We start from the raw sequence: 71,832 nt of genomic DNA, 5'->3' as shown, positions 1-71,832 counted from the left end.
CCGCCAAGCACCTCACCAGCGTTCAGCTCCATTCAGCTCCAGGTCCACAGGCGAGAGCCCCTTCCACGAGACGCCTCTACACCCAGAAATGGTCAGTCTTTGTTGATTGGTGTTCCACGCGCAACATAGACCCTGTGGAGAGAGACGTATCTTTCATACTGTCTTTCCTCCAAGAGCGTTTAGATATGGGGCGCTCCTCTTCAACGCTTGAAGTGTATGTAGCAGCCATCGCAGCGTTCCACGCTCCTATTGCTGGACAGTCAGTGGGTCGAAACGGCCTGGTAGTCCGTTTTTTAAGGGGTCTAGGCGATTAAATCCACCTCGTCCCCTCACTGTTCCCACTTGGGACCTTTCGCTGGTCCTCAGGGCCCTCAAGGGCAAACCCTTTGAGCCGCTGCATCAGCATTAGCATCGGTTAAGCGAGTTGGCGATTTGCAGGCCCTCTCTGTAAGGCCTGCATGCCTCGAATTCGGGTCAAATGACTCTAAAGTCGTTCTGAAACCTAGGCATGGCTACGTTCCCAAGGTGCTCTCAACCCCATTTAGAGCACAGGTCATCTCGCTTTCTGCTCTTCCTCCCTCTATGGATGAATAAGAGCTAGAGCTACTCTGCCCTGTCAGGGCATTGAGGACCTATGTAGAGCGATCACAGCGCTTCAGGGAGTCGGATCAGCTCTTTGTTTGTTTTGGTGGCCACACCAAAGGATCTCCGGTCTCAAAACAGCGTCTCTCACGTTGGATAGTCGACGCATTAACCTGTGTTACTCCTCTCTGGGTGCTGATTGCCCCATAGGAGTTAAAGCCCATTCCACCAAGGGAATGGCTTCCTCATCGGCTTGGTCCAACGGAGTTTCCATTAAAGACATCTGTGAGGCGGCCGGCTGGTCTTCGCCGTCCACTTTTGTCAGGTTTTATCATCTTGAAATCCCGACCTTGCAAGCTCGGGTGCTTTCAGTGTGATTGGGCGGCCTCTTGCGAGTTCCGCGTCACACCGTTACAGGTTTCATTCCTTGTAGTGTAACAAGGGATACGGCGGCTTTGCTTCATACTTGTTTTCTTGGTCCCCTTCCGGTGTCCAGAACAAGTTATGTCGTTCCCTGCCGTGGCACGGCGCGGTTCAATTCGTTCCCCATACGCAGTACGAGTGAAGTATCGAAAGGGAACGTACTCGGTTACTAGAGATACGGAACGAGTACTGCGTTACTTGCCGTGCCACGAGGCTGCGGCTCAGAGTCGTCGCTTCAGTCGATTGGCACTGAAATCCTATGGCGAAACACCTGCTTATATAGCCCTTAACCGCGCCCCTTTTGGTGGGAAAGTTTGCGCGCTTTCTCGCCATAGGCCGCGCAGCTGTGCCGCGCCACCATTGGTTCAACAACTTGTCTATGAGTGAACCAATGACGGTGCAGTTACACTGCGTTATTGAAAAAGGCTTCAGTGACGGGGAAAAAGGGAGACTTTTCCCCATACGCAGTACTCGTTCCGTATCTCAGGGAACCAAGGTTACGTTAGTAACCGAGTACGTTATACTTGTATATTAGATATAATTAATAAACAGATTGTTTCTTTCAGGGGCGTCATGCAATCGTTATTTTTGAGGGGGCATGAGTTATTTATTTATTTATTCAAACTGAATTATCATGAAATATCTTAATTCTCACCTTTATAGATTATGATCTGTAGTGGGCGATGGTCAAATTAACCATGTAATATGCATAAAAAAACCTGTCTGTTTACTTAATTAACAGATATGGATGTCATGCCATAACATATTTTTAATATGACTGAGTTTATATATATATTTAACATTGCAAGTTAATGTAAATAAAAACATTGCAAGTTATATCATCAAAGAACATTTTCACTGACAGTCTAGTCTCAAAAACGGCCATTAAAATCACTGAAAGCATTTTTTCTCATTGGAATTTGTAAATTGATTATATGTCTGTTGTTGTTCTTGCGTTTTATTCTGAATGGATATATTATGTTAAAAATAATTAAATGTTTCCGATTCGTACACATATTTGCACTTTGTTCAGTCAGCGAGCGAGTGAAGAAAACACTGGCATTTTAGAGATGACTCATCTGAACACCTCTGATTGGTCATTGCATTCATAAGCTCAACAGCATCGTGTGCGCTCAGGAAACCTGGAACACAGCAAAATACCGGGAATGACACACATCCGTTTTCTTTCTCTGACTGCGTTTATGGGGAAACTCGTTGAGACGGGCACTTTGACTTATTTTTTCGAGCACATATACATCGTTAATTTTTTTTTCGTTCAAACACAAATAAGAAAGAGAAAGGGAATTCAGCGTTCACAAACTTCACGTGCTGTTTGCGACTGCATGGCTCTGTGTGCCGACAGACAGACCAGTCTACATTTGGATGTTTAACATAAATATATAGCCTACCGATACAGCAAAGACAACGGCGGCAGTATTGACGGCTATGGCAAGCCGTTTTGACTTTTATTCACATCTCAGGATATGAATTCTTGATATCAACAATTCAGTTCTTGATATCAGGAATTACATTTCCACTAGTAACAATGTTACTTCTTGATATCAACAATTTAATTCTTGATATCATCAATTCAGTTGTTGATATCAGGAATTACATTTCCACTAGTAACAATGTTCATTCTTGATATCAACTTTTGAATTTCCACTAGTAAAAACTAGAATTCTTGATATCTGTAATTGTATTTTCACTAGTGAAATGTCACCATAGGGTGCCATTCAAATTCAATTGTTGATATCAAAAATTTAGTTCTTACTAGTTGAAATTCCAATTTCTCATATCAGAAATGCAGTTCTTACTAGTAAAAATAGTAATTTTTGATATCAATAATTACATTGCTACTAGTAAAATGCAAATTGTTGATATCAAGAACTCAATTGTCACTAGTTGAAATGTCAGTTCTTGATATCAACAATTGAATTGCTACTAGTAAAAATGTTCATTTTTGATATCTGAAAATGTATTTCTGATATCAACATAATTTCAGATATGTAAAATGGCTTTCTTACTAGTAACAATCACATTCATGATATCAGAAACTAACATTGTCACTAGTGACAATCAAATTATTGATATCAAAAATGAACATTGTTACTAGTAGCAATTCAATTGTTGATATCAATAATAGATTTTGCACTAGTAACAAAGTAATTAATGATATCAAAAATTAGCATTTTTACTAGTAAGAATTTATTTCTGATATGTGAAATTGGAATTTCAACTAGTAAGAACTCAATTCTTGATATCTGTAATGGTTTTGTCGCCCTTTTAACATTTAAAAACATGAATTGTTGATATCAACAATTCAATTCTTGATATCAGAAATGCAATTTTCACTAGTGGAAATGCTGATTGTTGATATCAGGAATTACGCTTCTTGATATCAACAATGACGTCATCACTCGCAGAAATACATTTATGATATCAAAAATGAAATCACAACTAGTAAAAAACATACTTCTTGTTATCTGTAACTTAATTCTTACATGTTAAAATTTAATTTTCACTAGTAAAAATTCTTATTGCAGATATCATGAATTCCGTTTAGGATATGTGCATAATAATGAATTCCTTTTCGGATATGTGCATAGTAATGACGACTGCTTGTTAATATTCAAATAAGAGCGTGATGTTTTTACGTGCTCAGAACTGTGGTGAACTGTGGACAAACTGGCAATGGCAAAGGAGGTTTTTAGGCAAATTAAACGCTTCACAATTCAGTTTTCAGACCATACAATGCAAATGCAAAACCAAAAAATTGAAACCAGGCATTTATTTTCCTTGTTTTACGGTTAGGCCTACATCATCGGTAGCAGCCGCGCCATAGAGTTACAGCAGAACAGACCGTTTGTGATGCACTTTTAAAAGGTAAGCCGTTTAAATAAGATTTTATATCATCAGTACATCTGAATCAAATTAACTTGTGTATTAAAGCATGATAGCTGATATTGCTCACTAAATAAATAGTTTCAGGGGAAGTTATATGATAGTAGATTAGATAATAGATTAAAACAGCTTTATTCGTCGTCGTGTAATTAGAGAAAAAGTCTTCTCAACGGGATTATATAACTTTGGGGCTTGTGGTGGGTGAAAGTGGTAAAATTAGAATTCCTTATTAAATATACAACCCAGGTGAAAAAAAAATACTAAAGTAAATAGTAGTCTATTGTGTTTTTGAACCATACTATAGTAAATTGTAGAATACTGTCTATATTAGCCTATAGTATTTACAACACTTTGTTAATGAATGCTACAGCATACTGCAGTATAGTGAACTGATACTGTAATAAATACTGTAGTATACTTTTGTTTTTTTATAAACTTCCCTCTCCCCATCAATCCAAAAATCAGCCGAGCTGACACATATAGACAGTCAACAGAATCACAATGTATTACTGTCTATATGTGTCAGCTCGGCTGATTTTTGGATTGATGGGGAGAGGGAAGTTTATTAAAAAAAAAAAACAATGCTTAAAAGCAGCACTATATATATATATATATATTACACTAGGCTAAATGGGAAATCATACTAAATACCAAAACTGTATTATATACTACTACTATATTTAATTTGTCCTGTTATGTCTCCTTTTATCTTGCTTTCAATACAAGCACAAAGGGGATTCAGATCCTGAAGACTCCATGCAATCTCGCTGTACCCTCACCGTCTCTGCTCCTTGGATTTTGCAAGCTTTTCCTTGCTCCTTATTTTTAATAAACCTTCAATAAACATAAAAGTTCCCAGTGTTGTTTTTTGTGAAAAAGGGCAGATACACCTGTATATGATTAACACACAACTTGGCACACAATCTTTAGTTATTTAGATTGCTCCTGCTCACTAGAACATATTTCCTCTTTCAGTGCAAACCATGCATTCATACTCCTTTCTCTGACCAACTGGATCATCCTCGTGCAGCACTGCAAACCAAAGCAGAGACTACAAGAACATGTAGGAAAGGACAGACGAAATGCTTGACATGCAGTTTATTAGGAATGTATAAATCCATTGCATTAAACCAGTGCAAAAGACAATGTGTGTGTATGATCATGTTTTGTTTTAGAATTGAATATATTGTGTATGAATCTAAATAGTAATAAGTTAATGGGGTGCATAAGAATTGTAAAAATTAAGATTTACATTTTACTTAATTAAATTTTACATTTCACTTGTTTGCAATGTGTTTTAAGGCAATCAACTGTCACCTGCAGGTCTCATGTCCTTGTGAAACCACAGTGAACATGACATGATTGCAATTTCACATATCAGAAATACAATTCTTACTAGTAAAAACTTCATTCTTACTAGTAAGAATGAAGTTTTTACTAGTAAGAATGAAGTTGTTACTAGTAAGAATGAAGTTTTTACTAGTGGAAATGTAATTCTTGATATCAACAATTCAGTTGTTGATATCAGGAATTACATTTCCACTAGTAACAATGTTAATTCTTGATATCAACATTTGAATTTCCACTAGTAAAAACTAGAATTCTTGATATCTGTAATTGTATTTTCACTAGTGAAATGTCACCATAGGCTGCCATTCAAATTCAATTGTTGATATCAAGAATTGAATTCTTACTAGTTGAAATTCCAATTTCACATATCAGAAATACATTTCTTACTAGTAAAAACTTCATTCTTACTAGTAAAAACTACATTCTTACTAGTAAAAACTACATTCTTACTAGTAACAACTTCATTCTTACTAGTAAAAACTACATTCTTACTAGTAACAACTTCATTCTTACTAGTAAAAACTACATTCTTACTAGTAAGAATGAAGTTGTTACTAGTAAAAACTACATTCTTACTAGTAACAACTTCATTCTTACTAGTAACAACTTCATTCTTACTAGTAAGAATTAAGTTTTTACTAGTGGAAATGTAATTCCTGATATCAACAATTAAGTTCTTGATATCAACAATTGATATCCTGGGAATGAATAAAAGTCAAAACGGCTTGTCGAAGTGTAGGTAAGGCGCGTTAAAAATAGTTTTGACGCAAACTGACAGAGGTTCGAATCCGCCTTTTGCCGAACTCGCTCTACTTCCTTTTCCCATCCATCAGATTGGAAAGGCATTTATCTTCAATACAAATTAAGAAATAAAAATAAGATATTCAAAAAGTGTCGAACTTGCGAACTTAAGAAATTAAAAAGACTTCCTATTTCTGCGGTTTGTGCATTTTATAAGTCCAACTGCATCGTTGACAAAGTGGATGTAAACTGACTACAACGCACTGCACCATGCAGCACCAAAATTTGCAATAATGGAAGTATACCGCTCAATTAATTTAGTGTATTTATGTATATTGATACACCGTTTACTCTTTTGTGAAATTATCATAGTTAATGAAGCCCAAGTGCCACCTACAGGCCTATTAGTGTAGGCTGGTGAAATGGTGACATGAAAAGAAAGTATATTATGTTACCATTTTTGATAATTATGCAGCATTATGAAAAAAGTCTCTTAATAAACTCCTCCTGCATTTATTTGATCAAAAACAGCAATATAGTGAAAGATGATTACAATTTACAGTGATGGTTTTCTATTTTAATATACTTTTAAATATAATTTATTCCTATAATTTATGCTGTTCTTTTCTAACATTTTATTCATCAAAGAATCTTGGAAAAAATGTATCACAGGTTATAAAAAATATAAAGCAGCACAACTATTTCTAACATTGATAATAAATCATCATATTAGAATGATTTCTGAAGGACCATGTGACACTGAAGACTGGAGTAATGAATCTAAAAAAATTCAGTTTTGCTTCACATAAATCAATATATTTTGAAGTATATTAAAACAGAAGACCATTATTTTAACAGTAAAAATATTTCACAATATTACTGTTTTTTCTGTATTTTTGATCAAATAAATGCAGCCTAACCTCTATAGCTATCACCTATATATATATATATATCTATATATATATCTATATATATATATATATATATATATATAGAGATATATAGATATATATAGTGCCCCTTTTTTACATTTGAGCCCCTGCCCCTGAGGAACTCTCTGCATGTCCCTGTCTGTTATTATTGCATATAGTTTAATGTACAACAACACTAATGTACAAATATTATCTGACACCATTTATAAGTAGCATCTAACTACTATGTGCACTTATTGCAAAGAGAATACTTTTTTATAGGGCAAATAGAATATTTAGCTTTTTTCACTTAGTGTAAGTAGCATATAAGAAATGGTGCTGTTTTCACTTAGTGTAATTCTATTGCTATTATATTCTATCACTTAGTGCAAATAGATTCTATTGCTATTTCATTTAGTGCAAAATTAAACGTACCTTGGAATATCCAATCTGTGCGCTTAGATTTGTAAACCATATCGGTTTTTCGATCCGCCTATACCCACAAATTTGTAAACCATGCCCACGCTTCGCAGTCTGTTCCCACGGATTCTGTACTTAAACTGTACTCATCCAAGAAGAGAACAGGCTTAAAATATTAATAAAATAATGATATTTTTATATAGGGCAAATAGAATGAATCTTAGGCCAATTACTTTTTGTGTATGCCTATGTGGAATGCATCAAATTGTCTTAACTGCATGCTTAAAATAATTCTCTGAAGCACTTTTTTCTAACTCAGAAGACACAGATTTTAGGGTAAGGTCAAGAAGGGATACAGCTATGGACACTGGGAATGTGCTAAATTAATATTTGGTCATTTCATTACTGTATGAGCACGAACAGCCCATTACCAACACATGTATATCAAACTTATAAAAACTTTGTAAACATGGAGAACAATAAATGACCACACATGCTGAGTTTTATGAATTTATTATGCTGGTGGTGAGTGTAAAATCAAATTCAAAACAGCCATTTCACTTGGAAGATTAAGGCTGTGATATTAATGTTGGCCACTAGAGGGGGCCATACGATAAGGAATCTTTTAACCTTAAACTTTTCTCTATAATTTTTTTTCTTTGTTTTTTCCCTTTTACATGCCCCAATAAAATATTATTTGTCAAGTTTCCAGACATGATTGTTGTAGGCCTACATTTAAAATGAAGAGACCTTTTTATTGGTCTCTTTTAACATAACATACACAATTCCGTTCTATTCCGTATTGTTTTGCAGGCAAAAGCTCTGTAAACTACAATCACCAAAACAACACTTCATGATAACAATGTAATGGAACAGTAGAGGCACTTTACCAAAACAGAAAAAAAAAGTTTACGAATAAAGCATTCATTAGTTATTTTAGGTTTTAAGTAAACATTATTTTATAAAGTAAAACGACAATAACAACGACAACAACAATAATAATAACAGGCTGACAACCCGATGGGCAAGATTACATTATTATTAAATCATTGTCTCTTCCACTCCGAACCCACTACAATTGAGAGACATTCCAGATGCATATTTCATTCAAATATATTATGCAACTGGACTATCAGACGAGTTATCCAGTGTTATATTTAATGTGACATTAAAATGGCCAATGGGAATAGGAAAGAGGTTCAAAAAGACTTTATCATTCATCTTGTCCAATGTGGCCCTATACTTCAAGTTAATGGACAACATATTACTATAAATAAAAATAATACAAGTTATTAGCACATTACAGTGTAGCTATCATGCCATATTTACGCATCCATTGGACAGAGAGTGCAAATATTTCGGCTCATTATTAGGCTATCCCATATGAGAAGGTGTCGGTGTACATAATACATCAAAATGTACACTAAAAATTTTCAGTAGCCAATAACATTTCATTACACTGTTTTACAATGCACAGGCCTTTAATCAAAGAGAAACACCGGCACGAATTTGGGCACGATGGCGACACATTCTGTATTAGAGCCATATGTAAATGTCAGGGATGGAACAATAAAAAAATAGTCCATTGATGCATTAGAAAGTGTAATGAAAACAAAAATAAACATGAAAAACGACACGAGGTTATTTTTCTTATGTTCATGTCAATGGTAAAATAAATGATACATGAATGCCTTGTTCATTTTTTTCCCTTAATTCTCTGAAGGACCCCGTGGCCAATAAAAACAAACAGGATGAAACTACTTTTTAAAAAAAAAAAAAATAAATAAATAAAAAATAAAAAAATCAAGCCATAATATAATTTTTATGTTTTATTAACTAAACGAAAAAATAAAGGAGCCATTTCTCTGGACGGATGTTCTTCCTCCATCTTTGGCTTACAGAGGATTATGCGAAAACCACATCTCATTAATATTTATTAGCTCATTACCTTAGCTATTCTTACCTGTAAAAATTGCGTTTCTAGATATCAGTAATTGAATTTTCACTAGTTGCAAGAGCAATTTCAGATATCAACTCTCTTTGTTGATATCAATAATTACATTGTTACTAGTAAAAATGTGAATTTTTGATATCAATAATTCAGTTGTCACTAGTTGAAATGTCAGTTCAATTGAATTGCTACTAGTAAAAATGTTCATTTTTGATATCTGAAAATGCATTCCTGATATCAACATAATTTCAGATATGTAAAATGGCTTTCTTACTAGTAACAATCACATTCATGATATCAGAAACTAACATTGTCACTAGTGACAATCAAAATATTGATATCAAAAATGAACATTGTTACTAGTAGCAATTCAATTGTTGATATCAAGAACTGACATTTCAACTAGTGACAACTGAATTATTGATATTAAAAATTTGCATTTTTACTAGTAAGAATTGTATTTCTGATATGTGAAATTGAAATTTCAACTAGTAAGAACTCAATTCTTGATATCAACAATTGAATTTGAATGGCAGCCTATGGTGACATTTCACTAGTGAAAATACAATTACAGATATCAAGAATTCTAGTTTTTACTAGTGGAAATTCAAATGTTGATATCAAGAATACATATTTCTGCGAGTGATGACATCATTGTTGATATCAAGAATTAACATTGTTACTAGTGGAAATGTTAATTCTTGATATCAACAATTGTCATTGTTACTAGTAGAAATGTAATTCCAGATATCAAGAATTAACATTTTAACTAGTGAAAACTGAATTGTTGATATCAAAATTTCATATCCTGGGAATGATTAAAAGTCAAAACGGCTTGCCTATTGCCTTTCCCAGGATATAAATTGCTGATATCAAGAATTCTAGTTTTTACTAGTGGAAAATAATTCTTGATATCAAAAATTAGCATTTTAACTAGTGAAAATTTAATTGTTGATATCAAAAATTAACCTTGTTACTAGTGGAAATGTAATTCTTGATATCAAGAATTAGCATTTTAACTAGTGAAAACTGAATTGTTGATATCAAGAATTCATATCCTGAGAATGAATAAAAGTCAAAACGGCTTGCCATAAGTTTCTGATATCATGAATGTGATTGTTACTAGTAAGAAAGCCATTTTACATATCTGAAATTATGTTGATATCAGAAATACATTTTCAGATATCAAAAATGAACATTTTTACTAGTAGCAATTCAATTGTTGATATCAAGAACTGACATTTCAACTAGTGACAATTGAGTTCTTGATATCAACAATTTGCATTTTACTAGTAGCAATGTAATTATTGATATCAAAAATTACTATTTTTACTAGTAAGAACTGCATTTCTGATATGAGAAATTGGAATTTCAACTAGTAAGAACTAAATTTTTGATATCAACAATTGAATTTGAATGGCACCCTATGGTGACATTTCACTAGTGAAAATACAATTACAGATATCAAGAATTCTAGTTTTTACTAGTGGAAATTCAAAAGTTGATATCAAGAATGAACATTGTTACTAGTGGAAATGTAATTCCTGATATCAACAACTGAATTGATGATATCAAGAATTAAATTGTTGATATCAAGAAGTAACATTGTTACTAGTGGAAATGTAATTCCTGATATCAAGAACTGAATTGTTGATATCAAGAATTCATATCCTGAGATGTGAATAAAAGTCAAAACGGCTTGCCATAGTCGCGGCTGTTTTCAGCTAGATTCATCACCGAACCTGTAATGTTCCCATATCTCTCGACTGTTTTAAACACAATTCTGAGGCAAATGTGAAAGGATCAAGGCATCAAGCGACTTGCGCTGTTTATTACTTCATAGGGCGGCAGTGGTGAGCGGGTATATTAGCCTTTTGCAGTTTCTCATGCGCTCCAATTAAAAACAAAAAACAGCGCAGGAGGGGAGGTCTATCTCACTTTGGCCTGTCAGTTCAGAAGACAAGCCAATGGCCCGCTGTCCCTGCGTGATAGGCCAGTCCTTGGCAAAAAAATAAATAAATAAAATAAATAAATAAAAAATAACCTTTTATCGGCCCCAAAGTGCGTCGGCCCACCGGGAAAATGCCCGATCTGCTTGGAAAAAAGAAAACTGCTTTTAAAACATTTATACAATTACCATAACTCTGTAAACTGTGAAAAAAAGCAAGAAAATCTGGTTCATCTTGTTCCAAACATGTTCTGATTCTGCTCTTGCTTTGTTGCTAAGATTTGTAAACTTTGTGTACGTTATGTTTATACTAAATGTTAATAATCTGTATCATTACAGTACAGTCTAGTTGTGCATGATATCTTGCTCACCTTATGGCTGATTTTGTAATCCTTATGCCTCTTTTGATTTTATTAAAATTGGTCACACTTTATATTAGGTGTCTTTAACTACTATGTACTTACATCAAAAATAATGTACTTATTGTGTTCATGTTGTATTGCAAAACACATTTTCTTCTACTGAGGTTGGATACGGGTAAGGTTAGAAACCTGTGTGAGTTAAGAGATAGGGGAAGGGTCAACGGTGTAATTACATGCAGAATTTTTTAAAGAACTATAGGTATAATTTAAAAACATGTATGTACACAATAAGTGCATTGTATCAAATGATTCATTTAAATATTAGTATGTTAAAGACACCTAATATAAAGTGCTCTCAAGTAACAACATTATTTTAAACCTGATGGAGTCCGCGATCAGTGTGTTTGTGTCTGTGTGTATAATTTCAACTGTTGACATCAACAGTTGTCAACATTTTTTTTTTTTTTAGAATATTATTATTGCATTTTAAATGCAAATTTCTCTTTGTCATTTATAAATGACGATACACTCTGTCATCTAATTTTATAAATCTGAAAAACAGAGTATTACTAAGTCATCCACTTACAGTAGAATAACAGACAGTCATAAAAGTAGAGCTCAATCTGTACAGCTAAATCTGTCAGCAATCAGAATTATTTAGCATTACATAAGAGAACATGAATTGTGCTGTGACTTAAATTTTAGTGATTGTCTGAATAAGAATATGGAACATCAGTGTTTGTTAATACTCTGTCAAATAATTTTATAACAGCGTCATGAATATTTTTCTTGACCTCAACTACAGTGGTACAAATTGTTATGTTATGTGTCTTGTTAGTCTTATGCACACCCCTTCATGTAAAGTGTTACCAAGTGAAAACCAAATAAGATTTTCAACATGATCATGTGATCAGAAGGAATTTTTATCAATCTTCATGACTTTATGTTTGGTGGTGAGAGAACATCATCTGCATTTCATTTTTCCTTTGGCAAATCAATTTTCTGTCCAGGTGAGAACATCTGATAACTAAATATTGCAACATTGTTGTCTGTCATTTGTTCCCGTTAAAGTGGAACTCTGTTTTTTGTTTGTTTGTTTTAATTGCAATTTAAATATATATTTTAAAACTACTGACATTAAAGGAAAACATTTCTTTTTGTTTGCAGTACTGTATGTGGATCATGGTAACTTGTATTTTAAGTTCAGATAAATGATTACACTCCTCATTTCAATTTATTGTATTCATTTCATTTTATTGAAACTTTGTCAATATTTGTATAAAACCGTAACGTAACATGAAGATGAAACAAGACCAAAAGTCATAAACAAAATACCATCAAAGACTAACTGCATTACAGATTAATGATTAAAATCTGCTTTTGCCTCCTTTGAAGGGTAAATGCTCAGACTGGTGTTCTAGTTGGAAGCGATAGTCTTGTCGATCCAGGAGCGCAGTTGGGAGATGCGGGCGTATACTACTGGGTAAGCAGTGCTACAAGTGCTGGTGCCCCAGGACACAGACCCCACCAGACTCCAGACCCCTGATCTCTCACACACCAGAGGACCACCAGAATCTCCCTGTGGGAAACACACAGACACAAACACACATTTGAGATTGAAGCAGCAACAACATTGATATGGGAATGTGTTTGTCTTGATCCATCTTCATATACCTGGCAAGATGAGGATCCAGAGGCTCCAGCACAGATCATGGCATCAGTGATTCTGCTCTGACCCCAGATCTGCCTGCACACAGCAGGACTCATGATGGGCAGACCTGTCTGCTGCAGGATCATAGGACTCGCTGAAAAAAGAGAAGAAAACATCAGAAAGGCTGTTCAAATTCATTTGAAGGGGAAAAAAATAAATTATTATTATTATTAAATATAAATTATATATATACAAAAGTCATTTTTAAAATTTGTCCTCGTCTAACAGGTGACTTACTTGTGGTGGCAGTTCTGCCCCATCCAGTGGTGAAGCAGCGGGTTCCAGGCAGGATGTTGATGGTTGATGGAGCCAGACATACAGGAGAGATACGAGGAGTGAAGACAACTGGAGAAGCAAGTTTCAGCAACGCAATGTCATTGTTCAATGTTGTGCTGCTGTAGAGCGGATGGGTGATGACCTGTGCATTCAGAAAGGACCGAAAATGATGGACCGTTACTGGTGGAAGCTGAAGGTAATCTAATATATCAGCATGTTTTATTTCTTCTTTTCATCTTAACCCTTTTATTCATTTTTTCCTTCTTCCCTTCAGCATGAATGGTCATTTGGGAATATGGTACAGATATTTTCTTTCCTATGCTCAATTTTAAATGCATAAATCTATTTGGGCAAGTTTTAGGAGTAATCTATCATGTAGATGACTTCAAAGCTGACAGACATGGACCAAAATCTGAATTACAGATAGTTTGACTAATACCTATTTCCCCATTTAATTCAATTTAACAGCTTAAGAAACTTCTTGTTTGGATAAACTTTAAAACAACAAGTTATTTAAAATGATAATAATGGATTCATAATGAGCATTCATAATGCATATTATTTGTATTGTTTTTATTGTTCTCTTCCAGTGATCTCTTGTTTTATTATTGTCAAGTTAAGTGGAGTCACTATTATTTATATAGCACTTCATATAATACTGATCAGTCATAAACAGATAAATAACTGAATCAATGATGCAAACTTCATCTAATATAAGACAAATTCAAATTCTGCTGTAAATCAGCTCTAAAAAGACAATAGTGTCTTTATTCAGCTCAAGTCAGTTCAGTGTTAATTCAGTTCAATTCAGTTGTGTAAAAAAGCAGAAATGAAGCAACAATTATAAAGCGTTCAGTTATTGAACACTTAAATATATGAGCTGATCTCTAATTTGTATTTTCATTTCTGAAATCATTCAACATTTTTACCTTGGAAACAAGTTTGACCTGGATGGGTTCAACATTGGAGCCGCGATCATGTTCTCCAAGAATGACACGATGATAGCCGACCCTAAAAAGAGAGAGATAAAGACAAAACTAACTGTAAAAAGACAAGAGCAACAGCATCTATGAAGAACTATTGTATGTGACGTTTGTCAGATTGAAGACTCTTACCTGACAGCGCAGTGAGCAGCAGTGAGAACCCAGTTCTGGTTGATCAGGGATCCACCGCAGAAGTGGAATCCGTTGGGTAGCTGTTTCAGAGGTAAAAGCATTGAAAACATGACATATACTCTTTGAACAAATCATGCAAATGCATGATAAAACCCGACCAATACACAGTTACCTGGAGAGAGACCTGCCAGGGCCAAGAACCAGAGATGGCATTCTGTCCGTTCACAATCCTGCTGCCAATCGTCTGTGGCTTAATCGCCGGCACTCCACAACCTGTTGATAAAGAACAGAAGTTCATGACACAAGAATGAAGCTCTTTATTTAGGTTTTGCATTTTGTAAATATATATATTCACCCATCACTTTTGTTGCAAACTTCTAAAGAAGACACTTACCCAGAGCAGAGGCCACCAGGGCAAGGCAGGTGATGGTGAAGATCATGATGAGCTTGTGATGTCTCACTGTTGTATCTGTAGGTGTTCTCTCTTGCTTTTATATCATTTACAGCAGCTGATAAATCTGGGCAGTGATCGAGGTCCATCCCAGCAGCTCATATGACCTGAGAGCTGAGGAATGTTGAGATCTGCTATCGCTGGAGACAATCTGCATCTGCACCTGAAGGTGTTTATGATGACTGTTTTTTTGGAAAGCCTCATACTTCCTCTGTCATTTTTGTGGTTCTTTGTTGTGAGCTTTTCTTTATTGTATGTAAATTGTCTCCGCAAGTGAAGTCTATTTCTGAAATACTTACAGTAAATTAGTGGCTTTACCATGAAGTTTTTGACTGGTTGCAAATTCCTTAATCAACCTGGCAAGACATTTAAGGCAGTGATGCTGAAAAGAAAGAGAGTAAAATTGTGTGATTACATCACAGAGAAAGTAAAACTAAAAATTCTTCATGTTTATCAACCGGTTGAATAAGTTGCTTCAAGTCATCACAGTTACCGGAGAGAGTGTTATGCAACTGTGTGTTTCTCTGCAACTACATTTACTTTTTGGTAAACATTATATTAAACTCACTACTGATACAAAATAAAAATAATACAGTAATGGCAATTTAATACAGTAATGGCAATTTGTATTTATTCATAAGTTGTTGTCGTTTATTTCTTTGTTTATTGGTATGTTTGTTTGTTTATTTATTTGTTTTGTTTTAAGAACAGAATAATTGTGGGCAAGTTGCATTTATAGGTCATTTTGTACTGATCATTGATATGTATCACATCTATCGCCTCTCTGTCCGCTGGTTATACTTATATCATACTTATTTTGGTTATACTTCGCTATACAGTATTTATGAGTGGAAGATAAAGCCAGTTTGCTTTATTTAGTCAGTAAGACTCACAGTAGATGGACTGCTGATGGTAATGGAATTTATCACTAATAACTAAATGCAATTGAAGTGCTTTATAAGAGTTCAGATTTGTGAAACTCATTATGATTTAAGCTAAATTAAAATCCAAATAAAACCTAAACATATAGAACATGAGATATTTTACATAACCACAGAGAAACATGTGAAAAGCCTCATACATTGTTTTGAGGCTAAAATTCGGCCCTGGACAAACCCAGCCCATGCGGCCCACGAGTTCCCCTGTGAATGTTTTTGCTGGGGTTAGGGCCTTAAATTGGAGTAAATAAATGAATAAATAAAACAAGGACAGTGACAAATAATGATGGATATTACAAATGCAGTTAACAAATTTAATATTGCACTTTTGTCACAGTAAAGCACTGATTTCCATGCCGTTAAGTAAATTTAATGCTATCAAATCCTGTCATCATTTACTCACTCTCATGTTGTTCCAAACCTGTATGACTTTCTCTCTTCTGTAAAACACAAAAGAAGATATTCTGAAGAATGTTGTCAACCAAACCATTTTGGTTAAGCTACCCTTGACTCCAATTATTTTATTTTTTATGTTATACAGAAAGAAAGTAATTCATGTTTGAGTATATTGAGACATTTTGGGTTGAACTAAAACAATAAAAGAGTTAACACCTAATTTATGTAAGACACTGATATCGATCTTTCATGATGCTCTCATTGAAATAACATTTTACTTCAATTAAAATTCATAAGAACTATTAAAAATGTCATAAAACATTTTTAAAGAAATAAAAAATAAAGCTTTGTCCTTATCCCATGGGATACAGGCTTTAGAGCTGTTTTGTTAAATTATCCTTTAATTGCCCCTTTACTATGGTTTAACTGTAAGATCATGGTAGGTAAACCAGGTAAAACCATGCTTCTTATTACCTTGGGTATATTCTAAAATAAATAATAAACTATAGATTGTGTAATAAAATATTGTAAGCATAGAAAATACGAAAACAGTCTTTATGAAAGAAAGTGATTTATATTCCGCAATATTAAACATAAGTTGGCCTAATAATAACAGCATTTTTAATAAATACATTTCTGCCAAAACACCATATTTCTTCACTGTTAGTAGCTGCAAAGTAAATTACTAAAGGTGGTGGTGTGTTGGATCGACAAGCTTGTAGTTGTGTGTTTTAGCGTTTTCCAATTTACCTCGTCATGTCTTTACATGGTCGCGGCTGTTTTCAGCTAGATTCACCACCGAACCTGTAATGTTCCCATATCACTCGACTGTTTTAAACACAATTCTGAGGCAAATGTGAAAGGATCAAGGCATCAAGCGACTTGCGCTGTTTATTACTTCATAGGGCGGCAGTGGTGAGCGGGTATATTAGCCTTTTGCAGTTTCTCATGCGCTCCAATTAAAAACAAAAAACCGCGCAGGAGGGGAGGTCTATCTCACTTTGGCCTGTCAGTTCAGAAGACAAGCCAATGGCCCGCTGTCCCTGCGTGATAGGCCAGTCCTTGGCAAAAATAAATAAATAAATAAATAAAAAATAACCTTTTATCGGCCCCAAAGTGCGTCGGCCCACCGGGAAAATGCCCGATCTGCTTGGAAAAAAGAAAACTGCTTTTAAAACATTTATACAATTACCATAACTCTGTAAACTGTGAAAAAAAGCAAGAAAATCTGGTTCATTTTGTTCCAAACATGTTCTGATTCTGCTCTTGCTTTGTTGCTAAGATTTGTAAACTTTGTGTACGTTATGTTTATAATAAATGTTAATAATCTGTATCATTACTGTACAGTCTAGTTGTGCATGATATCTTGCTCACCTTATGGCTGATTTTGTAATCCTTATGCCTCTTTTGATTTTATTAAAAATGGTCACACTATATATTAGGTGTCTTTAACTACTATGTACTTACATAAAAAATAATGTACTTATTGTGTTCATGTTGTATTGCAAAACACATTTTCTTCTACTGAGGTTGGATACGGGTAAGGTTAGAAACCTGTGTGAGTTAAGAGATAGGGGAAGGGTCAACGGTGTAATTACATGCAGAATTTTTTAAAGAACTATAGGTATAGTTTAAAAACATGTATGTACACAATAAGTGCATTGTATCAAATGATTCATTTAAATATTAGTATGTTAAAGACACCTAATATAAAGTGCTCTCAAGTAACAACATTATTTTAAACCTGATGGAGTCCGCGATCAGTGTGTTTGTTTCTGTGTGTATAATTTCAACTGTTGACATCAACAGTTGTCAACATTTTTTTTTTTTTTTAGAATATTATTATTGCATTTTAAATGCAAATTTCTCTTTGTCGTTTATAAATGACGATACACTCTGTCATCTAATTTTATAAATCTGAAAAACAGAGTATTACTAAGTCATCCACTTACAGTAGAATAACAGACAGTCATAAAAGTCTGTTCAGTTCAGTCTCAATCTGTACAGCTAAATCTGTCAGCAATCAGAATTATTTAGCATTACATAAGAGAACATGAATTGTGCTGTGACTTAAATTTTAGTGATTGTCTGAATAAGAATATGGAACATCAGTGTTTGTTAATACTCTGTCAAATAATTTTATAACAGCGTCATGAATATTTTTCTTGACCTCAACTACAGTGGTACAAATTGTTATGTTATGTGTCATGTTAGTCTTATGCACACCCCTTCATGTAAAGTGTTACCAAGTGAATACCAAATAAGATTTTCAACATGATCATGTGATCAGAAGGAATTTTTATCAATCTTCATGACTTTATGTTTGGTGGTGAGAGAACATCATCTGCATTTCATTTTTCCTTTGGCAAATCAATTTTCTGTCCAGGTGAGAACATCTGATAACTAAATATTGCAACATTGTTGTCTGTCATTTGTTCCCGTTAAAGTGGAACTCTGTTTTTTGTTTGTTTGTTTTAATTGCAATTTCAATATATATTTTAAAACTACTGACATTAAAGGAAAACATTTCTTTTTGTTTGCAGTACTGTATGTGGATCATGGTAACTTGTATTTTAAGTTCAGATAAATGATTACACTCCTCATTTCATTTTATTGAAACTTTGTCAATATTTGAATAAAACCGTAACGTAACATGAAGATTGAACAAGACCAAAAGTCATAAACAAAATACCATCAAAGACCAACTGCATTACAGATTAATGATTAAAATCTGCTTTTGCCTCCTTTGAAGGGTAAATGCTCAGGCTGGTGTTCTAGTTGGAAGCGATAGTCCTGTCGATCCAGGAGCGCAGTTGGGAGATGCGGGCGTATACTACTGGGTAAGCAGTGCTACAAGTGCTGGTGCCCCAGGACACAGACCCCACCAGACTCCAGACCCCTGATCTCTCACACACCAGAGGACCACCAGAATCTCCCTGTGGGAAACACACAGACACAAACACACATTTGAGATTGAAACAGCAGCAAAATTGATATGGGAATGTTTTTGTCTTGATCCATCTTCATATACCTGGCAAGATGAGGATCCAGAGGCTCCAGCACAGATCATGGCATCAGTGATTCTGCTCTGACCCCAGATCTGCCTGCACACAGCAGGACTCATGATGGGCAGACCTGTCTGCTGCAGGATCATAGGACTCGCTGAAAAAAGAGAAGGAAACATCAGAAAGGCTGTTCAAATTCATTTGAAGGGGAAAAAAATAAATTATTATTATTATTAAATATAAATTATATATATACAAAAGTCATTTTTAAAATTTGTCCTCGTCTAACAGGTGACTTACTTGTGGTGGCAGTTCTGCCCCATCCAGTGGTGAAGCAGCGGGTTCCAGGCAGGATGTTGATGGTTGATGGAGCCAGACATACAGGAGAGATACGAGGAGTGAAGACAACTGGAGAAGCAAGTTTCAGCAACGCAATGTCATTGTTCAATGTTGTGCTGCTGTAGAGCGGATGGGTGATGACCTGTGCATTCAGAAAGGACCGAAAATGATGGAGCGTTACTGGTGGAAGCTGAAGGTAATCTAATATATCAGCATGTTTTATTTCTTCTTTTCATCTTAACCCTTTTATTCATTTTTTCCTTCTTCCCTTCAGCATGAATGGTCATTTGGGAATATGGTACAGATATTTTCTTTCCTATGCTCAATTTTAAATGCATAAATCTATTTGGGCAAGTTTTAGGAGTAATCTATCATGTAGATGACTTCAAAGCTGACAGACATGGACTAAAATCTGAATTACAGATAATTTGACTAATAGCTATTTCCCCACTTAATTCAATTTAACAGCTAAAGAAACTTCTTGTTTAGATAAACTTTAAAACAACAAGTTATTTAAAATGATAATAATGGATTCATAATGAACATTCATAATGCATATTATTTGTATTGTTTTTATTGTTCTCTTCCAGTGATCTCTTGTTTTATTATTGTCAAGTTAAGTGAAGTCACCATTATAGCACTTCATATAATACTGATCAGTCATAAACAGATAAATAACTGAATCAATGATGCAAACTTCATCTAATATAAGACAAATTCAAATTCTGCCGTAAATCAGCTCTAAAAAGACAATAGTGTCTTTATTCAGCTCAAGTCAGTTCAGTGTTAATTCAGTTCAATTCAGTTGTGTAAAAAAGCAGAAATGAAGCAACAATTATAAAGCGTTCAGTTATTGAACACTTAAATATATGAGCTGATCTCTAATTTGTATTTTCATTTCTGAAATCATTCAACATTTTTACCTTGGAAACAAGTTTGACCTGGATGGGTTCAACATTGGAGCCGCGATCATGTTCTCCAAGAATGACACGATGATTGCCGACCCTAAAAAGAGAGAGATAAAGACAAAACTAACTGTAAAAAGACAAGAGCAACAGCATCTATGAAGAACTATTGTATGTGACGTTTGTCAGATTGAAGACTCTTACCTGACAGCGCAGTGAGCAGCAGTGAGAACCCAGTTCTGGTTGATCAGGGATCCACCGCAGAAGTGGAATCCGTTGGGTAGCTGTTTCAGAGGTAAAAGCATTGAAAACATGACATATACTCTTTGAACAAATCATGCAAATGCATGATAAAACCCGACCAATACACAGTTACCTGGAGAGAGACCTGCCAGGGCCAAGAACCAGAGATGGCATTCTGTCCGTTCACAATCCTGCTGCCAATCGTCTGTGGCTTAATCGCCGGCACTCCACAACCTGTTGATAAAGAACAGAAGTTCATGACACAAGAATGAAGCTCTTTATTTAGGTTTTGCATTTTGTAAATATATATATTCACCCATCACTTTTGTTGCAAACTTCTAAAGAAGACACTTACCCAGAGCAGAGGCCACCAGGGCAAGGCAGGTGATGGTGAAGATCATGATGAGCTTGTGATGTCTCACTGTTGTATCTGTAGGTGTTCTCTCTTGCTTTTATATCATTTACAGCAGCTGATAAATCTGGGCAGTGATCGAGGTCCATCCCAGCAGCTCATATGACCTGAGAGCTGAGGAATGTTGAGATCTGCTATCGCTGGAGACAATCTGCATCTGCACCTGAAGGTGTTTATGATGACTGTTTCTTTGGAAAGCATCATACTTCCTCTGTCATTGTTGGGGAATTTTTCTGATGGGAAAGAGTTTTTGTGGTTGTTTGTTGTGAGCTTTTCTTTATTGTATGTAAAGTGTTTCCGTAAGTGAAGTGAATAATAAAAATAGTTTTTCTGAAATACTTACAGTAAATTAGTGGCTTTACCATGAAGTTTTTGACTGGTTGCAAATTCCTTAATCAACCTGGCAAGACATTTAAGGCAGTGATGCTGAAGAGAAAGAGAGTAAAATTGTGTGATTACATCACAGAGAAAGTAAAACTAAAAATTCTTCATGTTTATCAACCGGTTGAATAAGTTGCTTCAAGTCATCACAGTTACCGGAGAGAGTGTTATGCAACTGTGTGTTTCTCTGCAACTACATTTACTTTTTGGTAAACATTATATTAAACTCTCTACTGATACAAAATAAAAATAAAATTGTCCCATACTTTTAATACAGTAATGGAAATTTGTATTTATTCATAAGTTGTTGTCGTTTATTTCTTTGTTTATTGATATGTTTGTTTATTTATTTGTTTTGTTTTAAGAACAGAATAATTATGGGCAAGTTGCATTTATAGGTCATTTTGTACTGATCATTGATATGTATCACATCTATCGCCTCTCTGTCCGCTGGTTATACTTATTTCATACTTACTTTGGTTATACTTCACTATACAGTATTTATGACTGGAAGATAAAGCCAGTTTGCTTTATTTAGTCAGTAAGACTCACAGTAGATGGACTGCTGATGGTAATGGAATTTATCACTAATAACTAAATGCAATTGAAGTGCTTTATAAGAGTTCAGATTTGTGAAACTCATTATGATTTAAGCTAAATTAAAATCCAAATACAGCCTAAACATATAGAATATGAGATATTTTAAATAACCACTGAGAAACATGTGAAAAGCCTCATTCATTGTTTCATTCAATCACACTTCTGAGAAAGCGGAAGAAAATATGTCTGCTTGGAAAAAAGAAAACTGCTTTTAAAACATTTATACAATTACCATAACTCTGTAAACTGTGAAAAAAGCAAGAAAATCTGGTTCATCTTGTTCCAAACATGTTCTGATTCTGCTCTTGCTTTGTTGCTAAGATTTGTAAACTTTGTGTACGTTATGTAAAAGTTTATAATAAATGTTAATAATCTGTATCGTTACTGTACAGTCTAGTTGTGCATGATATCTTGCTCACCTTATGGCTGATTTTGTAATCCTTATGCCTCTTTTGATTTCATTAAAATTGGTCACACTATATATTAGGTGTCTTTAACTACTATGTACTTACATCAAAAATAATGTACTTATTGTGTTCATGTTGAAAAGCTAAGGTAATGTTTTCAGATCATCCATTTCTGCAGTCAGAATGGACTATTTGCTGAGAAATATAAACTTCTGATCATTATTAGCTATGAATATGACAGCTATTGTTATTTCTTCATGAATATGATGAGATAATTTCTTAAATATGTATTTTTTGCCACTTTTGCATATTTTTTGATGTAAATATAATGAATTCATTGAATTAATGTGTGGAAATCATAATTATCAGAGGCAATTACTTCTTAAATAACATGCTGGTGAACTAACATTACTAAAATTGTAAGAGATTGTTATTTATTTGTTTGTTGTTGCTTTTTTTTACAGTTACTAGATGGATGTCAACAGTTTCTATGGTACAAGAACATGCACTCTTTCAGGCCCTTGTCCCAGAAAACCCCCCAGATTCTGATGCTGAGCTCAGTGATGTTGATGACCCAGAAGAGGATCCAAATTATCACCCTGTCTGAGAAGAGAAATGTTCATATGCCAAAAAAAAAAGAAAAATCCTGTTGCACTACCACACGTGATGGCGTTTCTTGAATTATAAAAGCCTAAAATGCCATTATATTACTATCTTTTGCTATTTTGTGTTTCATTTTTGAATGCAGAAAGAATGTAATGTCTTTATTTTTGTTACTTTTAGTTATTTGTGTTATTTAATTTTGTTTATTGTTAAAAAAAAATAAAACATGTAATTTTCTATCATAAAATGAAAATCTGAAATATTTTATAGAATATTTCAATAAATAAACAAGATTCAATATATAAAACTATTTTATTTTGATTATGTTTTAAATAAATGAGTATCATCGTTCATATTTTCTGAATTTCATAGTATGTGTATGAATTTTTGGTAACACTTTACTTGAAGGGGTGTGCATAAGACTGACATGACACCTTCATAATCTTGACATGACACGTGTCATGAATATGACGGAGGTTTTATGCATGTTTATGACAACTGTCATTAAATGTCATTCGCTCAATTATGTCATTTTTAATGCAAAGATGACATTGTTTGAGATGTCTTTGTTACGACAACTTGACATTAGCAAAACATCATAACCTGTCATAAACATGACATAGCAGATTAATTATCAAACTTAAAAAACTACTTGGCTTTATGGGTTAACATTACTTCAGTATAACATAGCACTTCAGTATAGGGAACACATATATAAACGATTAACTAACTTTTCCCTCAAAAAACTCTTTAATTTACTGCTTATTATAGTTAATTGTTAAGTTTAGGTATTGGGTAGGATTAAGAATGTAGAATAAGGTCATGCAGAATAAGGCATTAATATGTGCTTTATAAGTACTAATAAATAGCCAATAATGTTAGCCATATGAATGCTAATAGTATAATAAGCAACTAGTTAAAAGACCCTAAAATAAAGTGTTACCATTATTTTATAACACTGTCATCTTTTTTACGAAATTTGAAATTGTCTATTATCTGACCTTCTGTTGGAGGAAACTTTAAAAAAAAACATGAAATGAAAAATAGTCATGACACTGTTATAAATCATATATAATATTATTTGTCAGAGTACTGTCACTTAATGACATTTTAATGACAAGTTAAATTTGTACCACTGTAGTTGAGCTCAAGATACATATTCATGACACTATTATAATGGCCTCATGACAGCCAATGTCAAAACCAACCACATGACAGTTTAATGTAATGTTAACCCATAAAGCTAAATGATGTCAAGCTGTCATGACAAAGACACTGACAGGTTATGATGTATTGGTTTATGTCAAGTTGTCATAACTCGGACATCTCAAACAATGTCATCTTTGCATTAAAAATGACATAATTGAGCGAATGACACTTAATGACAGTTGTCATAAACATTCATAAACCCTCCTTCATATTCATTGCATGTGTCATGTCATGATTATGAAGGTGTCATGTCAGTCTTATGCACACCCCTTCAAGTAAAGTGTTACCGAATTTTTTTAATTTACCTTTAAGTGCCATCTCAACCATTTGGTAGAGGCTGATATTTAAAAAAAATATGGGATGTATTGAAAAAAAATACAGTAAGTGTGGTAACTAGTGATATAATGAGATAAAAATATAAACAAAAAAATGTTCAAATGCTTTTTTCTTGGTGGGGCAGTTAAAGGGTTAAAAACATGTATGTACACAATAAGTGCATTGTATCAAATGATTCATTTAAATATTAGTATGTTAAAGACACCTAATATAAAGTGCTCTCAAGTAACAACATTATTTTTAACCTGATGGAGTCCGCGATCAGTGTGTTTGTGTCTGTGTGTATAATTTCAACTGTTGACATCAATGACAGTGATGTTCAGTTTGCAAGTCTACTCAAAACTATTGTTTGATTTCACATGGCACAAAATATAATAACCTAATTATTTTGCACTCCTCTCAGATCATTAATTTTAAAATACATGTGCAGCTAAAAGTGTTTTTAGTTTCAGTTTTAATCAGTTCCATCTCTATTATTCACGGATGTTCTGTGAGAACAATACAAGACAACAATGATGTCCTCACATTGTTACACATCTTTAAATGTTTAGCTTTGAAAAGAAGGATATGGTTTTGTAGGTATGAGGAAGATTCTCAAGGAAGGAACTTAATTAAAAACACTGCAGCTTACTGGAAATAATTGAGTTTCTGTCACCAGTGGAGACGCCAAACTTCACATATCTTTATTTACTGTCCTAATGTTCCAGCTTCTGCTCATTCTGTACATCAAAATGAACAGTTTGACTTTAAACAAAAATAATCAAAATGTAATTTTCCCCCTCAAAGTCATTTTATATTATTGACAATGGTCACTTATCTGTAAAATTGCAAAATCCTTTTGTCCCCCCTAAAAATCTTTTTAAATCTAACCCTCTATGAGACTCATTTTGAAATCACAGTTAGAAAAAAATCAATAACTTTATAATTTACATATATTTAAGGCTATTGTTTTTTTCCAAAATTAATTTTCTACATCTGACCTTTGACCTTTTTTTTTTTTTTTTTAGGATTTTGTCATTTATAACTGACATTGTCCTATTTGAGTAAATTATTTTTGGCAAATTTTCTGAAACTTCACACTCATTCAAATGCATTTTTATTATCTGATTAGTAGTGAAAAGGTCTTAGTGTTTCAAAAAAAACAAAAAGAAAGAAAGAAAGTTCCATTTCATCTTGTGCTACCATATTTCATTTCAATTGCATGTGAAAATATCAAAAACTTGACACAAATTCAGATGCAACTTCACTGCCTTAGCAATAGTGAAACCTTGTCTTAGTGTTTCAAAAAAAAAAAAAAAAAAAAAAAACAATCTTAAAACAATTTCTTTCTTGTCCAAATCAATGATTGTAGCACAAGTGGAAATCAAAAAGACTCTTCTTTTTCAGTGTAGTCCACACTTTCCACATGAAACTCGATTTTGACCGTTTAGTCATCATTTTAGGAGCATTTGTTTGTCAGTGCAGTGAGGCCAGTATTCAGTGGCATCTTTCCTGACCTCTGGTTGTAGTATGGATCAAATCTTCCAAACTGGCATAGGAAAATGTACCAAAATGCTTGACTTTCACAACAATCTATGGCTTATATTCTTCATCTCTGCCATCACCCTCACTGCTTCTATCCTCCTCGATCTTCAGCTTCTTCCTCTCTTACTACGACCTGTAAGAACTGTGGACGAACCAGACAAATGAATCATTTAGATGATTCTTTCAAAACATAATTCTAATTCAGAATTGAGGTTCCGGCTCCGAACCGTCTGCAGATAAAGCCAGGCTGATTACTTTTACGACACATGCTTCCTGATAGCAGAAGCGACATACCAAAGGGTCACCCAAGAAGACAGAGAGACAATCCAGACCCTTTTGTTTCCTTACTTCACAGGAGAGCCAAAGAGACTGTTGAACAAATAAATCTGCTTCAAAATTGTTCCAACAATTTTAACGGACTTATCAAACATCTTTTAACTACATACATTTTGCATTATGTGTCCACAAGTACTACCTGTAAACAGTTAGGCTTTAGAAACACTCACAATTCATTTAAATGTGTTAACTCTTGACTGAATGATTGAAAGTATGCCTTATTTGGACTTAATTTGATTCTTTCCCCCTTTCCTATATCCTGACTTGAATGAAATCTGTTTAAAATGTATTGTATCCCATTTAACAGCAATTAGGTTAAAATGGCAATCTGCTAAAGCAGAGACAGACCAGGATGTGACACTTATGTTTTATTGGGGGCAGAGGAAGGCCCTCTTGAAACAGGACAATGTCTGATTGGCCAAGACTCCTCAGAGGTGTGACAAACAACTAAGTTTAAATGATCATATTGCAAGATAGTGAATGGGGAGAAGTTGGTTAGTAAACGAACTGGAGTTGGTTAGTTCTGGTAAGAGAAACCATGACCAGAGTACCAAGAACAATGGAGTAACAAGAAGAACAGACCAGCCGCTCATTCAAGCCATCCCACCTTCACTCACTTTTCTTTTCTTTACTTAATTTTCCTTTACCGCTGAAAGTCTCGTGTCCTAAGTTTCGCCGCAAAGTTCAACCAACGACTTTTGCCGCTTCAACTCCAGCGACAAAGAGACTTCCTTCATTGTTCCACACGGACCTGATCTGGACCAATCATCGACTTGGGAAACCCCTCTCTGCACGACGAGGGAAATTCACCTTTAAGTCAACGCAAGCAAGTACCTCCAGACCAAAACTGAACTGGTGCATAAATGAATGATTCATGGTTCGTTCTGGTCCTTGAAATGCATTGATAGGAATTCGGTTAATCAGATCACTCTCTCTCTCTCTCTCTTTCAAAACTCTTTCTCTCTCATTTCCTTCTTACTGCAACGCGTATGAATGTGTGTGTGTGTGTGTGTGCGTGCCTTTGTGTTAGATTAGTTTGTGTTAGAATAAATAAAATCTCTTGTAGATTTTAAAAGGAAAGTGTCTTGTATTATGTGCTTTATGATTTAATGTCTTAAACTGTGATCAAGTTACCGTGCTCTAATCAGTGTTTTCACGATTGTTGGATATTTATATCCGTTACAAGAGCTTATTACGGCTCGAGCAAATGAACGCTGGACGAATCAGTTGCTCGGTCGTAATCTAAACAACTCTTTCTAATTCCCTAAATATTTCATTTGAGCTAATTTTACTTGTAGGGTGTTTTCCCTACAGTAATGGTGGAGTATAATTCGGGCAGTTTAATCTAAATTTGGAGCACATATCAAGTCATTTTTCTTTTTATCAACGCAAATTATTAAACCCCTCAGTGTTTGTGTGACGTATGCAGCGCGCACGGCGCGGTCCGTTTGAACGAGTGCCTGAATGAGTGAGAGCTGTAACCCCAGTCTGCTGTCTTGTCTCTAAACTCCAGTCTGCAGTAAATTTCAGATCTGTACCACACATACTATAAGGTAAGAATTAAGCGTGTTCCTTAAATTCTAGAATGCCTTGTTTATAGCTATCCTGATGTCTGCGTGTTCCAGCGTCATTCAAATAGCTATAATAACGTTATTGTGTATCAGAGAGCTGAATTGAAACTAAACTTCATTTAATTCAAATAGTCTGTGCAGGACGAATACTCTCCTCACAGAACGGCAAGATCGAGTGTGTTCCTCGATCTGTTTCTAAAACTATATATTTATAGCTAAAGCGTCAGTGCGTGTTCCACTGTACTCAATCTGCTATTTTCCCCTTTGTAAAACAGTAACGCTATACGCAGCGGAGTAAAGTTAGTTTTGTTTTGGATATTCGTCACACATTCAGCAATAAACGGCAATAACTCCAAAACGACACGCTCCCCCAAAATCTAAACGGTATTATCGTTAAAAGGGCAAAGCTAGTAATGTTTCACAAGCTTTCTTTTCATTATTTTTGCTCGATCTAACGAGCAATGACCCGCCAAAGCCGTCGCAATGTGAGTTACGGCAAGAAGACTCGCTCTTGGCTGAGCTGTAAGTTGGGGACCGTGGGGAAAGTGCAAGTTTTCTTCGTTTTTTGCTATAACTCGGTGAGTGGTGTTTTTCTAATAGCTCTTTTGTTAAAAGTCCTATAAACATGAGACCAGTGTCATTCAGTAAAAGGGGACAGGGGACAACTTTCACAACCTCTTTTTTACCCCTACTGGTGGAAAAGGGAACTGCATGTCCAAAATTAACTTTCTTTTTGTAATAGCTTTGTCCACCGGGGAGACAGAGACATCAAACCAGTGTCATTCAGTAGAGGGGGACAGGGGACAACTTTCACAACCTCTTTTTTACCCCTACTGGTGGAAAAGGAAATTGCATGTTCAAAATTAACTTTCTTTTTGTAATAGCTTTGTCCACCGGGGAGACAGAGACATCAAACTAGTGTCATTCAGTAGAGGAGGACAGGGGACAACTTTCACAACCTGTTTTTTACCCCTACTGGTGGAAAAGGGAACTGCAACTCAAAATTAACTTTCTTTTTGTAATAGCTTTGTCTATCAGAGAGACAGAGACATCAAACCAGTGTCATTCAGTAAAAGGGGACAGGGGACAACTTTCACAACCTCTTTTTTACCCCTACTGGTGGAAAAGGGAACTGCATGTCTAATATTAACATTCTTTTTGTAATAGCTTTGTCCATCAGAGAGACAGAGACATCAAACCAGTGTCATTCAGTAGAGGGGGACAGGGGACAACTTTCACAACATTTATTTTTTACCCCTACTGGTGGAAAAGGAAATTGCATGTTCAAAATTAACTTTCTTTTTGTAATAGCTTTGTCCACCGGGGAGACAGAGACATCAAACTAGTGTCATTCAGTAGAGGGGGACAGGGGACAACTTTCACAACCTCTTTTTTACCCCTACTGGTGGAAAAGGGAACTGCAACTCAAAATTAACTTTCTTTTTGTAATAGCTTTGTCCCTCAGTGAGACAGAGACATCAAACCAGTGTCATTCAGTAGAGGGGGACAGGGGACAACTTTCACAACCTCTTTTCGTACCCCTACTGGTGAAAAAGGGAGCTTTAGTACCTTGATTTGTGATAGTTGTTCTGAATATTTGTTGGATTGTCACCATTGTTCATACGCTGAATCTTGATGTCTGTGTCTACATCATCTTGTCCAAAGAATTTCTAAATATAATTTATTAATAATAATAAATAACAATCAGAAAAAAAATAATAATTTAAAAAGTCAAGGGTCAAGAGCCTAAGTAAAGCAAATGCTCACTTCCATAACAGTGACTTTAAAACTTTATTATTATTAAAACAACAACAACAACAACAACAACAAAAACATCAACATCTTAACCTCATTTAATTCTTAAGAAGTTTTATATTAAAGAAAGTCAGTCTGGTTTGTAATAAGTAAAGATGCTGACATCTAGAGAGATCTGTTAGTGTTTTTGTTTTTTTTAACTTAAAATTAGGAGATGAATTAGGATATTTTATTTTGTTTTTTAACTTAAAATTAGGAGATGAATTAGGATATTTTATTTAGTTTTTTTAACTTAAAATTAGGAGATGAATTAGGATATTTTACCTTAATTGTACAGTTTTTGTTTGGCAAATGCTTCTGCCAGTCACTGAGTGTTTCTTTTTTAATGATGTTTAACTGTTATTTTCATTAATGGTAAATGTTTGGCACACTTTGCTGCCATGTATTTTACTATTTTTTTTTTTTTTACATTTATTTTTTACAGTATACATTACCAAGCAGTGATATATTATATATTTATAATCCAGTTAGATAGTAAGGATTTAAATTAACCACCACTGTAAATACTACATGGTATTCTGAACCTACATTTCAGGATGTATTTTCATATTTGTACTGGTATAGTTTTAAGTGAAAGGATGCCCAATGCTATTTTTGAAAGGACAATATAGACAGAAAGTGTATATTTATTATCATAAAATGACAAATGCTTTATGCATACCATTGATTAATACATATATTTTAACTAAATGTGAAACAGTCACTATTGTGCATTGAGTTTAACTTTCACTACTTGTAGGCTAATGAGTGAAGATACATTTGACAAATACTATGTCACTACTATTGTAATGAGATGTAAGGGTATAAATTTAATTTTCCTAAATGTTTTCAGGTTATCGAAAGCTACATCCAAACCTTGTTAAATTCCAAAGGTTATGGAAAGTACATCTTTTTATTCAACCACTTCTCTGCCGGTGTTGTTGTGTTTGGGGAGAGATCTGCCATGTCCAGGCACAGTTTCCGAAAGGTCAGACTTTACGGTTGTTCTTCTGTGCAAAATGAAAAGGTCAAAAGGACAAGTACAATAATATAATATAATATTTCAACTCGTTTGAAGGTCAACTTTGAAAAATATGACGCCATAATCGGATTTATGCAAGTAAACAAGAACCACTGGAAATTTCTGGTGTGTAAAACCATTGTTAAACCATAGTTCATTACTTATGTATATGAAAAACTAACCAAACTATATGTTTTAACAGTACCTCAATAGGACATCACAGAAGGTTTTAGTGGTGGATCCCCAAGGGTTAGATGAAGCTAAAGAATCCGAACTTGCTGCCGAAAGATTCAGGTATTGTATTATATTATTCCCTTTTTTAAATTATCATACAATACATTATCATATGAACTAATATAACTAAATTTGATAATATACAATTCTCACGTGTAGAACATACTTCAAAATGCGGCAAATACTGTATGGTAAGACGGACTGGGTGGATGTGGCATGGACACATGGTGTGTTGAAGCACACCATTCAAAAAGACAGTTGTAGCTGTGGTGTTTATGTCATGCAGGTAGCTATACAATTTAGAACCTTAGAACACTAATTTTTGCATAACCTCAAATGTGTAATATTTAAATTTCTTATTCTTTAATGGCTAATGTATTTTGCAAGTTTGTTTAATGATATTTATGTTACCCAACAGATGGCTAAGGAGGTAGTGGAGTCATTTCCAGAGACACCATCTAAAATCAGGATACCTTCTAGCCAGCATATCCTATCTGAGCTGCGTAAGGAGATGGCAGTAACCATCCTAGAAGCATCAGGTATGTATTTTAAGCACACATTAATGAGAATCATGCACAAATCTTTCAGTATGAGTGCTCTTTCACTACATATATGGGCATGAAAAGCCAAGCCTCCTACAAAATGATCTAAAGTCAACAAATCATTTGCAAAATATACTTAATTCATATTTTATATATTTCATTATGTACATTATTAATATATTAAGATAAGGCTATATACTGTACAATTAGTGATTTAATTCCTTGTTACTGTAATTAACAAGATTACTTTAATTAATTACATTTAATTAATTAGCTCATATGTGAACAGTTAGATGTTTTTTTATGCTTTGTTAACAACTTATTAACCGCAAAATGTTAGCACTTTGGATTAGGTTAGGGTAGGTCCTTTTCATATTTCTGGGGTTCTCAAAAGTGGAAGTATTCATAGTTGGGTTAACTTTTATAGCGGTGAATGAGAGACTTTCATGACTAAACCACTAACTAAGCTCATATTAAATGTCAAGATTTATTTTTATTTTTTGGTTCAAATGTATTAACCATAATAAATTGTCATAATTTTCCATGACCTAATGTAAAGTGAAAAATATTTACTTATTTAGATGTTTACAAGGAATAAAAAGCATTATCTTAGTCTTTACATATGACCTAATTATAAAATTTTGATTTATACCCTGACAATGAGTGAAGAACTCACTATATATTAATCTATTAATACATTAACAGTTAAGAGAATACAATATACAAACCAGGAGTTAATTATTTAATTTGCAATTGATTTGTAAGCACTTGATTAGTTTATATACTTAGTAAGAAGTGTCAGCATTTTTTTTTTTTTTTTTCACAGGGCCAGAGTACAAAACAAAGTTGCTAATTACAGCTTATCACAGTTTTCTTAAATATACACCTTCATTGGACCATAATGTAAGAATATTTATAGTCTTGTAATCAGAGGCCATTTCAGTTTTAGGTTCTTACTGGCTGAAATTTAATTTTTAATGTTATTAAATTATTTTAATATTAATTAATTTTTTAAAAATATATCTATCTATCAAAAAATTAGAGCATTTAAAATAGAACACTGATTTGTGAGAATGTAATTACAGTGTTCAACCCCAAGGATCATTGCTCCTTTTGTGGACAAGAGTCTCCTGCTGGACGTGTGGGTCTGAACACATGGGTTTGTGTCCTTTATTATGAAACAATTCTTATTAGATAAGCTATTTGACATAGATCTTATGTGTTAAACTATTACATCTACTTATATAATTAGTATGCAGATAATTAAATAATTAGTATGGAGTCAACCTTGAAATGACATTAAAGCAAATGTTCTGTAGTACTTTGTATTAAGTAAATAAAGATCATATATTTTCATTATTTCAATTTCCCCCCACCAGATTCAGTGCAGCAGCTTTGCAAGATGGTACCACGCAGTCTGTGTCAACATTACCAAAAAAGGTGTACGAAAACTAAAAAGAGCACTGTGGTTGTGTGCTTTCTGTAAGTAAACACTACTAAATCCTTTGAGACAAAAGATGTAAAAAGATATTGTTTAATTTTGTATGGTTTTCATTTTATGTTGAATGTTTGCATAAACACGAGTTCTGTCAAAATGGCTGTTGTCCTGACAATTTTTGGGGTGAGGTCTGGGAACCTATTAACAGCATTCATATTTTTATGTGCTGTTCCATATTCAACCAGTAGGGTCAAGTCAAGTCTCCTTTATTTATGTTTCATTTTTTTACAGTACAGATTGTTTAAAGCCAGCTTTACAGTATTAACAGCAAAAATCTGCATTATGTAAATTTTGACATTGTAAGGATATAAATAAGGTATAATCTGTACATGCAGTTCCATTTTTCACTAGTAGGGGTAAAAAAGAGGTTGTGAAAGTTGTCCCCTGTCCCCCTCTACTGAATGAAACTAGTTTGATGTCTCTGTCTCCCCGGTGGACAAAGCTATTACAAAAAGAAAGTTAATTTTGGACATGCAGTTCCCTTTTCCACCAGTAGGGGTAAAAAAGAGGTTGTGAAAGTTGTCCCCTGTCCCCCTCTACTGAATGAAACTAGTTTGATGTCTCTGTCTCCCCGGTGGACAAAGCTATTACAAAAAGAAAGTTAATTTTGGACATGCAGTTCCCTTTTCCACCAGTAGGAGTAAAAAATAAATGTTGTGAAAGTTGTCCCCTGTCCCCCTTTACTGAATAACACTGGTTTGATGTCTCTGTCTCTCTGATGGACAAAGCTATTACAAAAAGAAAGTTAATTTTGAGTTGCAGTTCCCTTTTCCACCAGTAGGGGTAAAAGGAGAGGTTGTGAAAGTTGTCCCCTGTCCCCCTCTACTGAATGAAACTAGTTTGATGTCTCTGTCTCCCCGGTGGACAAAGCTATTACAAAAAGAAAGTTAATTTTGAGTTGCAGTTCCCTTTTCCACCAGTAGGGGTAAAAAAGAGGGTGTGAAAGTTGTCCCCTGTCCCCCTCTACTGAATGAAACTAGTTTGATGTCTCTGTCTCCCTGATGGACAAAGCTATTACTAAAATAAAGTTAATTTTAGACATGCAATACCCATTTCAGCCAGTAGGGGTAAAAGGAGAGGTTGTGAAAGTTGTCCCCTGTCCTCCTCTACTGAATGACAGTGGTTTGATGTCTCTGTCTCCCTGATGGACAAAGCTATTACTAAAATAAAGTTAATTTTAGACATGCAGTTCCCTTTTCCACCAGTAGGGGTAAAAAAGAGGTTGTGAAAGTTGTCCCCTGTCCCCTTTTACTGAATGACACTGGTCTCATGTTTATAGGACTTTTAACAAAAGAGCTATTAGAAAAACACCACTCACCGAGTTATAGCAAAAAACGAAGAAAACTTGCACTTTCCCCACGGTCCCCAACTTACAGCTCAGCCAAGAGCGAGTCTTCTCGCCGTAACTCACATTGCGACGGCTTTGGCGGGTCATTGCTCGTTAGATCGAGCAAAAATAATGAAAAGAAAGCTTGTGAAACATTACTAGCTTTGCCCTTTTAACGATAATACCGTTTAGATTTTGGGGGGGCGTGTCGTTTTGGAGTTATTGCCGTTTATTGCTGAATGTGTGACGAATATCCAAAACAAAACTAACTTTACTCCGCTCTATAAGCTTGCTTGTTTTATATTTATAGCTAAACTGGTTATAGTGCGTGTTCCACTGTACTCAATCTGCTATATTCTCCCTTTTGCTAAACGCTACATGCTTGCTTGTTTGAGCTCCCGAGCGCAATTTAAGTGATTTGAAACTGATCAAGTGAAGCTTTTGAACCTGTTATATTTTGCACGCAAAGAGACCCGCCGAGGTCGCGATTTTTCCATCTATTACAGCAGAAAGCTATCACTTAAAGTTTAAGCCCCACGTCGTAAAACAGCTACGAGTGGTGTCTCTTATTTATAGAGTTGAAATGCGCCGACATTTCACGTAACGCTTGATTGTACGTGCATGTGTCTTTCATTTGTACAGTTACATGTATTTGATGTAATTCACATGTTCGCCACTATCATTTTGTTTGGTCGCCATAGTTACAGTCGTGGCACGGAAGTCTTAACCAACGCTTCCGGAAGAACGTCATTGTAAACAAACCGCACGGTGTTGCTAAAGCTAACCTCTGCAGTTGTTTACATTGAAGTTCATATGCTAAAGCCTTTAGCCTCGAAGCTAAGCTAGTTAACATCATTGTGTGAACGCAGTGTCTGTTTTAGCAACTAAGTGATTTAACCATTTAAAACACTTCAATTTTATGTACACTTGTTGGTCCGTCCTTCTTATTTTCCCCTTGACTTTCTCACTGATTACCTATATTTTACTTTAAATAGAAAAATATTGGTTTACAATTATTAATCGTTTTACCTGCATTTGACTTGAAAAAGAAATACTGGCTTACAATTTTAATTGTCAAATTTGAATTTAATAAAAGTAATTAAATTGAAATTGAAATCCTATTTTTCTAGGAAGTAATTTTAAATGATTTGTACATTTCCAAATTTCCATTATTTAACTTTAAAAGTTTAAGCAAACTTATTCCACCAAAGTTTTTCCTAATTTTGACTCACATTTGTTCATTATTTTATTGCGTTACATCTTTATTTTCCTTTTCTTGGTTATACACTTAGCCACTCTATTTTATTTATTCATTTACCTCTTTGTTTAATTCCCTTTTTCTTATCTCATCCCATTATTTTCATTTTTTTCCTTTCTTACCTTTTTCCTTTCCTCTTTGTATTCTAGCTTAGGAACGACACACCTGAGCCTTTTTAGGAGACACTGATAACTTATTACGAGTTTCAAACCAATCAGAGACAACCGTCTCTTACTAACATTTTTATTCTCATGGGTTAGTTGTCCATCAACTACCAATTATATCCTCGTAATTAGACAAAGGCTTCAGAGCCATTTGTGGATCTGGTCTCCTTTCTTCTCCTTTCCTTTTCCTCACGTCTTTCCTGTTCTATCCTCCTTTCTTCCATCTTATTCTTCAGATTTGTAGGGATCAAGCTTGGACGAACCATCAATCAATTCTAAAGAAAGAAAAACACAATCTTTCCAAAGAAACAATTCATTAGGTATTTGATTTTAATCAAACCCTTTTGGGTTCTCCATACTCCCTGCATTTGTAAACGCAATTTAAATTTTGACATTTCCTCCAAGAACATTTAACAGAGACAAGTGTTGAGCAACCGTTGCCTTAACAGCATCCCTGGTAAGCAGTTCAACTGAAGGTGTGTGGTGTCAATCCTGTCAAACTAAGAAAAGAGGTATCAGCATTATTATTGTATTATTGTCCTTGCGAACATAAACAATAATATATATATTTTCTTTTACTTTAGAAACAGCTTTTCATTAATAGAAAATATTTATTTGAAATAAATATTCCTCTAAATTGAAAAAAAAAAAACCTACAATTTGTTTTAACATTTTCTCTCTCTTCCCTTTCTCAGTTGAGTGACAAAGTCCTCACATCACGAGTTGAAAACAGTTTTTCATTAATAGAAAATATTTATAGAAAATATTTCATCTATTGAAATTTGTTTTAACTTTTTCTCTTTCTCTCTCTTACTCAGTTGAGTGACAAAGCCTTCTCATCGCTAGCCTACCTGTCTACACTCTGAGACCAACACGTAGCCATCACACTTCACGATTGGTGTACATTCACTGAACGACACTTAGCTGTTCCACCACATATAGACTTGCACCACACACAGATCTGTGTCAGTCTCTTCTCCCCAGCGTGCCAACATGTCGCAGACGGAAAACCCCACTGCCCAAGATGTGGACGCCTGGCTCAGCGGCATTACAAACTGCCTCATGCCAAAGACAATTGAACTGTTATTATTTTTAATAATAATAATCATAATTCTGAGAAGATTCCCGACGCATGATTCAAGCCAGAACCAAGACCACTCTGAACTAGGCAAGATAACCAATTCTCTAAGCATTGCCTTCACAGCCCAGCTGAAACTAAGCGACAAGCACATCACCCACCTACAGGAGGAGCTGACACGTGCCCAGAGCCGCATAGACAAGCTGGAAGTGAAAGTCCAAGACGACTTCAAACGCCAGACCACTGAGTTCCTGAGAGAGCTGATGCACATCCAACGCTGCGCAGACCAGCACAAGGTGAAAGCTCAAGACAAACTTGTGGAGCAAGAAACAAAGGAACAAGTTGACAAGCTCCAAGAAGCCCTTGCAGTTGCGGAACGTGACAAGCAAGAATTAAAGACTGTCCAATGTCACCTGGTAAACCAACTAGAAAATGCCAATTCTGACATTAAAGATAAGAACTTTAAAATCAATGCTCTGGAAGACCATTTGAAATGGTACAGCACTGAAATGGACCATCTAAACCAACAATTAGACGATGCCAACGGCAAGCTCTACATGGTTAGAAATGAACTTAAACATGTTCACACCCAGAAACCAGAGTTAAGAAGGGAGGGGCCTCCCTCAGCATCACCACAGCTGAGCACAACAGAGTCCCCCATCCAAGAACTGCCATGCAACGGAAGAAGTGAGTGGCCACAACCCACAACATCCAGACTTACCTCCGAGATATTGACTTCTACCTAGAGGTGAGACCCAATGTGACTGACAGAGACAGGTTGTATCTCCTCAGGTCCACATCCAGCCCAGAGGTACGAAGCTTCTTAGATCGACAACCTGTTCACGTTAAGCACAACTACCAGCTATTACGTGAGTCACTGATCAAAGAATTTACAGGCCCAGAGTCTGAACATGGACTGTTAGTCGCCTTGGAAACCAAACAAGGTCGACAAGAGGCTCCCGAAGCTTACTACAACCGTTTCCGACAAGCCTACTTAGGTGCACATCACGAACCTGAACTTGAAGAGGATGTGAACTTCAAAACCCTCTTCCTGAGAAACCTGCACCCTGGACTAAGTCACCTTCTTGGCGTCATGGCCTGCCCAAGCACAATGTCAATCCAACAGCTACGTGACTTGACACACAAGGCCTACATCAAACAGAAGATGAACTCAAAGAAAGGTTTGAAAACAGCCACAATTTCAAACTCCGGCAGCCAAGACTCAAGCCGTGCACTGCAAGACAGCCAGTGGCATGACAATGCCACAGCCTGTCATAAAGGACACGGAGAACGTGATCCCCATGCCACTGACAGCTTCCACACCGACAGCTGGAAAATGCCATGGGACCAGCCACACTTCTCAAGAAACCCACCAGAAAGAAACATCTGGGATCCAAACTGGACAGCCAAAGTCCACCAACCAACACATTCAAATGCATCCACTGTGGGTAAGCGACGGCGGAACCCACCTCTGCATCACTCAGTTAAACACAGCACTGAGAACAAGAACGCCCAAGAACAAGACAGTTCCACCTCAGAAGACATGGAACAACTGATGAGGCAAATTACAGCGTTCTTTGCAAACAACATAAACAGCGACGATCACAAGGATCAGTCACCCTCGTTATGACTAGAGACGGAACGGAAGGTCAGTGATCACCTGATCCACCTTCCAAATGGAGATGACTGCCATCTGTTCTACAACAGCACAGAACGAAGCGGTCTCTTGCAGCCAAACACCGCTGGAAACTCAATAGTACCAGAGAACACAGTTCTGGTTACTCATCACCCACCAATAAACCCAACGAGTTCCCATCTCAAGAACCATGCTTGTGCAACAGTAACAACAGTAAGCACAGAAGGTCAGACAGTCTGTCACAACCAGAAGTCATTACAAAAGGAATGCAACGTAGGAGACAAAGTTTTGCACCACAGCTCAACACAGCCATGTCAAACTTCCTCCTACCTTCTGCCAAAGAACTTCCTGCCTCACTGGACTGACTCCCATCAAATTAGGGATGATCTCTCATCCCAAGTCCAAGATGCAAAGAGCCAATCTTCATCTAAGCCCTTCAAGAAAAGGGGGAGCAAGACAGACTGAACCAGATCTGACCATACCTACACTGCACTACATTACATTTTACACTACACTACATTAACATACTCACCAACATGCTCTTCCTACAGACAGATATTAGTGTCAGAACCTAGCTCAACATCGACTTAGCTACATTCACCATAAGAAACATGCAACCATCTGCCCAACAAGTAGAACACCTTTCATTAAGCTGGTACATGACATCTTAGATGCACGCAGTAGTGTTAGCCATACCAGGAAACACTTAAGTGTTTTATTTTGTTTTGTTTTCCTCCTCCTCTCTTTCCCTTCTTCTTTATAAGGTAAAATACCTGTCTGCCCCATAAGGGTCAAGGTCATGACATTAGGATTGACGCACCACGCCTAAGGTCTGAAAGCCATTTGAAAATTCGAATGTGAGCCCGAGAGAGCTCCATGATGGGTCACATCATTTTTACCACAAATGATGTCACCAGACAACCTAGAATAAGTTAGAAGAGATGGAAACTAACAATTTAATCACACAATGTAGAATAACACTCCCAAAATTGAACTTAATCCATCAGTACTCAGATAATCTAATGCCCTGCACCAGTATAGTGGTCAATCATGGAGGTGTTGTTTTGTTGTTGCTTTGTGTGTGTCTGCTTCGTGTCCATTTTTCTACAGTGTTCGCCGATGTCTTCATCTCAACACATCGCCGAACCAAGGGGGGATATGTAAGAACTGTGGACGAACCAGACAAATGAATCATTTAGATGATTCTTTCAAAACATAATTCTAATTCAGAATTGAGGTTCCGGCTCCGAACCGTCTGCAGATAAAGCCAGGCTGATTACTTTTACGACACATGCTTCCTGATAGCAGAAGCGACATACCAAAGGGTCACCCAAGAAGACAGAGAGACAATCCAGACCCTTTTGTTTCCTTACTTCACAGGAGAGCCAAAGAGACTGTTGAACAAATAAATCTGCTTCAAAATTGTTCCAACAATTTTAACAGACTTATCAAACATCTTTTAACTACATACATTTTGCATTATGTGTCCACAAGTACTACCTGTAAACAGTTAGGCTTTAGAAACACTCACAATTCATTTAAATGTGTTAACTCTTGACTGAATGATTGAAAGTATGCCTTATTTGGACTTAATTTGATTCTTTCCCCCTTTCCTATATCCTGACTTGAATGAAATCTGTTTAAAATGTATTGTATCCCATTTAACAGCAATTAGGTTAAAATGGCAATCTGCTAAAGCAGAGACAGACCAGGATGTGACACTTATGTTTTATTGGGGGCAGAGGAAGGCCCTCTTGAAACAGGACAATGTCTGATTGGCCAAGACTCCTCAGAGGTGTGACAAACAACTAAGTTTAAATGATCATATTGCAAGATAGTGAATGGGGAGAAGTTGGTTAGTAAACGAACTGGAGTTGGTTAGTTCTGGTAAGAGAAACCATGACCAGAGTACCAAGAACAATGGAGTAACAAGAAGAACAGACCAGCCGCTCATTCAAGCCATCCCACCTTCACTCACTTTTCTTTTCTTTACTTAATTTTCCTTTACCGCTGAAAGTCTCGTGTCCTAAGTTTCGCCGCAAAGTTCAACCAACGACTTTTGCCGCTTCAACTCCAGCGACAAAGAGACTTCCTTCATTGTTCCACACGGACCTGATCTGGACCAATCATCGACTTGGGAAACCCCTCTCTGCACGACGAGGGAAATTCACCTTTAAGTCAACGCAAGCAAGTACCTCCAGACCAAAACTGAACTGGTGCATAAATGAATGATTCATGGTTCGTTCTGGTCCTTGAAATGCATTGATAGGAATTCGGTTAATCAGATCACTCTCTCTCTCTCTCTCTCTTTCAAAACTCTTTCTCTCTCATTTCCTTCTTACTGCAACGCGTATGAATGTGTGTGTGTGTGTGTGTGCGTGCCTTTGTGTTAGATTAGTTTGTGTTAGAATAAATAAAATCTCTTGTAGATTTTAAAAGGAAAGTGTCTTGTATTATGTGCTTTATGATTTAATGTCTTAAACTGTGATCAAGTTACCGTGCTCTAATCAGTGTTTTCACGATTGTTGGATATTTATATCCGTTACAAGAGCTTATTACGGCTCGAGCAAATGAACGCTGGACGAATCAGTTGCTCGGTCGTAATCTAAACAACTCTTTCTAATTCCCTAAATATTTCATTTGAGCTAATTTTACTTGTAGGGTGTTTTCCCTACAGACCTTATTTTCTGAATAAGAATATGGAACATCAGTGTTTGTCACATTCTAATGGAACCTCTCCAACAGGTTTCTGTCCAGTTTGTATCTGGATCTCTTTGGCTTCTGATACAAGACATGACACAGGTTTCAGCACCATAGATAGAGAAATTAAACAGATTGATCTCTGTCATCTTGGCATGTCTACAAAAGTGAATGGTAACACTTTACTTGAAGGGGTGTGCATAAGACTGACATGACACCTTCATAATCTTGACATGACACGTGTCATGAATATGAAGGAGGTTTTATGCATGTTTATGACAACTGTCATTAAATGTCATTCGCTCAGTTATGTCATTTTTAATGCAAAGATGACTTTGTTTGAGATGTCCGAGTTATGACAACTTGACATAAACCAACACATCATAACCTGTCAGTGTCTTTGTCATGACAACTTGACACTATTTAGCTTTATGGGTTGACATTACATTACATCATGTGGATGGTTTTTCCTGTCATGAGGCCATTAGAATAGTGTCATGTACATTTTTCTGACCACTTTTTTTCAGTGGTACCAGTTGAAATTGTCATTAAAATGTCATTAAGTGTTAATACTCTGTCAAATAATTTTACAACAGCGTTATGAATATTTTGGGCAAGTCCCACACTGACGGCGCGCTTGCTGGAGCCTCATGCTCGCACTGCGAGAGCATGAGTCTCGGTTCCCTGCGCTCACGGGTCGCCTTCCTCACTGAGGGTGATCTCGCCGCTCGCGCCCTCCCCTCTCCTTCCTCCCGCGAGCCGGCTAGGAAGAGACAGTGGGGTAGAGCGATACAGCGCCAGGAGTTGAGCGAGCTCACGCCGGCCCAGCCCCCGCGTCCCTCGCCCTCTCCTCCAAGGGAACACTCCCCCGTCCTGTTCTCCCGACCCGAGCAGCGTCCCTCTGCTGATGCAAGTGACCTCGTCTCGTTTGGAGGATCGGACGATGAAGCAGATGACACCATGTCACTTGCTGCCTCCGAAGCGGAAGGATGGGCTGGCGAGCCAGAGGATCCCGCTCCCCCACCTCCTCTGGAACCCATCGAGCACGGCCAGGGCATGGATGCCGAGCTCTTCCGCATCCTGTCCAGGGCCGTGGAAGAGCTGGACCTTGAGTGGGCCCCTCCAGAGGAACCATCATGCAGCCGCCTGGACGAATGGTTTCTGCCAGGTCGCCGCCAAGCACCTCACCAGCGTTCAGCTCCATTCAGCTCCAGGTCCACAGGCGAGAGCCCCTTCCACGAGACGCCTCTACACCCAGAAATGGTCAGTCTTTGTTGATTGGTGTTCCACGCGCAACATAGACCCTGTGGAGAGTGACGTATCTTTCATACTGTCTTTCCTCCAAGAGCGTTTAGATATGGGGCGCTCCTCTTCAACGCTTGAAGTGTACGTAGCAGCCATCGCAGCGTTCCACGCTCCTATTGCTGGACAGTCAGTGGGTCGAAACGGCCTGGTAGTCCGTTTTTTAAGGGGTTCTAGGCGATTAAATCCACCTCGTCCCCTCACTGTTCCCACTTGGGACCTTTCGCTGGTCCTCAGGGCCCTCAAGGGCAAACCCTTTGAGCCGCTGCATCAGCATTAGCATCGGTTAAGCGAGTTGGCGATTTGCAGGCCCTCTCTGTAAGGCCTGCATGCCTCGAATTCGGGTCAAATGACTCTAAAGTCGTTCTGAAACCTAGGCATGGCTACGTTCCCAAGGTGCTCTCAACCCCATTTAGAGCACAGGTCATCTCGCTTTCTGCTCTTCCTCCCTCTATGGATGAATGAGAGCTAGAGCTACTCTGCCCTGTCAGGGCATTGAGGACCTATGTAGAGCGATCACAGCGCTTCAGGGAGTCGGATAAGCTCTTTGTTTGTTTTGGTGGCCACACCAAAGGATCTCCGGTCTCAAAACAGCGTCTCTCACGTTGGATAGTCGACGCATTAACCTGTGTTACTCCTCTCTGGGTGCTGATTGCCCCATAGGAGTTAAAGCCCATTCCACCAAGGGAATGGCTTCCTCATCGGCTTGGTCCAACGGAGTTTCCATTAAAGACATCTGTGAGGCGGCCGGCTGGTCTTCGCCGTCCACTTTTGTCAGGTTTTATCATCTTGACATCCCGACCTTGCAAGCTCGGGTGCTTTCAGTGTGATTGGGCGGCCTCTTGCGAGTTCCGCGTCACACCGTTACAGGTTTCATTCCTTGTAGTGTAACAAGGGATACGGCGGCTTTGCTTCATACTTGTTTTCTTGGTCCCCTTCCGGTGTCCAGAACAAGTTATGTAGAAAGGGAACGCACTCGGTTACTAGCGTAACCTGAGATACGGAACGAGTACTGCGTTACTTGCCGTGCCACGAGGCTGCGGCTCAGAGTCGTCGCTTCAGTCGATTGGCACTGAAATCCTATGGCGAAACACCTGCTTATATAGCCCTTAACCGCGCCCCTTTTGGTGGGAAAGTTTGCGCACTTTCTCGCCATAGGCCGCGCGGCTGTGCCGCGCCACCATTGGTTCAACAACTTGTCTATGAGTGAACCAATGACGGTGCAGTTACACTGCGTTATTGAAAAAGGCTTCAGTGACGGGGAAAAAGGGAGACTTTTCCCCATACGCAGTACTCGTTCCGTATCTCAGGGAACCAAGGTTACGTTAGTAACCGAGTACGTTATACTTGTATATTAGATATAATTAATAAACAGATTGTTTCTTTCAGGGGCGTCATGCAATCGTTATTTTTGAGGGTGCATGAGTTATTTATTTATTTATTTATTCAAACTGAATTATCATGAAATATCTTAATTCTCACCTTTATAGATTATGATCTGTAGTGGGCGATGGTCAAATTAACCTAATAATGTAATATGCATAAAAAAAACCTGTCTGTTTACTTAATTAACAGATATGGATGTCATGCCATAACATATTTTTAATATGACTGAGTTTATATATATATTTAACATTGCAAGTTAATGTAAATAAAAACATTGCAAGTTATATCATCAAAGAACATTTTCACTGACAGTCTAGTCTCAAAAACTGCCATTAAAATCACTGAAAGCATTTTTTCTCATTGGAATTTGTAAATTGATTATATGTCTGTTGTTGTTCTTGCGTTTTATTCTGAATGGATATATTATGTTAAAAATAATTAAATGTTTCCGATTCGTACACATATTTGCACTTTGTTCAGTCAGCGAGCGAGTGAAGAAAACACTGGCATTTTAGAGATGACTCATCTGAACACCTCTGATTGGTCATTGCATTCATAAGCTCAACAGCATCGTGTGCGCTCAGGAAACCTGGAACACAGCAAAATACCGGGAATGACACGCATCCGTTTTCTTTCTCTGACTGCGTTTATGGGGAAACTCGTTGAGACGGGCACTTTGACTTATTTTTTTCGAGCACATACATCGTTAATTTTTTTTTCGTTCAAACACAAATAAGAAAGAGAAAGGGAATTCAGCGTTCACAAACTTCACGTGCTGTTTGCGACTGCATGGCTCTGTGTGCCGACAGACAGACCAGTCTAAATTTGGATGTTTAACATAAATATATAGCCTACCGATACAGCAAAGACAACGTCGGCAGTATTGACGGCAAAATAGGCTACAGCATATTTCGTTCTGTATTGACGGAGTTTTTTTAAGCAGAATTTGATGAGAATTTGATGCAGTTGCAGATACCATAGAGAGCAAAGAAACATAGGCGGGAGGCGCCGCTGTTTTTGCATCCTTGATATCTACAATTTCCCCCAACAACAGCCATGTTATCACATAAGCACAATTTACCCTTGAAAAAAGTCGGTGATCTTTCTTTTTCCTCTTTTTCTCTCCATGTGTAGGATTCTCGATTAAGAAAAATAATATTAGCTTCCTAGATAGCTTACCAAGCTCTCATGTACTGTACATTCATGCTCAAATCACATTCACTTTAATCAACTCACAGACTTGAATTAAGTCCTGATTTATCTTTCGTAATCACTGACTGGACAAGTAGGTTGTTAAGCTAGCTTTAAATAACTATAGCTGCTAGGTCTGCTGTTAGCTGGCAGATCATTTGGCTTCATACACATAAGTTACAGCTAGCAAGAAACCTTGACAAATGTACTCTTCTAATCATTACACTGGGTATCTAGCTAATGCAACTTTTGATATAGGAACTCAAACTCCTAATATTTTACTATAAGCAATGGAGATATAAACACAATCTAAGCCCTTACAGGATTTTCATTCAGGATTTCACTCTTTGTGATGTCTCGTTTTGCCACGTTTATCTAGTACGTGTCTGCGGGAGCACCACAACAACAGTGACGCTGTATAGGAACTCACTCGGCTAATAGCTGCCCTGATTGCTGCCTCGCGCTAGGAAATAAATTAATTACTGTTATAAATACAAAACGTCACTAAAACCTATAATTTTCATAATCATTTTTAATGTTAAAATATATTTGTCAGGGATCCCCCAAAATCCAAAAATTAATTCTTATGGGGGGTCCCTAATGACTTATGGAGGGTCCGGAACCCCCCCAGACCCCCCTCATTTTGAACCCTGGTACAAATTGTTAATGACATGTGTCATGTCATGATTATGAAGGCGTCATGTTAGTCTTATGCACACCCCTTCAAGTAAAGTGTTACCAAGTGAATACCAAATAAGATTTTCAACATGATCATGTGATCAGAAGGAATTTTTATCAATCTTCATGACTTTATGTTTGGTGGTGAGAGAACATAATCTGCATGTCATTTTTCCTTTGGCAAATCAATTTTCTGTCCAGGTGAGAACATCTGATAACTAAATATTGCAACATTGTTGTCTGTCATTTGTTCCCGTTAAAGTGGAACTCTGTTTTTTGTTTGTTTGTTTGTTTGTTTTTAATTGCAATTTAAATATATATTTTAAAACTTCTTACATTAAAGGAAAACATTTCTTTTTGTTTGCAGTACTGTATGTGGATCATGGTAACTTGTATTTTAAGTTCAGATAAATGATTACACTCCTCATTTCATTTTATTGAAACTTTGTCAATATTTGAATAAAACCGTAACGTAACATGAAGATTGAACAAGACCAAAAGTCATAAACAAAATACCATCAAAGACCAACTGCATTACAGATTAATGATTAAAATCTGCTTTTGCCTCCTTTGAAGGGTAAATGCTCAGAATGGCACTCTAGTTGGAAGCGATAGTCCTGTCGATCCAGGAGCGCAGTTGGGAGATGCGGGCGTATACTACTGGGTAAGCAGTGCTACAAGTGCTCAGCAGCCCAGCAGCTCAAATGACCTGAGAGCTGAGGAATGTTGAGATCTGCTATCGCTGGAGACAATCTGCATCTGCACCTGAAGGTGTTTATGATGACTGTTTTTTTGGAAAGCCTCATACTTCCTCTGTCATTTTTGTGGTTCTTTGTTGTGAGCTTTTCTTTATTGTATGTAAATTGTCTCCGCAAGTGAAGTCTATTTCTGAAATACTTACAGTAAATTAGTGGCTTTACCATGAAGTTTTTGACCGGTTGCAAATTCCTTAATCAACCTGGCAAGACATTTAAGGCAGTGATGCTGAAGAGAAAGAGAGTAAAATTGTGTGATTACATCACAGAGAAAGTAAAACTAAAAATTCTTCATGTTTATCAACCGGTTGAATAAGTTTCTTCAAGTCATCACAGTTACCGGAGAGAGTGTTATGCAACTGTGTGTTTCTCTGCAACTACATTTACTTTTTGGTAAACATTATATTAAACTCTCTACTGATACAAAATACAAATAATACAGTAATGGCAATTTAATACAGTAATGGCAATTTGTATTTATTCATAAGTTGTTGTCGTTTATTTCTTTGTTTATTGGTATGTTTGTTTGTTTATTTATTTGTTTTGTTTTAAGAGAAGAATAATTATGGGCAAGTTGCATTTATAGGTCATTTTGTACTGATCATTGATATGTATCACATCTATTGGCTCTCTGTCCGCTGGTTATACTTATATCATACTTATTTTGGTTATACTTCGCTATACAGTATTTATGACTGGAAGATAAAGCCAGTTTGCTTTATTTAGTCAGTAAGACTCACAGTAGATGGACTGCTGATGGTAATGGAATTTATCACTAATAACTAAATGCAATTGAAGTGCTTTATAAGAGTTCAGATTTGTGAAACTCATTATGATTTAAGCTAAATTAAAATCCAAATAAAACCTAAACATATAGAACATGAGATATTTTACATAACCACAGAGAAACATGTGAAAAGCCTCATACATTGTTTTGAGGCTAAAATTCGGCCCTGGACAAACCCAGCCCATGCGGCCCACGAGTTCCCCTGTGAATGTTTTTGCTGGGGTTAGGGCCTTAAATTGGAGTAAATAAATGAATAAATAAAACAAGGACAGTGACAAATAATGATGGATATTACAAATGCAGTTAACAAATTTAATATTGCACTTTTGTCACAGTAAAGCACTGATTTCCATGCCGTTAAGTAAATTTAATGCTATCAAATCCTGTCATCATTTACTCACTCTCATGTTGTTCCAAGCCTGTATGACTTTCTCTCTTCTGTAAAACACAAAAGAAGATATTCTGAAGAATGTTGTCAACCAAACCATTTTGGTTAAGCTACCCTTGACTCCAATTATTTTATTTTTTATGTTATACAGAAAGAAAGTAATTCATGTTTGAGTAAATTGAGACATTTTGGGTTGAACTACTCCTTTAAAACAATAATATTTTAAAGAGTTAACACCTAATTTATGTAAGACACTGATATCGATCTTTCATGATGCTCTCATTGAAATAACATTTTACTTCAATTAAAATTCATAAGAACTATTAAAAATGTCATAAAACATTTTTAAAGAAATAAAAAATAAAGCTTTGTCCTTATCCCATGGGATACAGGCTTTAGAGCTGTTTTGTTAAATTATCCTTTAATTGCCCCTTTACTATGGTTTAACTGTAAGATCATGGTAGGTAAACCAGGTAAAACCATGCTTCTTATTACCTTGGGTATATGGTTTCTAAAATAAATAATAAACTATAGATTGTGTAATAAAATATTGTAAGCATAGAAAATACGAAAACAGTCTTTATGAAAGAAAGTGATTTATATTCCGCAATATTAAACATAAGTTGGCCTAATAATAACAGCATTTTTAATAAATACATTTCTGCCAAAACACCATATTTCTTCACTGTTAGTAGCTGCAAAGTAAATTACTAAAGGTGGTGGTGTGTTGGATCGACAAGCTTGTAGTTGTGTGTTTTAGCGTTTTCCAATTTACCTCGTCATGTCTTTACATGGTCGCGGCTGTTTTCAGCTAGATTCACCACCGAACCTGTAATGTTCCCATATCACTCGACTGTTTTAAACACAATTCTGAGGCAAATGTGAAAGGATCAAGGCATCAAGCGACTTGCGCTGTTTATTACTTCATAGGGCGGCAGTGGTGAGCGGGTATATTAGCCTTTTGCAGTTTCTCATGCGCTCCAATTAAAAACAAAAAACAGCGCAGGAGGGGAGGTCTATCTCACTTTGGCCTGTCAGTTCAGAAGACAAGCCAATGGCCCGCTGTCCCTGCGTGATAGGCCAGTCCTTGGCAAAAAAAATAAATAAATAAATAAAAAATAACCTTTTATCGGCCCCAAAGTGCGTCGGCCCACCGGGAAAATGCCCGGTCTGCTTGGAAAAAAGAAAACTGCTTTTAAAACATTTATACAATTACCATAACTCTGTAAACTGTGAAAAAAAGCAAGAAAATCTGGTTCATTTTGTTCCAAACATGTTCTGATTCTGCTCTTGCTTTGTTGCTAAGATTTGTAAACTTTGTGTACGTTATGTTTATAATAAATGTTAATAATCTGTATCGTTACTGTACAGTCTAGTTGTGCATGATATCTTGCTCACCTTATGGCTGATTTTGTAATCCTTATGCCTCTTTTGATTTTATTAAAATTGGTCACACTTTATATTAGGTGTCTTTAACTACTATGTACTTACATCAAAAATAATGTACTTATTGTGTTCATGTTGTATTGCAAAACACATTTTCTTCTACTGAGGTTGGATACGGGTAAGGTTAGAAACCTGTGTGAGTTAAGAGATAGGGGAAGGGTCAACGGTGTAATTACATGCCGAATTTTTTAAAGAACTATAGGTATAATTTAAAAACATGTATGTACACAATAAGTGCATTGTATCAAATGATTCATTTAAATATTAGTATGTTAAAGACACCTAATATAAAGTGCTCTCAAGTAACAACATTATTTTAAACCTGATGGAGTCCGCGATCAGTGTGTTTGTGTCAGTGTGTATAATTTCAACTGTTGACATCAACAGTTGTCAACATTTTTTTTTTTTTTTAGAATATTATTATTGCATTTTAAATGCAAATTTCTCTTTGTCGTTTATAAATGACGATACACTCTGTCATCTAATTTTATAAATCTGAAAAACAGAGTATTACTAAGTCATCCACTTACAGTAGAATAACAGACAGTCATAAAAGTCTGTTCAGTTCAGTCTCAATCTGTACAGCTAAATCTGTCAGCAATCAGAATTATTTAGCATTACATAAGAGAACATGAATTGTGCTGTGACTTAAATTTTAGTGATTGTCTGAATAAGAATATGGAACATTAGTGTTTGTTAATACTCTGTCAAATAATTTTATAACAGCGTCATGAATATTTTTCTTGACCTCAACTACAGTGGTACAAATTGTTATGTTATGTGTCATGTTAGTCTTATGCACACCCCTTCATGTAAAGTGTTACCAAGTGAATACCAAATAAGATTTTCAACATGATCATGTGATCAGAAGGAATTTTTATCAATCTTCATGACTTTATGTTTGGTGGTGAGAGAACATCATCTGCATTTAATTTCCTTTGGCAAATCAATTTTCTGTCCAGGTGAGAACATCTGATAACTAAATATTGCAACATTGTTGTCTGTCATTTGTTCCCGTTAAAGTGGAACTCTGTTTTTTGTTTATTTGTTTTAATTGCAATTTAAATATATATTTTAAAACTACTGACATTAAAGGAAAACATTTCTTTTTGTTTGCAGTACTGTATGTGGATCATGGTAACTTGTATTTTAAGTTCAGATAAATGATTACACTCCTCATTTCATTTTATTGAAACTTTGTCAATATTTGAATAAAACCGTAACGTAACATGAAGATTGAACAAGACCAAAAGTCATAAACAAAATACCATCAAAGACCAACTGCATTACAGATTAATGATTAAAATCTGCTTTTGCCTCCTTTGAAGGGTAAATGCTCAGGCTGGTGTTCTAGTTGGAAGCGATAGTCCTGTCGATCCAGGAGCGCAGTTGGGAGATGCGGGCGTATACTACTGGGTAAGCAGTGCTACAAGTGCTGGTGCCCCAGGACACAGACCCCACCAGACTCCAGACCCCTGATCTCTCACACACCAGAGGACCACCAGAATCTCCCTGTGGGAAACACACAGACACAAACACACATTTGAGATTGAAACAGCAGCAAAATTGATATGGGAATGTTTTTGTCTTGATCCATCTTCATATACCTGGCAAGATGAGGATCCAGAGGCTCCAGCACAGATCATGGCATCAGTGATTCTGCTCTGACCCCAGATCTGCCTGCACACAGCAGGACTCATGATGGGCAGACCTGTCTGCTGCAGGATCATAGGACTCGCTGAAAAAAGAGAAGGAAACATCAGAAAGGCTGTTCAAATTCATTTGAAGGGGAAAAAAATAAATTATTATTATTATTAAATATAAATTATATATATACAAAAGTCATTTTTAAAATTTGTCCTCGTCTAACAGGTGACTTACTTGTGGTGGCAGTTCTGCCCCATCCAGTGGTGAAGCAGCGGGTTCCAGGCAGGATGTTGATGGTTGATGGAGCCAGACATACAGGAGAGATACGAGGAGTGAAGACAACTGGAGAAGCAAGTTTCAGCAACGCAATGTCATTGTTCAATGTTGTGCTGCTGTAGAGCGGATGGGTGATGACCTGTGCATTCAGAAAGGACCGAAAATGATGGAGCGTTACTGGTGGAAGCTGAAGGTAATCTAATATATCAGCATGTTTTATTTCTTCTTTTCATCTTAACCCTTTTATTCATTTTTTCCTTCTTCCCTTCAGCATGAATGGTCATTTGGGAATATGGTACAGATATTTTCTTTCCTATGCTCAATTTTAAATGCATAAATCTATTTGGGCAAGTTTTAGGAGTAATCTATCATGTAGATGACTTCAAAGCTGACAGACATGGACCAAAATCTGAATTACAGATAATTTGACTAATAGCTATTTCCCCACTTAATTCAATTTAACAGCTAAAGAAACTTCTTGTTTAGATAAACTTTAAAACAACAAGTTATTTAAAATGATAATAATGGATTCATAATGAACATTCATAATGCATATTATTTGTATTGTTTTTATTGTTCTCTTCCAGTGATCTCTTGTTTTATTATTGTCAAGTTAAGTGAAGTCACCATTATTTATATAGCACTTCATATAATACTGATCAGTCATAAACAGATAAATAACTGAATCAATGATGCAAACTTCATCTAATATAAGACAAATTCAAATTCTGCCGTAAATCAGCTCTAAAAAGACAATAGTGTCTTTATTCAGCTCAAGTCAGTTCAGTGTTAATTCAGTTCAATTCAGTTGTGTAAAAAAGCAGAAATGAAGCAACAATTATAAAGCGTTCAGTTATTGAACACTTAAATATATGAGCTGATCTCTAATTTGTATTTTCATTTCTGAAATCATTCAACATTTTTACCTTGGAAACAAGTTTGACCTGGATGGGTTCAACATTGGAGCCGCGATCATGTTCTCCAAGAATGACACGATGATTGCCGACCCTAAGAAGAGAGAGATAAAGACAAAACTAACTGTAAAAAGACAAGAGCAACAGCATCTATGAAGAACTATTGTATGTGACGTTTGTCAGATTGAAGACTCTTACCTGACAGCGCAGTGAGCAGCAGTGAGAACCCAGTTCTGGTTGATCAGGGATCCACCGCAGAAGTGGAATCCGTTGGGTAGCTGTTTCAGAGGTAAAAGCATTGAAAACATGACATATACTCTTTGAACAAATCATGCAAATGCATAATAAAAGCCAACCAATACACAGTTACCTGGAGAGAGACCTGCCAGGGCCAAGAACCAGAGATGGCATTCTGTCCGTTCACAATCCTGCTGCCAATCGTCTGTGGCTTAATCGCCGGCACTCCACAACCTGTTGATAAAGAACAGAAGTTCATGACACAAGAATGAAGCTCTTTATTTAGGTTTTGCATTTTGTAAATATATATATTCACCCATCACTTTTGTTGCAAACTTCTAAAGAAGACACTTACCCAGAGCAGAGGCCACCAGGGCAAGGCAGGTGATGGTGAAGATCATGATGAGCTTGTGATGTCTCACTGTTGTATCTGTAGGTGTTCTCTCTTGCTTTTATATCATTTACAGCAGCTGATAAATCTGGGCAGTGATCGAGGTCCATCCCAGCAGCTCATATGACCTGAGAGCTGAGGAATGTTGAGATCTGTTATCGCTGGAGACAATCTGCATCTGCACCTGAAGGTGTTTATGACGACTGTTTCTTTGGAAAGCATCATACTTCCTCTGTCATTGTTGGGGAATTTTTCTGATGGGAAAGAGTTTTTGTGGTTGTTTGTTGTGAGCTTTTCTTTATTGTATGTAAAGTGTCTCAGTGAATAATAAAAATAGTATTTCTGAAATACTCACAGTAAATTAGTGGCTTTACCATGAAGTTTTTGACTGGTTGCAAATTCCTTAATCAACCTGGCAAGTCATTTAAGCCAGTGATGCTGAAGAGAAAGAGAGTAAAATTGTGTGATTACATCACAGAGAAAGTCAAACTAAAAATTCTTCATGTTCATCAACCGGTTGAATAAGTTGTTTCCAGTCATCACAGTTACCGGAGAGAGTGTTGTGCAACTGTGTGTTTCTCTGAAACTTCACATACATTTACTTTTTGGAAAACATATTAAACTCTCTACTGATACAAAATAAAAGTAAAATTCCATACTTTTAATACAGTAATGGAAATTTGTATTTATTCATAAGTTGTTGTCGTTTATTTCTTTGTTTATTGATATGTTTGTTTATTTTTTTGTTTTAAGAACAGAATAATTGTGGGCAAGTTGCATTTATAGGTCATTTTGTACTGATCATTGATATGTATCACATCTATCGCCTCTCTGTCCGCTGGTTATACTTATTTCATACTTACTTTGGTTATACTTCACTATACAGTATTTATGACTGGAAGATAAAGCCAGTTTGCTTTATTTAGTCAGTAAGACTCACAGTAGATGGACTGCTGATGGTAATGGAATTTATCACTAATAACTAAATGCAATTGAAGTGCTTTATAAGAGTTCAGATTTGTGAAACTCATTATGATTTAAGCTAAATTAAAATCCAAATACAGCCTAAACATATAGAATATGAGATATTTTACATAACCACAGAGAAACATGTGAAAAGCCTCATTCATTGTTTCATTCAATCACACTTCTGAGAAAGCGGAAGAAAATATGTCTGCTTGGAAAAAAGAAAACGTCTCAGGTTACAGATGTAACCCTGGTTCCCTGAGCAGGGAACGAGACGCTGCGTGGTAACGCATTGGGAACCTTCTGCGTGATGTCGTCACTGAAGCACTCATGTATCTAACCAATCGCGTAGCGAGACGTCAGAGACGGGTGACGTCACGGACCAGGAAACTATAAAGCATACCCGGATGCAGAGCACGCTAGCTTCTGGATAAGTCTGAGACAAATGCTCGCAAGTATGCAGGGGGTACGGTAAGAGACGCAGCGTCTCGTTCCCTACTCAGGGAACCAGGGTTACATCTGTAACCTGAGACGTTCCCTTTCGTGGGAACTGTCGACGCTGCGTGGTAACGCATTGGGAACGCTATCCCAACTGTGCCGTAGCGGCAAATACTTGCCAGGTTATCTTGGCAGAACTGATGACCCCGGAGTGGAGCCGACATCAAGGTTATAAAACCTTACAAACGTGTGCTGACATGACCAGCCAGCCGCGTCACAAATGTCACCGATGGAGACACCTGACATCAAGGCTTTTGATGCCGCCATACCCCGCGTAGAATGGGCACGGACATTCAGAGGAGAAGGCTGTCCGGCCGCATCATATGCAAGTGTGATGGCCTCGACCACCCACTTGCTCATCCTCTGCTTAGATGCAGGGCCCCCTTTCTTGGGGGACCCATAACAGACAAAAAGCTGATCAGTCTTACGCCACAGGGCAGCTCTGTGGACGTAAGTATCCAAGGCCCTCACAGGGCAGAGCAGATTTAGTTTTTCCTGATCCGAAGATTTAAAAGGAGGAGGGCAGAAAGCCTGGAGCACAATGGGACCTGGAACGTGGGTAGGGACCTTAGGGACATAGCCCGGTCTAGGATGCAGGAATGCTTTCACCATTCCTGGAGCAAATTCAAGGTATGAGGGAGCAACTGACAGTGCTTGTAAATCTCCTATCCTTTTCAGAGAAGTGATAGCAAGTAGAAAAATAGTCTTTAGAGTGAGGAACCTCTCAGGAACCTCCTCTATTGGTTCAAAGGGCGCCTCGGCCAACCCTTGTAAAACCACGGCCAGGTCCCAGGCCGGAACCCTTGTGCGCACTGGAGGCCTCAACCTCAGTGTGCCACGGAGGAAGCGAGTGACCAGGGGTCTCGACCCACCGAAAGGCCACCTACAAGGGGAATATGAAAGGCAGATATAGCCGCAACGTAAACCTTTAACGTTGAAGGGGATAGGCCCTCCGAGAACTTTTCTTGGAGAAATGTAAGCACGTGGCTAATAGAGGCGTGGACAGGGTCCACATTAATACGTCTGCACCAGGCAGAGAACAGATTCCACTTGTATAAATAAAGCTTCCTCGTGGCGGGAGCTCTGGAGTTTAATATGGTCTCCACAACCTCGGTTGGGAGACCAGCATCTACGAACCTGGCCCCCTCAGAGGCCAGGCCCATAGTTTCCATAATTCTGGGCGGGGGTGTATTATCCGGCCGCCCGCTTGTGACAGGAGGTCCTGTCTGAGGGGAAGCTCCATTGGGGAGCCGTCTAGTAGGGACACTAGGTCCGAGAACCATATTCTGGTTGGCCAAAAGGGAGCCACCAGTATTAGGCTGACCCCCTCCCGGCGTACTTTCTCCAGAACTCCCGGGAGCAAGGCGATCGGGGGAAATGCATACAGACGCCGCCTCGGCCACGTCTGTACCATGGCATCCAGCCCCAGAGGTGCTGGATGGGTGAGGGAGTACCAGAGTGGACACTGGGTTGACTCTCCCGAAGCAAAAAGGTCGACTTCCGCTCGACCGAAATTTTTCCATAGGAGATCCACCACTTCTGGGTGAAGTCTCCACTCCCCAGGCCTCGGGCCCTGCCTCGACAGGGCGTCTGCTCCCATATTTTGGCGCCCTGGGATGTAAGCTGCTCTCAGGGAGAGCAGCTTCCCTTGGGCCCACAGGAGGATCTGACGGGCCAAGTAATAAAGTTGGCGAGACCGCAAACCCCCTGATGATTTATATAGGCGACCACAGCAGTGTTGTCCGTGCGGACCAACACATGATGGCCTCTCAGGTCTGGGAGAAAGTGTTTCAATGCCAGAAACACCGCCATCATCTCCAGCCGATTTATGTGCCAGGAGAGCTGATGGACCTCCCATGAGCCCTGAGCTGGATGGCCACTCATGATCGCCCCCAGCCCGTGAGGGAAGCGTCTGTCGTAAGCATTACGCGACGACCAGAAGTCCCCAGCACGGGTCCCTGGGACAGGAACCAGGGATCTTTCCACATGACCAGAGCACGAAGGCATCGTCGTGAGACTTTGATCATGCGAAAAGGATTTCCCCTCGGGGAGAATCCCCTGGTCCTGAGCCACCACTGTAAGGGTCTCATGTGCAGGAGGCCAAAAGGTATCACGTTGGACGCAGCTGCCATCAGACCCAACAGCCTCTGGAACTGTTTTACAGTGAGTGACTGGCCTAACTTCACCCCTTTCATAGCCATAAGAATGGCACTCACCCGAGCGGGAGACAGATGTGCCCGCATCGTGGTGGAGTCCCAAACTACCCCCAGATAAGTGATAGTTTGAACCGGAACTAGCACACTATTGATTGCGTTGAGCCTCAGCCCAAGCCTCTCCATGTGACGCAGAACAACATCTCGATGCTGGACTGCCAGTTGCTCTGACTGAGCTAGAATCAACCAATCGTCGATGTAATTCAGCGGGGCCAGAGCCGCATCCACGCACTTCGTGAATGTGCGGGGTGATAACGATAGGCCAAACGGAAGAACCTTGTACTGGAAAGCTTCGCCCCGAAAGCAAACCTGAGGAACTTCCTGTGAGAAGGATGGATGGACACATGAAAGTATGCATCTTTCAGGTCTATCGCCACAAACCAGTCCTCGGACCTGATCTGTGGGATAATCTGTTTGAGTGTAAGCATCTTGAACTTGAGCTTCTGGATTGAGCGATTTAACACGCGTAAATCTATGATAGGACGTAGTCCTCCATCCTTCTTTGGAACAATGAAGTAACGGCTGTAGAAGCCTGACAGCTTGCTGGGAGGAGGGACCCTTTCTATAGCTCCTTTTTGCAAGAGTGTCATAACCTCTTGTTCCATCACCAGAGACTGCTCGGGGGTCACCACTATGGGAAGGACCCCATTGAATATGGGCGGGCGAGACCCGAACTGTATTCTGTAACCCTTTTCTATCATGAGCAGCACCCAATTCGATATATTTGGAAGTAGTTTCCACTCTGCCAAAAAATCTACTAAGGGAACCAGTCTCTCGAGACTGGTCTCTGGTGTTTTTTGAGCACTTGGCTCGGTGATCTGACACGGCGCGCCGGCAGACAACCGAATCAAGTGGCCGGCCCTCCTCGAAGGACCGGCGGGGACCGCCGTGCCCTGACGCACACTGGGTGGCAGGGTTGACGGACTGTCCCCCTGAGGGTGCCGAAGGGAAGCGGGGAGTAGATGTATTTTTCCCGGCTTCCTCCGGAGGGGACCACCCTCATTGGGTCCTGACCCACAGATGTCAGGACCGCTTTGAAGCCTTCCTGGCGATGATAACGGCCCGCAGGTCCGTTTTACCCTTGGAAGGCTTCTTATGAGCGGACCGACCCGGTCCCCAAGCTGTTTGTGGGGGAGCTCGAGTGGCCACGCTCACTTTCTGTTGCGCTCTGTGGTGCGCTGAGGAGCTCGTGGACGGCCGAGGCTGCTCCCCCTCAGCAGCCTCGGGGGAATAGAGCGGCGGGGGATGAACCTCTGGAACGCCGCTGATTGTTTTTTCGCCTCCTGGAACCTCTCGACGACTGTATTTACAGCGTCGCCGAAGAGGCCCGCAGGGGACAGCGGCGCGTCCATAAGGGCAGCTTTGTCTCGCTCCCTTATGTCCGAGAGGTTCAGCCACAAATGTCTCTCCGTAGCCACCAAGGCTGCCATAGACCGGCCGATTTCTTTGGCCGTCTCTTTGGTGGCACGGAGAGCGAGATCAGTTGCCATCCTGATCTCTTGAATACAATCATAAGTGGCCTCCCCGCTCTCATCAATCTCCCCCAGCAGGTCTGCTTGATATGCTTGAAGCAGCGACATGGTGTGTAGACATGCCGCCGCCTGACCTGCTGCCGTGTATGCTTTGCCCACCAAGCTTGACGTTGTTCTTAAGGGCTTGGTGGGCAACGTCGGGGCTTTTAGTGACGATGCCGACTCGGGCGAGAGATAGCCCGCAAGCGTCTCTTCAACCCAGGGCATCGCCGCATAACCGTGCCGTTTCAACCCCACTATATTACTATATACAGACGTTTGGGGGCTGAATACGCGGTGCTGCACAGGCCTTTTCCACGACCTCGACACCTCGGTGTGGAGGTCCGTGAAAACGGCAAACCCCGACGCTGGGGTAGCGACCGAGCGGGCAGAAAGCGCTCATCTAGCTTACTTTTTGGTTTCGGTTCTGCCCGCTCTGCTGGCCAATCAATCTTTAACTTGGCCACAGCCCTGGTCACTACCTCCAGGAGCTCCTCATATGCTGGGGAAGAGGATGGCGGGTCCTCTTCCCCAGTCTCGACGCTCACCACATCAACCTCCTCGGAGGAAGAGAGGTGAAGCGCCGGTGTCTCTCTCCGGGGGGAAGAAACCCCAACGCGTGCTTCCGCCGCCTGAGAAGAGACACTGGGGCTGGCGGGTAAAGGGCGAGATAAGGCTGGGCCCGTCTCAACCCCCTCCGCCAGCTCCATCTGCGAACCCCACGACAGTAGCCGGCGCTGCGCCTCAGCAGCAGCAGGACCCGACCCGCGGGGAACGCTCGCCGAGGCACCCTCCTCGAAGAGTGCTCGGCGAGATCTCAACACTCTGAGGGTTAGTCTCTCGCAATGCACACAGACAGCTCCCTCGAGAGCTGCCTGGGCATGCTCAAGCCCCAGACAAAAACGCACATATCATGTGTGTCCCTCACAGGAATCTATCTGGGGCAGTGATTCACACACTTCCAGAAAAGTTTTTCCTCCGCCATTACAATTGTCTTAGTTATATATATATATATATATATATATATATATATATATATATATATATATATATATGTGTGTTTGTGCAACTCTTGTCCTCAGACGAAGAGATATTGTAATGATACGGGACAAACAACACCAAATAAGACAGACAAGATAACATAGAGCGCTTTGTTGAAGACACAGAAGCTAGCGTGCTCTGCATCCGGGTATGCTTTATAGTTTCCTGGTCCGTGACGTCACCCGTCTCTGACGTCTCGCTACGCGATTGGTTAGATACATGAGTGCTTCAGTGACGACATCACGCAGAAGGTTCCCAATGCGTTACCACGCAGCGTCGACAGTTCCCACGAAAGGGAACTGCTTTTAAAACATTTATACAATTACCATAACTCTGTAAACTGTGAAAAAAGCAAGAAAATCTGGTTCATCTTGTTCCAAACATGTTCTGATTCTGCTCTTGCTTTGTTGCTAAGATTTGTAAACTTTGTGTACGTTATGTAAAAGTTTATAATAAATGTTAATAATCTGTATCATTACTGTACAGTCTAGTTGTGCATGATATCTTGCTCACCTTATGGCTGATTTTGTAATCCTTATGCCTCTTTTGATTTCATTAAAATTGGTCACACTATATATTAGGTGTCTTTAACTACTATGTACTTACATCAAAAATAATGTACTTATTGTGTTCATGTTGAAAAGCTAAGGTAATGTTTTCAGATCATCCATTTCTGCAGTCAGAATGGACTATTTGCTGAGAGATATAAATTTCTGATCATTATTAGCTATGAGTATGACAGCTATTGTTATTTCTTCATGAATATGATGAGATAATTTCTTAAATATGTATTTTTTGCCACTTTTGCATATTTTTTGATGTAAATATAATGAATTCATTGAATTAATGTGTGGAAATCATAATTATCAGAGGCAATTACTTCTTAAATAACATGCTGGTGAACTAACATTACTAAAATTGTAAGAGATTGTTATTTATTTGTTTGTTGTTGCTTTTTTTACAGTTACTAGATGGATGTCAACAGTTTCTATGGTACAAGAACATGCACTCTTTCAGGCCCTTGTCCCAGAAAACCCCCAGATTCTGATGCTGAGCTCAGTGATGTTGATGACCCAGTAGAGGATCCAAATTATCACCCTGTCTGAGAAGAGAAATGTTCATATGCCAAAAAAAAAAGAAAAATCCTGTTGCACTACCACACGTGATGGCGTTTCTTGAATTATAAAAGCCTAAAATGCCATTATATTACTATCTTTTGCTATTTTGTGTTTAATTTTTGAATGCAGAAAGAATGTAATGTCTTTATTTTTGTTACTTTTAGTTATTTGTGTTATTTAATTTTGTTTATTGTTAAAAAAAAATAAAACATGTAATTTTCTATCATAAAATGAAAATCTGAAATATTTTATAGAATATTTCAATAAATAAACAAGATTCAATATATAAAACTATTTTATTTTGATTATGTTTTAAATAAATGAGTATTATAGTTCATATTTTCTGAATTTCATAGTATGTGTATGAATTTTCGGTAACACTTTACTTGAAGGGGTGTGCATAAGACTGACATGACACCTTCATAATCTTGACATGACACGTGTCATGAATATGACGGAGGGTTTATGCATGTTTATGACAACTGTCATTGAATGTCATTCGCTCAATTATGTCATTTTTAATGCAAAGATGACATTGTTTGAGATGTCTTTGTTACGACATAAACCAACACATCATAACCTGTCAGTGTCTTTGTCATGACAACTTGACATTAGCAAAACATCATAACCTGTCATAAACATGACATAGCAGATTAATTATCAAACTTAAAAAACTACTTGGCTTTATGGGTTAACATTACTTCAGTATAACATAGCACTTCAGTATAGGGAACACATATATAAACGATTAACTAACTTTTCCCTCAAAAAACTCTTTAATTTACTGCTTATTATAGTTAATTGTTAAGTTTAGGTATTGGGTAGGATTAAGAATGTAGAATAAGGTCATGCAGAATAAGGCATTAATATGTGCTTTATAAGTACTAATAAATAGCCAATAATGTTAGCCATATGAATGCTAATAGTATAATAAGCAACTAGTTAAAAGACCCTAAAATAAAGTGTTACCATTATTTTATAACACTGTCATCTTTTTTACGAAATTTGAAATTGTCTATTATCTGACCTTCTGTTGGAGGAAACTTTAAAAAAAAAACATGAAATGAAAAATAGTCATGACACTGTTATAAATCATATATAATATTATTTGTCAGAGTACTGTCACTTAATGACATTTTAATGACAAGTTAAATTTGTACCACTGTAGTTGAGCTCAAGATACATATTCATGACACTATTATAATGGCCTCATGACAGCCAATGTCAAAACCAACCACATGACAGTTTAATGTAATGTTAACCCATAAAGCTAAATGATGTCAAGCTGTCATGACAAAGACACTTACAGGTTATGATGTATTGGTTTATGTCAAGTTGTCATAACTCGGACATCTCAAACAATGTCATCTTTGCATTAAAAATGACATAATTGAGCGAATGACACTTAATGACAGTTGTCATAAACATTCATAAACCCTCCTTCATATTCATTGCATGTGTCATGTCATGATTATGAAGGTGTCATGTCAGTCTTATGCACACCCCTTCAAGTAAAGTGTTACCGAATTTTTTTATTTTACCTTTAAGTGCCATCTCAACCATTTGGTAGAGGCCGATATTTAAAAAAAAATATGGGATGTATTGAAAAAAAATACAGTAAGTGTGGTAACTAGTGATATAATGAGATAAAAATATAAACAAAAAAATGTTCAAATGCTTTTTTCTTGGTGGGGCAGTTAAAGGGTTAAAAACATGTATGTACACAATAAGTGCATGGTATCAAATGATTCATTTAAATATTAGTATGTTAAAGACACCTAATATAAAGTGCTCTCAAGTAACAACATTATTTTTAACCTGATGGAGTCAGCGATCAGTGTGTTTGTGTCTGTGTGTATAATTTCAACTGTTGACATCAATGACAGTGATGTTCAGTTTACAAGTCTACTCAAAACTATTGTTTGATTTCACATGGCACAAAATATAATAACCTAATTATTTTGCACTCCTCTCAGATCATTAATTTTAAAATACATGTGCAGCTAAAAGTGTTTTTAGTTTCAGTTTTAATCAGTTCCATCTCTATTATTCACGGATGTTCTGTGAGAACAATACAAGACAACAATGATGTCCTCACATTGTTACACATCTTTAAATGTTTAGCTTTGAAAAGAAGGATATGGTTTTGTAGGTATGAGGAAGATTCTCAAGGAAGGAACTTAATTAAAAACACTGCAGCTTACTGGAAATAATTGAGTTTCTGTCACCAGTGGAGACGTCAAACTTCACATATCTTTATTTACTGTCCTAATGTTCCAGCTTCTGCTCATTCTGTACATCAAAATGAACAGTTTGACTTTAAACAAAAATAATCAAAATGTAATTTTCCCCCTCAAAGTCATTTTATATTATTGACAATGGTCACTTATCTGTAAAACTGCAAAATCCTTTTGTCCCCCCTAAAAATCTTTTTAAATCTAACCCTCTATGAGACTCATTTTGAAATCACAGTTAGAAAAAAATCAATAACTTTATAATTTACATATATTTAAGGCTATTGTTTTTTTCCAAAATTAATTTTCTACATCTGACCTTTGACCTTTTTTTTTTTTAGGATTTTGTTATTTATAACTGACATTGTCCTATTTGAGTAAATTATTTTTGGCAAATTTTCTGAAACTTCACACTCATTCAGATGCATTTTTATTATCTGATTAGTAGTGAAAAGGTCTTAGTGTTTCAAAAAAAACAAAAAAAAAGAAAGAAAGAAAGAAAAAAAAATTAAAAAGCTTTAATAACGTTCCATTTCATCTTGTGCTACCATATTTCATTTCAATTGCATGTGAAAATGTCAAAAACTTGACACAAATTCAGATGCAACTTCACTGCCTTAGCAATAGTGAAACCTTGTCTTAGTGCTTCAAAAAAAAAAAAAAACCCTTAAAACAATTTCTTTCTTGTCCAAATCAATGATTGTAGCACAAGTGGAAATCAAAAAGACTCTTCTTTTTCAGTGTAGTCCACACTTTCCACATGAAACTCGATTTTGACCGTTTAGTCATCATTTTAGGAGCATTTGTTTGTCAGTACAGTGAGGCCAGTATTCAGTGGCATCTTTCCTGACCTCTGGTTGTAGTATGGATCAAATCTTCCAAACTGGCATAGGAAAATGTACCAAAATGCTTGACTTTCACAACAATCTATGGCTTATATTCTTCATCTCTGCCATCACCCTCACTGCTTCTATCCTCCTCGATCTTCAGCTTCTTCCTCTCTTACTACGACCTTATTTTCTGAATAAGAATATGGAACATCAGTGTTTGTCACATTCTAATGGAACCTCTCCAACAGGTTTCTGTCCAGTTTGTATCTGGATCTCTTTGGCTTCTGATACAAGACATGACACAGGTTTCAGCACCATAGATAGAGAAATTAAACAGATTGATCTCTGTCATCTTGGCATGTCTACAAAAGTGAATGGTAACACTTTACTTGAAGGGGTGTGCATAAGACTGACATGACACCTTCATAATCTTGACATGACACGTGTCATGAATATGAAGGAGGTTTTATGCATGTTTATGACAACTGTCATTAAATGTCATTCGCTCAATGTCATTTTTAATGCAAAGATGACTTTGTTTGAGATGTCCAAGTTATGACAACTTGACATAAACCAACACATCATAACCTGTAAGTGTCTTTGTCATGACAACTTGACACTATTTAGCTTTATGGGTTGACATTACATTACATCATGTGGATGGTTTTTCCTGTCATGAGGCCATTAGAATAGTGTCATGTACATTTTTCTGACCACTTTTTTCAGTGGTACCAGTTGAAATTGTCATTAAAATGTCATTAAGTGTTAATACTCTGTCAAATAATTTTACAACAGCGTTATGAATATTTTGGGCAAGTCCCACACTGACGGCACGCTTGCTGGGGCCGTGGAAGAGCTGGACCTTGAGTGGGCCCCTCCAGAGGAACCATCATGCAGCCGCCTGGACGAATGGTTTCTGCCAGGTCGCCGCCAAGCACCTCACCAGCGTTCAGCTCCATTCAGCTCCAGGTCCACAGGCGAGAGCCCCTTCCACGAGACGCCTCTACACCCAGAAATGGTCAGTCTTTGTTGATTGGTGTTCCACGCGCAACATAGACCCTGTGGAGAGAGACGTATCTTTCATACTGTCTTTCCTCCAAGAGCGTTTAGATATTGGGCGCTCCTCTTCAACGCTTGAAGTGTACGTAGCAGCCATCGCAGCGTTCCACGCTCCTATTGCTGGACAGTCAGTGGGTCGAAACGGCCTGGTAGTCCGTTTTTTAAGGGGTCTAGGCGATTAAATCCACCTCGTCCCCTCACTGTTCCCACTTGGGACCTTTCGCTGGTCCTCAGGGCCCTCAAGGGCAAACCCTTTGAGCCGCTGCATCAGCATTAGCATCGGTTAAGCGAGTTGGCGATTTGCAGGCCCTCTCTGTAAGGCCTGCATGCCTCGAATTCGGGTCAAATGACTCTAAAGTCGTTCTGAAACCTAGGCATGGCTACGTTCCCAAGGTGCTCTCAACCCCATTTAGAGCACAGGTCATCTCGCTTTCTGCTCTTCCTCCCTCTATGGATGAATGAGAGCTAGAGCTACTCTGCCCTGTCAGGGCATTGAGGACCTATGTAGAGCGATCACAGCGCTTCAGGGAGTCGGATCAGCTCTTTGTTTGTTTTGGTGGCCACACCAAAGGATCTCCGGTCTCAAAACAGCGTCTCTCACGTTGGATAGTCGACGCATTAACCTGTGTTACTCCTCTCTGGGTGCTGATTGCCCCATAGGAGTTAAAGCCCATTCCACCAAGGGAATGGCTTCCTCATCGGCTTGGTCCAACGGAGTTTCCATTAAAGACATCTGTGAGGCGGCCGGCTGGTCTTCGCCGTCCACTTTTGTCAGGTTTTATCATCTTGAAATCCCGACCTTGCAAGCTCGGGTGCTTTCAGTGTGATTGGGCGGCCTCTTGCGAGTTCCGCGTCACACCGTTACAGGTTTCATTCCTTGTAGTGTAACAAGGGATACGGCGGCTTTGCTTCATACTTGTTTTCTTGGTCCCCTTCCGGTGTCCAGAACAAGTTATGTCGTTCCCTGCCGTGGCACGGCGCGGTTCAATTCGTTCCCCATACGCAGTACGAGTGAAGTATCGAAAGGGAACGTACTCGGTTACTAGAGATACGGAACGAGTACTGCGTTACTTGCCGTGCCACGAGGCTGCGGCTCAGAGTCGTCGCTTCAGTCGATTGGCACTGAAATCCTATGGCGAAACACCTGCTTATATAGCCCTTAACCGCGCCCCTTTTGGTGGGAAAGTTTGCGCGCTTTCTCGCCATAGGCCGCGCAGCTGTGCCGCGCCACCATTGGTTCAACAACTTGTCTATGAGTGAACCAATGACGGTGCAGTTACACTGCGTTATTGAAAAAGGCTTCAGTGACGGGGAAAAAGGGAGACTTTTCCCCATACGCAGTACTCGTTCCGTATCTCAGGGAACCAAGGTTACGTTAGTAACCGAGTACGTTATACTTGTATATTAGATATAATTAATAAACAGATTGTTTCTTTCAGGGGCGTCATGCAATCGTTATTTTTGAGGGGGCATGAGTTATTTATTTATTTATTCAAACTGAATTATCATGAAATATCTTAATTCTCACCTTTATAGATTATGATCTGTAGTGGGCGATGGTCAAATTAACCATGTAATATGCATAAAAAAACCTGTCTGTTTACTTAATTAACAGATATGGATGTCATGCCATAACATATTTTTAATATGACTGAGTTTATATATATATTTAACATTGCAAGTTAATGTAAATAAAAACATTGCAAGTTATATCATCAAAGAACATTTTCACTGACAGTCTAGTTCTAGCACTCTCAAAAACGCCCATTAAAATCACTGAAAGCATTTTTTCTCATTGGAATTTGTAAATTGATTATATGTCTGTTGTTGTTCTTGCGTTTTATTCTGAATGGATATATTATGTTAAAAATAATTAAATGTTTCCGATTCGTACACATATTTGCACTTTGTTCAGTCAGCGAGCGAGTGAAGAAAACACTGGCATTTTAGAGATGACTCATCTGAACACCTCTGATTGGTCATTGCATTCATAAGCTCAACAGCATCGTGTGCGCTCAGGAAACCTGGAACACAGCAAAATACCGGGAATGACACACATCCGTTTTCTTTCTCTGACTGCGTTTATGGGGAAACTCGTTGAGACGGGCACTTTGACTTATTTTTTCGAGCACATATACATCGTTAATTTTTTTTTCGTTCAAACACAAATAAGAAAGAGAAAGGGAATTCAGCGTTCACAAACTTCACGTGCTGTTTGCGACTGCATGGCTCTGTGTGCCGACAGACAGACCAGTCTACATTTGGATGTTTAACATAAATATATAGCCTACCGATACAGCAAAGACAACGGCGGCAGTATTGACGGCAAAATAGGCTACAGCATATTTCGTTCTGTATTGACAGAGTTTTTTTAAGCAGAATTTGATGAGAATTTGATGCAGTTGCAGATACCATAGAGAGCAAAGAAACATAGGCGGGAGGCGCCGCTGTTTTTGCATCCTTGATATCTACAATTTCCCCCAACAACAGCCATGTTATCACATAAGCACAATTTACCCTTGAAAAAAGTCGGTGATCTTTCTTTTTCCTCTTTTTCTCTCCATGTGTAGGATTCTCGATTAAGAAAAATAATGTTAGCTTCCTAGATAGCTTACCAAGCTCTCATGTACTGTACATTCATGCTCAAATCACATTCACTTTAATCAACTCACAGACTTGAATTAAGTCCTGATTTATCTTTCGTAATCACTGACTGGACAAGTAGGTTGTTAAGCTAGCTTTAAATAACTATAGCTGCTAGGTCTGCTGTTAGCTGGCAGATCATTTGGCTTCATACACATAAGTTACAGCTAGCAAGAAACCTTGACAAATGTACTCTTCTAATCATTACACTGGGTATCTAGCTAATGCAACTTTTGATATAGGAACTCAAACTCCTAATATTTTACTATAAGCAATGGAGATATAAACACAATCTAAGCCCTTACAGGATTTTCATTCAGGATTTCACTCTTTGTGATGTCTCGTTTTGCCACGTTTATCTAGTACGTGTCTGCGGGAGCACCACAACAACAGTGACGCTGTATAGGAACTCACTCGGCTAATAGCTGCCCTGATTGCTGCCTCGCGCTAGGAAATAAATTAATTACTGTTATAAATACAAAACGTCACTAAAACCTATAATTTTCACAATCATTTTTAATGTTAAAATATATTTGTCAGGGACCCCCCAAAATCCAAAAATGAATTCTTATGGGGGGTCCCTAATGACTTATGGAGGGTCCGGAACCCCCCCAGACCCCCCTCATTTTGAACCCTGGTACAAATTGTTAATGACATGTGTCATGTGATGATTATGAAGGTGTCATGTTAGTCTTATGCACACCCCTTCATGTAAAGTGATACCAAGTGAATACCAAATAAGATTTTCAACATGATCATGTGATCAGAAGGAATTTTTATCAATCTTCATGACTTTATGTTTGGTGGTGAGAGAACATAATCTGCATGTCATTTTTCCTTTGGCAAATCAATTTTCTGTCCAGGTGAGAACATCTGATAACTAAATATTGCAACATTGTTGTCTGTCATTTGTTCCCGTTGAAGTGGAACTCTGTTTTTTGTTTGTTTGTTTTAATTGCAATTTCAATATATATTTTAAAACTTCTTACATTAAAGGAAAACATTTCTTTTTGTTTGCAGTACTGTATGTGGATCATGGTAACTTGTATTTTAAGTTCAGATAAATGATTACACTCCTCATTTCATTTTATTGAAACTTTGTCAATATTTGAATAAAACCGTAACGTAACATGAAGATTGAACAAGACCAAAAGTCATAAACAAAATACCATCAAAGACCAACTGCATTACAGATTAATGATTAAAATCTGCTTTTGCCTCCTTTGAAGGGTAAATGCTCAGGCTGGTGTTCTAGTTGGAAGCGATAGTCCTGTCGATCCAGGAGCGCAGTTGGGAGATGCGGGCGTATACTACTGGGTAAGCAGTGCTACAAGTGCTGGTGCCCCAGGACACAGACCCCACCAGACTCCAGACCCCTGATCTCTCACACACCAGAGGACCACCAGAATCTCCCTGTGGGAAACACACAGACACAAACACACATTTGAGATTGAAACAGCAGCAAAATTGATATGGGAATGTTTTTGTCTTGATCCATCTTCATATACCTGGCAAGATGAGGATCCAGAGGCTCCAGCACAGATCATGGCATCAGTGATTCTGCTCTGACCCCAGATCTGCCTGCACACAGCAGGACTCATGATGGGCAGACCTGTCTGCTGCAGGATCATAGGACTCGCTGAAAAAAGAGAAGAAAACATCAGAAAGGCTGTTCAAATTCATTTGAAGGGGAAAAAAATAAATTATTATTATTATTAAATATAAATTATATATATACAAAAGTCATTTTTAAAATTTGTCCTCGTCTAACAGGTGACTTACTTGTGGTGGCAGTTCTGCCCCATCCAGTGGTGAAGCAGCGGGTTCCAGGCAGGATGTTGATGGTTGATGGAGCCAGACATACAGGAGAGATACGAGGAGTGAAGACAACTGGAGAAGCAAGTTTCAGCAACGCAATGTCATTGTTCAATGTTGTGCTGCTGTAGAGCGGATGGGTGATGACCTGTGCATTCAGAAAGGACCGAAAATGATGGAGCGTTACTGGTGGAAGCTGAAGGTAATCTAATATATCAGCATGTTTTATTTCTTCTTTTCATCTTAACCCTTTTATTCATTTTTTCCTTCTTCCCTTCAGCATGAATGGTCATTTGGAAATATGGTACAGATATTTTCTTTCCTATGCTCAATTTTAAATGCATAAATCTATTTGGGCAAGTTTTAGGAGTAATCTATCATGTAGATGACTTCAAAGCTGACAGACATGGACCAAAATCTGAATTACAGATAATTTGACTAATACCTATTTCCCCATTTAATTCAATTTAACAGCTAAAGAAACTTCTTGTTTGGATCAACTTTAAAACAACAAGTTATTTAAAATGATAATAATGGATTCATAATGAACATTCATAATGCATATTATTTGTATTGTTTTTATTTTTCTCTTCCAGTGATCTCTTGTTTTATTATTGTCAAGTTAAGTGAAGTCACCATTATTTATATAGCACTTCATATAATACTGATCAGTCATAAACAGATAAATAACTGAATCAATGATGCAAACTTCATCTAATATAAGACAAATTCAAATTCTGCCGTAAATCAGCTCTAAAAAGACAATAGTGTCTTTATTCAGCTCAAGTCAGTTCAGTGTTAATTCAGTTCAATTCAGTTGTGTAAAAAAGCAGAAATGAAGCAACAATTATAAAGCGTTCAGTTATTGAACACTTAAATATATGAGCTGATCTCTAATTTGTATTTTCATTTCTGAAATCATTCAATATTTTTACCTTGGAAACAAGTTTGACCTGGATGGGTTCAACATTGGAGCCGCGATCATGTTCTCCAAGAATGACACGATGATAGCCGACCCTAAAAAGAGAGAGATAAAGACAAAACTAACTGTAAAAAGACAAGAGCAACAGCATCTATGAAGAACTATTGTATGTGACGTTTGTCAGATTGAAGACTCTTACCTGACAGCGCAGTGAGCAGCAGTGAGAACCCAGTTCTGGTTGATCAGGGATCCACCGCAGAAGTGGAATCCGTTGGGTAGCTGTTTCAGAGGTAAAAGCATTGAAAACATGACATATACTCTTTGAACAAATCATGCAAATGCATGATAAAACCCGACCAATACACAGTTACCTGGAGAGAGACCTGCCAGGGCCAAGAACCAGAGATGGCATTCTGTCCGTTCACAATCCTGCTGCCAATCGTCTGTGGCTTAATCGCCGGCACTCCACAACCTGTTGATAAAGAACAGAAGTTCATGACACAAGAATGAAGCTCTTTATTTAGGTTTTGCATTTTGTAAATATATATATTCACCCATCACTTTTGTTGCAAACTTCTAAAGAAGACACTTACCCAGAGCAGAGGCCACCAGGGCAAGGCAGGTGATGGTGAAGATCATGATGAGCTTGTGATGTCTCACTGTTGTATCTGTAGGTGTTCTCTCTTGCTTTTATATCATTTACAGCAGCTGATAAATCTGGGCAGTGATCGAGGTCCATCCCAGCAGCTCATATGACCTGAGAGCTGAGGAATGTTGAGATCTGCTATCGCTGGAGACAATCTGCATCTGCACCTGAAGGTGTTTATGATGACTGTTTCTTTGGAAAGCATCATACTTCCTCTGTCATTGTTGGGAAATTTTTCTGAAGGGAAAGAGTTTTTGTGTTTTTTTTTTTTTTGTTGTTGTGAGCTTTTCTTTATTGTATGTAAAGTGTTTCCGTAAGTAAAGTGAATAATAAAAATAGTTTTTCTGAAATACTTACAGTAAATTAGTGGCTTTACCATGAAGTTTTTGACTGGTTGCAAATTCCTTAATCAACCTGGCAAGACATTTAAGGCAGTGATGCTGAAGAGAAAGAGAGTAAAATTGTGTGATTACATCACAGAGAAAGTAAAACTAAAAATTCTTCATGTTTATCAACCGGTTGAATAAGTTGCTTCAAGTCATCACAGTTACCGGAGAGAGTGTTATGCAACTGTGTGTTTCTCTGCAACTACATTTACTTTTTGGTAAACATTATATTAAACTCTCTACTGATACAAAATACAAATAATACAGTAATGGCAATTTAATACAGTAATGGCAATTTGTATTTATTCATAAGTTGTTGTCGTTTATTTCTTTGTTTATTGGTATGTTTGTTTGTTTATTTATTTGTTTTGTTTTAAGAACCGAATAATTATGGGCAAGTTGCATTTATAGGTCATTTTGTACTGATCATTGATATGTATCACATCTATCACCTCTCTGTCCGCTGGTTATACTTATATCATACTTATTTTGGTTATACTTCGCTATACAGTATTTATGACTGGAAGATAAAGCCAGTTTGCTTTATTTAGTCAGTAAGACTCACAGTAGATGGACTGCTGATGGTAATGGAATTTATCACTAATAACTAAATGCAATTGAAGTGCTTTATAAGAGTTCAGATTTGTGAAACTCATTATGATTTAAGCTAAATTAAAATCCAAATAAAACCTAAACATATAGAACATGAGATATTTTACATAACCACAGAGAAACATGTGAAAAGCCTCATTCATTGTTTTGAGGCTAAAATTCGGCCCTGGACAAACCCAGCCCATGCGGCCCACGAGTTCCCCTGTGAATGTTTTTGCTGGGGTTAGGGCCTTAAATTGGAGTAAATAAATGAATAAATAAAACAAGGACAGTGACAAATAATGATGGATATTACAAATGCAGTTAACAAATTTAATATTGCACTTTTGTCACAGTAA

General features: G+C 37.6%; 5 protein-coding genes across 7 annotated transcripts; 1 reads left to right on the top strand and 4 right to left on the bottom strand.

Annotated features, from left to right (window-relative positions):
• Positions 1–13,009: 13,009 nt before the first annotated feature.
• Positions 13,010–15,134, bottom strand: LOC137004607 (chymotrypsin-like protease CTRL-1). Its single transcript, XM_067365091.1, has 7 exons — positions 15,089–15,134; positions 14,867–14,967; positions 14,695–14,774; positions 14,509–14,590; positions 13,541–13,721; positions 13,267–13,397; positions 13,010–13,171 (listed from the first exon to the last, which is right to left on the bottom strand). The coding sequence occupies exons 1-7, from the start codon at positions 15,132–15,134 to the stop codon at positions 13,010–13,012; spliced, it is 783 nt and encodes a 260-aa protein (XP_067221192.1).
• Positions 15,135–19,253: 4,119 nt separating this feature from the next.
• LOC137004605 (chymotrypsin-like protease CTRL-1) lies at positions 19,254–21,372 on the bottom strand. The gene is made up of 7 exons (XM_067365088.1): positions 21,327–21,372; positions 21,105–21,205; positions 20,933–21,012; positions 20,747–20,828; positions 19,785–19,965; positions 19,511–19,641; positions 19,254–19,415 (listed from the first exon to the last, which is right to left on the bottom strand). Exons 1-7 carry the CDS (start codon positions 21,370–21,372, stop codon positions 19,254–19,256), a joined length of 783 nt encoding a protein of 260 aa, XP_067221189.1.
• Positions 21,373–30,420: 9,048 nt separating this feature from the next.
• On the top strand, positions 30,421–33,789 carry LOC137005062 (uncharacterized). Of its 3 annotated transcripts, XM_067365824.1 has the most exons (8): positions 30,421–31,132; positions 31,223–31,291; positions 31,368–31,459; positions 31,559–31,685; positions 31,818–31,938; positions 32,768–32,844; positions 33,027–33,100; positions 33,321–33,789. In XM_067365824.1, exons 1-7 carry the CDS (start codon positions 31,109–31,111, stop codon positions 33,090–33,092), a joined length of 576 nt encoding a protein of 191 aa, XP_067221925.1. In that variant the 5' UTR covers positions 30,421–31,108; the 3' UTR covers positions 33,093–33,100; positions 33,321–33,789. The 3 variants fall into 3 exon arrangements, with proteins under 3 accessions (XP_067221925.1, XP_067221924.1, XP_067221926.1); XM_067365823.1 differs by lacking the exon at positions 32,768–32,844; XM_067365825.1 differs by lacking the exons at positions 31,223–31,291; positions 32,768–32,844.
• Positions 33,790–50,885: 17,096 nt separating this feature from the next.
• On the bottom strand, positions 50,886–53,010 carry LOC137004604 (chymotrypsin-like protease CTRL-1). Its single transcript, XM_067365087.1, has 7 exons — positions 52,965–53,010; positions 52,743–52,843; positions 52,571–52,650; positions 52,385–52,466; positions 51,417–51,597; positions 51,143–51,273; positions 50,886–51,047 (listed from the first exon to the last, which is right to left on the bottom strand). The coding sequence occupies exons 1-7, from the start codon at positions 53,008–53,010 to the stop codon at positions 50,886–50,888; spliced, it is 783 nt and encodes a 260-aa protein (XP_067221188.1).
• Positions 53,011–68,364: 15,354 nt separating this feature from the next.
• On the bottom strand, positions 68,365–70,489 carry LOC137004609 (chymotrypsin-like protease CTRL-1). Its single transcript, XM_067365093.1, has 7 exons — positions 70,444–70,489; positions 70,222–70,322; positions 70,050–70,129; positions 69,864–69,945; positions 68,896–69,076; positions 68,622–68,752; positions 68,365–68,526 (listed from the first exon to the last, which is right to left on the bottom strand). The coding sequence occupies exons 1-7, from the start codon at positions 70,487–70,489 to the stop codon at positions 68,365–68,367; spliced, it is 783 nt and encodes a 260-aa protein (XP_067221194.1).
• Between the last annotated feature and the right edge of the window lie 1,343 nt (positions 70,490–71,832).

This window comes from Chanodichthys erythropterus, chromosome 17 (assembly GCF_024489055.1).
Source record: "Chanodichthys erythropterus isolate Z2021 chromosome 17, ASM2448905v1, whole genome shotgun sequence".
Taxonomy (NCBI): Eukaryota; Metazoa; Chordata; class Actinopteri; order Cypriniformes; family Xenocyprididae; genus Chanodichthys; species Chanodichthys erythropterus.
This window is presented reverse-complemented; position numbering and strand designations above follow the sequence as displayed.

Bases quoted from the DNA above. Each gene is read 5' to 3' on its own strand.
- LOC137004607 (XM_067365091.1), bottom strand. From the start codon at position 15,134: ATGATCTTCACCATCACCTGCCTTGCCCTGGTGGCCTCTGCTCTGG. The intron at 14,591-14,694 runs GTAAGAGTCTTC...CTCTCTTTTTAG, and splicing joins GCTGCTCACTGCGCTGTCAG to GGTCGGCTATCATCGTGTCA. The intron at 13,172-13,266 runs GTATATGAAGAT...TGTTTCCCACAG, and splicing joins CTGGATCCTCATCTTGCCAG to GGAGATTCTGGTGGTCCTCT.
- LOC137004605 (XM_067365088.1), bottom strand. From the start codon at position 21,372: ATGATCTTCACCATCACCTGCCTTGCCCTGGTGGCCTCTGCTCTGG. The intron at 20,829-20,932 runs GTAAGAGTCTTC...CTCTCTTTTTAG, and splicing joins GCTGCTCACTGCGCTGTCAG to GGTCGGCAATCATCGTGTCA. The intron at 19,642-19,784 runs GTAAGTCACCTG...CTCTTTTTTCAG, and splicing joins GGGCAGAACTGCCACCACAA to CGAGTCCTATGATCCTGCAG.
- LOC137005062 (XM_067365823.1), top strand. From the start codon at position 31,109: ATGTCCAGGCACAGTTTCCGAAAG. The intron at 31,292-31,367 runs GTGTGTAAAACC...ATGTTTTAACAG, and splicing joins AGAACCACTGGAAATTTCTG to TACCTCAATAGGACATCACA. The intron at 33,101-33,320 runs GTTTGTGTCCTT...TCCCCCCACCAG, and splicing joins GTGTGGGTCTGAACACATGG to ATTCAGTGCAGCAGCTTTGC.
- LOC137004604 (XM_067365087.1), bottom strand. From the start codon at position 53,010: ATGATCTTCACCATCACCTGCCTTGCCCTGGTGGCCTCTGCTCTGG. The intron at 52,651-52,742 runs GTAACTGTGTAT...CCTCTGAAACAG, and splicing joins CCTGGCAGGTCTCTCTCCAG to CTACCCAACGGATTCCACTT. The intron at 51,598-52,384 runs GTAAAAATGTTG...CTGAATGCACAG, and splicing joins AGGTCAAACTTGTTTCCAAG to GTCATCACCCATCCGCTCTA.
- LOC137004609 (XM_067365093.1), bottom strand. From the start codon at position 70,489: ATGATCTTCACCATCACCTGCCTTGCCCTGGTGGCCTCTGCTCTGG. The intron at 70,130-70,221 runs GTAACTGTGTAT...CCTCTGAAACAG, and splicing joins CCTGGCAGGTCTCTCTCCAG to CTACCCAACGGATTCCACTT. The intron at 68,753-68,895 runs GTAAGTCACCTG...CTCTTTTTTCAG, and splicing joins GGGCAGAACTGCCACCACAA to CGAGTCCTATGATCCTGCAG.